This window comes from Agelaius phoeniceus, chromosome 6 (assembly GCF_051311805.1).
Source record: "Agelaius phoeniceus isolate bAgePho1 chromosome 6, bAgePho1.hap1, whole genome shotgun sequence".
Lineage (NCBI taxonomy): Eukaryota > Metazoa > Chordata > Aves > Passeriformes > Icteridae > Agelaius > Agelaius phoeniceus.
Genome location: NC_135270.1, coordinates 649785 through 720609, shown reverse-complemented (window position 1 = coordinate 720609; position 70825 = coordinate 649785). Strand labels below are relative to the sequence as shown.

Below are 70825 nucleotides of genomic sequence, written 5' to 3'. Positions count from 1 at the left end.
CACTGTAGGACCAAGGAACCCAGAGGCTGACATTAGAACAGGGTACATGGCTGTTGCCATTCTCAGCAAGCAGAGAAATTTCTGTTGAAGTGACTGAAGTTTCCAATTAGGGAGAACTAAGTGCTCTGTTTTATACCTAAGTGCCCCACAACTGTGACTGTAACACTGGAAAGAGAAAAGCAGCCAGCAGTAACTGAGATGTGGCTCATGAATCCACTGGGTTAAGAATAGCTGAGTCAATTTATTCTTTTTCTTGGAACAATCTGAACTAAACAGGGAGTTGTTTATTAACAATCCTTCACAGCACATGGCAGAAAAGAGCCATTATTAATCTGCGTAATGAAACAAGTCAGATTCTGTTGAACAAGTTTGTATTTCTGCTGAAATTGAACATTCATCTACAACTGTTGCTAGTTATTCCACACATCAGAGAATGGTAAAATGCCAGTAAAAATTGAGTGATCTGCAATGAACAAGACTCATTACAATATGGTACCTTCTTCATTTCCCTGGCTTTGCAGGGCTGTTTGTGCCGTTATTTCCCTGGATCTATTTCCTGTGTTCTGTTCTTCCCAGTCACAGATGTCTGAAGCTGTTGTTTGCTGAGGAATTGACCAACCTTACTGTGCCCAGGTTGTAGTGAGGAGACAGAGTTACTGAGGTGGCTGTAAGGTTGCTGAAGTGCCTCAGAAGATTTATTTTGTATCCTATAGAAGAATGTGGATTTTGCTCTGGGAGAGGCCTCCTCTTTTAAAAGGAGGAATATGCTAATTTACAGTCAAGAGGGGGCTCCAGACTGGGGATGGAGGCTTTGAGGCTCTCATGAAAATCTCCTATCTGAGAGTAAAGTTTATCTGATTTGGAATCTGTCTTAATTGCAGCTCAGTGGCCCCATTCTTGGCTAATACAGTCCTTTCCTGACATAAATATGATAGTGCTTTTCAGGTGCTCTCTGTGTTGCTGTGCCACTGAAAGAAGCTGACGGTCCCTAGAGAGCCCAGGTGGGGTAAAGGAGCTCCTCTGTGATCTGCCAGTCCCTTTGGATCTGATGGGAAGGATGTGACCTCCTGCTCTGGTGATCTTTGGCTTTCAGGATCTGCTGCAGCAACTTGGAGTAGTTGAATGCTGCCCACCCCAGCCTGAATCACAGATGTGTGCCTACATATTGGCAATACTAATTGTGAGTGATTTCTTGCTATGGTAAAAAAATTAGACTGGATATGGCACTCTTTGAATGCAGTCTGTGCAAGAACAATTTAAAATAAATTGTTCTTTCTACCACAGAAGAAAATTGTAACAAAAAATGGACATGTGTCCCCATATTTTCGTGAGTTACTGGCTCCTGTGAATAATTTTAAATCCATACTAACAACTGAATGTTGGAAGACCTGATGAAATTCTCCTAGGATCCTGGTGGGGTTCACAAGAAACAAGTTTATAGTTAAAAAGATAAAATGTGTAGTAAAATTAGCCTTTCCTGCAGCAGTCTCCCCTACAATTGGGTGTCATTAATAATGCAGTGTTGCAAAAGCTAGCATAAGAAATCCAGAGCATTAATATTTTATTGTGACTAATACACTTTGATTTCAGTTCTCGTTTTCTGACTGGAGCAAGGGAAAAGTGGTTTCTAACAGTGTTTTTTCCATGTGAGTAGGCAAATATTAATCACTTGCACAGGAAACCCCCAGGGGAACTTGCACGTGGGCCAAGCTTATTTTCAGGCTTCTTTCTGATTCAGGTTTGCTCTGATTAACATCATGTGAGCCTTTGCCTTTAAATTCAGCGTGTAAAATCTTGTTCTGCCAAAGCCCGAGGCACAAATTCCCTGGTTATATTTGGAATGAAATTCTGACCCTATTAATAATCAAAGATTTGACAAATGCCCGAGTGCTGAATGTGATCTGAACACAGGAGCTCATTCCAGGTAAGTAATTCCTAACAGCTCATCACTGGAGTCCTTTTCAGCAGCTGGAGGCCTCTCAGCCTCAGGAAACCTTCACCTGTAGGGCTTTATTCAAGCAGTCACATGGACTTTGGTCATGACTCACAGTGGCTGATGGAATTTGACACAGTAAAGGAATCTGTCCAATAAAAATCCAAGCAGAAGGGAGTGGGTTTGTATTTCAGAGTAGAGCTAAGGCAGGAAGATTTGTGTGCTCTGCTGCTGGATGTACATCAGCTGGAACCTGGCTATGGAAAGCATCAGCAGAAACCAGAATCTTTGTGGAACCGTAGAAACAGTCATGGGTGTGATCCCCACAAAACCCTGATTTAAAAACAGACACAAAACTTGCTTGAGGTCAGCAGGTGTGAGTCAGTGGCACAAGTAGTCTGATAGTGTTGGTTTTTTACATGACTAATTTATTCCTCACAGGTACTTCCAGTCTTTCCTTTCTTGTTGTGTTCTTTATGTTCAGATGACTTGGTAATAATGTTAGCTCTGTAATTACCTACTCTGATCACCAATAGAAACCACAGTCTTATGTCCTATAGTAATTTCAGTGAAGCTATGATTTCATAGCTATTTAACTGTAAAAAGAGTTAGTGAGACATTGTTTATGGAATTCTACTGTACTCATGAAGAAGGCTATTTCATGGATAGATAAAAATGTTACTGCTTTGAGTTGCCATTGAAATCAGGATCCCTTTTCACTGCAGTGGTAACTACAACCTAGTGTCATTTGCTCTAAAAGTCCTTTGTTAGCTCCCCTCTTTAATTTTTTTAAGGTGATATTTTGTAGGAATAAGTAACAGTCAGAGTTTTTTGTGCCAGTGTTAAGCTGTTCTAGCAGGTATTTGATTAAGTTCGTGTAGTACTGTGTCCATTTTTTTGCCTTAACAGTATTATCTGGTCAGCCTTTTACTGACTGTATTTCCTTGATTGAAAAATTCTTCATATTTTTACATTACTAAAGATATATTTTTACATTACTAAAGATATATTTTTAATAAAAATATGCCACATTAACTGTCTTAAAATGGTGTTGTAGAGGGCAATTACTCTAAAGACTTATTGACTCAAAAATGTTCTAAATTGCCTAATTCATTATTTCCCCCCTTATTAGTGGCCTTGTCAGCATTTAAGGCAACCATGGCTAATCAGATGTCAACAAAATGCAATTACTACCGAGTGGAAACTAATTTTCATCCTTATGTTTGTAATGAGCCTGATACAAAGCAAATTCAGCTGTAATTGCAGCGTTCCTCAACTGTGCATCATCAATTTATGGCTTGGGCTTTCCATCACTATGATTGCCTTGGAGAAGGGATTTGAGGTACTGAAGGCCTTTCTTTATTCTCTTTGACTCAATTTCATGGGTAAATCAGCTCCCTATAGGACGCCTCTTGGTTTTGTTGGTAATTACTGAATAGTTTTCTGAAGTGCACAATTCAAGTATTAGTTGTTATTCATCTGTTCTTGGTTAACTTTTTGTAGAGTCCTCTATTACTGCTTTAATGGCAATTCTATGTTTTTATTTCCAACTTTATTTTCCAATTCTAAAAGTTTGGGTTTTTTTTGTTAGGAAATCCTAAAGTTTGGCACCTTTTTGTGCTTTTTTTGAAAAGGAAAATATCTTTCTCTTTGTGAAACTCTCTAGCTATTTTATAATTTCAGGGACTGAAGGAAATATTGAAAGCTTAACAGCATGAGATATTTTTGAACATCATCCATTACTGAATAATATATTGAAATTACTGGATGGACACAACGACACTGGAACTTAATACTTGAAATCCTTTGCACTGTGACTCGGTCACAGCCTGTCCAACAGAGCTGGGTGTGCTCCTGTTGGCTTGGTGAGCTCACTGACATTTAGGAGGTTCTCAGTCAGTTCTTGTCCATCTCTGAACAAACCCATTTGCTACCCTAAGTCTGTAGCCATGGAAAAAGAAAAGCCAAGAGCTCACAGATGGCACCCTGCTGATGTATCTGGTGCTTTTGGAGGTAGTGCCAGTGAGTGTTTCTAAGCAGACTGAGGCACTGTCAACTGAACGCTTGAACAAGAACACCCCACCTATACAAAAATAATCAACTATTATCTCAAGGCACATAATAACCAAGTGATAGGCTTGCTTGTAGCAGGATGTCTTAATGATGAAAACTTGCTCTTATGGAGCATTCAGAATAGGTAAAGTTCTCTTGGTGTTTTCCCCCCTCACTGTATCCATACAAGTCTTTTAACAGAAAGACAATGTTGTGGCTTTCAAGTCATACCTTAGAGCTGGTACAGACTATTGGCCAAGATCTTGAAATTTAGGTAAATGAACTCTGAGATGACAAAAAGAAGTGTGTGGCAATTTGGGTGCTGGCTTGTGAGCACCACTGTTGTGTGTCAGGAATTCAGGTTAACAGATGTGGGAGGATAGGAGCCGGTGGAGGCCTCAACATCCAGCTCTTGGCAAAATATGGCAAGGTAAGAAGATGGTTCTGTTTTGTTTTTTTTATCTTTTGGATTTACAGTCACCTGCTGCTCTTCATGCTCATGTGCATTTTGCTTCTGAGTACCTTAAATACACAGCCCAAGTTTTGCTGAGCCTTTGAGCAACTATAACTACTGCTCTTTGGTTTTTAAATGTTATTAATCTTATCTCCAGAGCATGCTGTTAAGTCTATCGTTTTCTAGCTATTATGACTACTATTTTTAAGGTGAGTGCCCTTGTGAATGTGAGCCAAGGTCTGTTTTCTGCTTGCCCCTGTTTTTAATTGCTGTAGCTGTGCCAGAGTTGACTTCTGATGTGATTGTTTTGCTGAAATGGCTTGTGTTATCCCCTGTTTCTGTTTTGGATGGCCAGATGAGCCTCAATACTTCATTCAGATTTTACAAGCTGAACTGTGTTGTCTCAGCTGAAGAACTGTCACATGAAATAACATTCTGCACCTCACTGGTTGTTACCAGTAAGGGGCTTATGGAATTGGGAGCACGAGGAAGACCTGGAACTATTTAAGAAAATGCCTCTCTCCCCTCACCTGCATACTAAGGGCCAAATATAATTGGGTTCAGAAGTGCTGTATTAGAGAATAGCACTATCAGAGTCAGCTTTGCAGGTCTTTCCTGAGGCTCCATACTGTTTTACCCAAATTTTCTCTCTTTGTGCTGCTTGCATCAAAATCTGTTTTACTAAGTACTATGCTACTTTTTAAAGTGATGAATAGAAATTACAAGAAGACTAATGGCAGTATGGCTACATAAGAAATTATTTTCCGCCCATCTTGGGAAGTCAATATTTAAAAAAAGCGGTGCATGTGTTTTCAGACTTCAAAGCCACCTCACATGCAAAATTACAACTTGCTGGTATCCTGATAGAAACTCATTCAGTCAGGCAGCTGAACAGCATTCAGCTGGACAATTTTCACTGGGAAAGTAACCTGAAATCCTACCAGCATGTCACAAGCATTGTAGCATCATGTGCAGCAAGATGATTTTTTTGTTTTTCGTTATGGTAGATGTTTAAAAAATGTCTTTTCGCACAGATGGGCTTGCCAAGCAGTCCTGAGATGCTGAATATCCAACTTAAGGGATGTAGGAGCACAGCTTGTGCTAATTGGGAGTGGGGCTGGAGCCTCATCCCCAATGGGCTGCAGCTGTGCCAGGCAGGTGAGCAGCATTGAGGGTAAATGAGCCAGGGAGTGCCCAGGGGCACTGAGCAATGACCCGGGGAGCAGAGGGTGCACAGGTGCTGTGCATCAACAGGAGGGCATAAAAGGCTGGCTTGGGGGAGCAAGAGGGGCAGGTCCTTGCAGCCTTCTGAAGAGACACCATGTTATGCTCTATGGGCTGATGCCTGAAGCCTTCTGATGAGGTTGGTGTTACTCTGGGTGGGTGAGTGCTTGGAGCTTTCTGAAATTGTGTGCTGGTTCTCTGTGTGTTGTGGCTGTGTGCTGCAACAGAGGAAAAGTATCCAAAGGAGGACACCACACCTGCTCTTCAAAGAACAAAAAATGCTGGTAGTATAGGTGAAAACAGAGTGCTGTACTCTTTTCCAGTGTTCTGTCTTTGTTTAAACACCTTGGAGATCACAGGAACCAAAGATACAAGAACATAATTCCAAGTGTGTTAAAGGATTTTTTCTTGGGTGCTACCTTTCAGTTAGGAAAAATGCAGGAACTGGAAGTTCACTGAATACCATGAGTTTCTTTGGGGAATGTATAGGAATATTTTGAGTTCAGCTCGAGAAGCTCACCAGATCTTTCTGTTAAGCAATTTTATTTGTTGTCACATTTTTTAGCATATTAGAAAATTATTGCTGTGTTGGGTTGTAGAATAGAAGTGCTTGAGACTGGCAAAAAATGGGAGAAAGAAAAGAATTACAGTTTTCCAGATGAAAACCCAAATATGCTTGTCCTCCTTCCAGAGACTTGTAATATTGGTGAATTATAATGCATTGTAACTGTAATGTTAATTATCGTCCTGGAGTCGTAGTCCAACAGGATAATCATAATCATCCCATTCCTCTGGAAATAATGAAGTTAGAGGACAATCAATTTCAGATTCAGGATGGCATGTTGAGATAGACCTTTAACCTCTTATGTTTCTCATAAGGCGTAACACCAGTGTGTTACACATTCATGGATTTACAGTCATCTATGTAAGTGGGAGATCGGCTTTTATATTTTTTCAAAGCATTAACTGTGCAGTTATTAATCAGATAATGGAGAAGCACAGTACTGCTTAAAAACTGTTTACTGTGGAGTTCATACCACTGTTCCAGTGTGGGTTTCTTCTGGTTTAAAACTGCCTCTGATTTTCTTGGGCAATCAGGGGAGTCCCCATCTTGCTGAACAGAAACTGGCACCTGTGCTCTCTCTGTCCCAGGACTACAAGTCTCAGCTGGGGAAGGCAGAGAGGGAGATCAAGCCAGATGTTTATGCTCTCTAGCAAAGTGCTGTAAGAACTTGGGAGAATGTGAATACATCTCTTGTGTATGGAACAGAAAGCAAGTCAGTCACTGTTTGTGTGCAAGTAAACAAGTATCCCTTAGTCCATGCAGCAGAGTGACCTTATGAATTGCTGAGATTCCCAAATTCCCAAGAGGTACAGGCATTCAGTTTTTCCTCCCTGCTCAGTTTTTCATGTTGCAGGACTGAAGCGTGTCATCCGTGGGTGCATGCCACCGATCCCTTGCTTTGGCATTTTCAGTGTGTGGGAGAGGAGGGATTTGTGTACTGACAATGCCATGAACTGAGCTGCTTCAGCTGAGCATGGAGTCATAATATGTCAAAATCTGCGTGCTCACATGAGCATGAACATGAGTAAAGTGACAAGAGCTGCCTTAGAATGAGAGAGACGCAGTAGGGTGCAGTAAATCATCTTTATGCAGATGGCTAAAAGTCATCCTGTAATCCTATTTTGGGACTCATTCACTCAGTGCTACTCTCCCCTGGTGTACACTCACCTGCTTTCTATCCAAGGCTGTATTTTCTCACATGACCTGGTTGGAAGTTGCCATCTAGGCACTAGTGGGCTGCTTTTAGCGAGAGGCATGGGGAAGTAAGGGAAAGTAGATCAGCCGTGTTTGCAGCCAGTCTCAGGGACAAAATGCAGTGCAGTCTGTCTGAATTGCTGCTGGGTGGCTGTGTAAGGCAGCACCAAGACAAGCAAGCTTAAGTGACTGTGATGTCACACAATGTGGTGCCTCTGAGCTTTGATGTGGGTGGCCTTGCCAAGTGTGATAGCAAGTCAGGAGCTGAAACCTTTGGAACTATTTGCCAAGTGTGATCTAGCTCCCAGGTATCTGGGAAATCAGATATCAATATCAGGTATACTGTCTCAATGAGGTTGTTCAGATGCTCAGTTTGCTTGGGATGATGAGTCAGGCAAGCCAGGAATCGAGGAATCGTATTCCTTATGAGGCCCTGGGTGTACATCAATGCTCATGTGTAGCTTACATCATATCAGCAACAATACTTCTCTGCTTTGCAGCTTCCAGGGCTTGCATCAACAGAGAAAGAGCAACATAACGGGGTGGAGTTTTGCTGCTCATTACAAAAGCCAAGTGCTCCGATTTAAGAGATGCTTGGCTTTTACCAGGTGCTTGGATAGGCAAAAGGCTTCAGCATTTCCTGCTCCAGGAAAGATTTGATTCTTAATATGAGCAATGCTCCTTTAAATCAAGTCCACTTGTGTTTTTCTTCGGTCTTCCTCAAACATGGTTTTTTAACTTGTGTCTGGTCCTTAGCATTTGCTCAGAGGTCAAGGTCTCCTTTTAGTGTGTGCCTGTATAATGCAGAGGAAAGCTGACATCTTGTGAATAGCATTTAGTTGCTGTTACAGAGGAAACCCTGCTAAATACCAGCAAGGTCAGAGTAGTGTCTGTTTGAATGTATGCTGTAAAGCAGTTGTTATAATTAGTACTAATTAGCCTCTCTGTTGACAGAGTTGTAAAGAAGACAAGTAAGGCTTTTTCCTGTGGTAGTGGGGTCCTTTGCTATGATAAAGCCTTGTTGGTACACATGCACTTCTTAATTTTATTCTCGAGGGCTTTTAGCCAGGAATCTTTCACCAATGCACAAAGTACGGAAATATTTCCTACAAGAACTATCAAACAAAGAATGAATAATTTACCATATTAGACAATTATCCTGCCGGGGGCTCTGTGTGATCAGACACCTTGCTTGGCAGGAGGAGTGTCTCCACTTCATAAGAAATCCATTTGGGTGTTCCCTTCACTGCCTGGAAGTCATTCATGGCAGAATAAGAGTAGTTGAATATAACTGTACTCAATAGTAAACGTTAGTTTGGATCATAATCCTATAAAAATAGGAAAGAAGACATTTGCCAACTTTTGTGTCAGATATAAGTCCAATTCACTAATGTAAAATAAGTAGTTGAGCTTTCTTGACACAAAAACTGCAGCTGTTTGCTCTCCAGTATCTTAGATTAACGCTTGAAGAGTTGTCTTTGTTACTTGGTAATATTTGCATCCTTGAGTCCAGAAGGTTTAAGCTAACTGGAGGAGCCAAATGCAGTTTAAACTGCTGGTATTGTTTGACTTGACTCTAAAATTGTGGAACGGGAAACATTTGGGTAAATGGGACCTGGTTTTGTTTAGTGTTTGTGTCTTTGCTTGCCTAAACTGCCCTCCTTTTCAGACAGTAGACTGCTGAATTTTCCAGCATGTGTGCAATTTTAAGTCCTCTTTTTTTCAGTGACAGATGATTGTCTCTAGTATTTGTTTTCTGCCTGCATCCATTTGCATTTCCATAAAACTTCATTGATGTGTTTTTTCTTTGTACTGCATGGAAGTCTACATCTTTCAATATAGTAAAGTGCAGTACTTGAGGTGACTGGTGAAGGTTACAGAAAATCCTAAGTGGTGTTAGCTTGAAGGTACTTGAAGGCTGTCAACAAATCAGTACAATCAGTGGAGCAATCATGCTCACTCTCAATAAAGTGCCATTTTTTAAGCATTCTACTTGCCTATATTCCTGCCAAACTGTGTAGAAAGGAGTAATTGTCATGCTGAGCTAAATTGTGGCTCTTAATATGGATTTCCTCTTAACATTGCTTCACATTTTGTGGAAGACATGGTAAGATCTTGAAGCCAGTCTGAAAGGGAAAAATCAGGGTTTAAACAAGACTGATTTGTCAGGGACTGGTGGAAATAAGTTTACAAAGACTTTATCAAGTGTGAGAATACCAGATGGATTTCACTGTTTTTGAAATTTCAATCTAGTTCAGACTGACAGTCTCTTGGGTTGGTGTGTTCGGTGTGTTTTGCCTCTTTCCGATCTCATTTTAAATGGCAGAGAAAATTTCTGCTGTTCACGACCACAGTCAGTGGGTTTTGGTTCTTCATGCAGCTGCAATTACAGAGCTTGTGTGCAGTTTTAGGTTTTAGGGGTTGACATCCATGTGTACAATTGCAGTCACACTGGTGATGCAGTTACTAAATATTTAGACAGTAGTCCCTGTGACTTTAAGCCATTGCCATATTGAGACAATAAGTACTCTTTTGGTAGTGTACAATTTTGGAGCAAAATGCATTTTTTCCCCCAAAATTAGCTTTCTTTGTTTTCTAGCTTCTCCTAGTTTAAAATTAGCTCATTTGATTTCTTGGATGAAGCTTTATTATTTTTTCCATACTTGATTAAATGCAAAAAAGAACAGGCCTAGCTGTACTGGGACTATAGATATAAAAAAGATTTGATATTTAAGTATCAAAGTTTCCAGTAGAAACTGAATGGGGTTTTTTAATTAGTTGTTTCATGAGCTGGTTTTGCCACCTGAGAGAAAAGAGGTATTTTTGTTTGCTTTTTCATGCAATTACTGAATATGATATATCCTGAATTATTTCAAACATTTTTGCTGGTTATTGGTTTCAAAAACAGTGGGTGTAGTGGCAGAAGGGCATTCTTAAATAATATCAAGCTAGTTCCTTTTATGATGAATGAGAGGAAAGGGACATGTCCATTTATTTCCATTTCATTGCCATGTTACCTGAAAGAAAAGAGCAAGGAGAGGGCTTTTGCACCTTGTCACCGAGCTTATATTGAGGAATTTATTAATATAAGACCTTTTTTATTTGATGGCTGATGACTGCTGCTGTAGAGTCATTAACCACCTCTGGCTGATTGGAAGGGAAGGAGTGTTTGGGATGTTTTCCTTTCTGAGAGACAGGTATAAGGAAAAGGAAGGTGGGGGTGGATTGTTGTTTCTTAGCTGCATCTGTGGTGGTGAGCTCTGACCAACTGCTGCATGCCTTGAGTTAGGAGGAGGAAGGGCTTTATTCCCTTTGCTGTGTTTGTCTTAGGCTTTGGGGACTTTGTGTGCTCTGATGCTGCTTGGTGTAATGCCAGGAGTAAGACAAGTGGTGGCTGAGTGTGGCAAGTTTTGATCTTGAACAAGGTCACCACGGTTACCGACAGATCCTGAATCCCCAAAATCTAAGGTACACATTCGGCTGATTGTTTTTTACCATCTTAGATTGTACCAGAGAACAATGAAGGAAGCTGGCATTCAGTTTTGCTTTTTATGGCATAAAAGTTGTCCTTCATGGGAAACATGGCAGAAATTGTATGGTGCGGTTCTCCACAAGCTCCTGTTTCCTCTTCGTGATGGTGGCTGTGGAAATCTGCAAGTTTTAGACTTGATTGTCACACTCATGAGTGAGGTTTGTAAGAAATGACCATGGCTGTGTGCGTCCCTTTGCAGGCTGTGAACTTCAGAGCTTTATCTTTTCCCATACTTAGCTGCTTGTGATAAAAGCAAGAGAAACATGTTTTTCCCAGGCACAATTGCTGTATAGCAGATTAGGCTGGTAAGAAATTCAGTAACATGGCATTGCATGTTTTAAATATTGGAGGTGCCATAATTAATCACTGAATTACCCATGGAAATTAACAGTGTATTTTTAATGTTATGTCTTTAACTGTGAGAATTGTCTTCCAACAAGGATAAAAATGGGGAAGAATTTTATTTGCCATTTTTTAGCCTCTTAGCCTGTCAGTTGACCAGCACTAGAAGTCCTGGGATCTAATCCAGGTGTTCCTAGAACACAAATAAGTCCTTTGTAGAAGACGAATGCTTTAAAAACCCCTGAAGGCAGGAAGGGCAGGAGAAAATTACTTTTTTTTGGTCCAGTTATTCAGGAAGGTAAGTTAATGTGTTGTAGCCCCTGTTTCATACACAATCTTTAATTACCATGATAAATGGAGTTTTACATGAATTTTAACCTCTTTCTTCTGCTAAAGCAAGTCCCAGTATCGAGGGATGGAGCTCTCGCCTTGGGAGCCAGCTGGTTCCTCAGGACCAGGGCACATCACCCACAGACCATGAATGCTTCACCAGGAGAAGTGATCCTGCTTGCTGGGCCTTCTGAGCTTTGAAATCCTTACAGCAGTAGATTTCTGTGCTTGTCAGTCCCCTCTGATGTGGAGAATTCCGTGCAGAGGTATCAGTTTCTTGGAAATGGAAAGCTAAAAATGTAGTGCCCTTTGATCTACAGAGCAGAGTTATGTTTTCCTGCAGTTGTAGTTATGAGGCCTTGCTCCTTAATAAGGATTTTGAAGTGCAAAAAAAGGTGAATATTCCAGCAGAGGTGACTTTTGAACTGTAGACTGCCAGTGTAGCAAGCCCTGTTCATCTTCTGATAAGCTGAGGTATTTGAAGGTAAGTTCCCACCTCCTTTATAGAACAGAGATCTGAGCCTTCTCATTGGTCTCCTTCTACCATTTTACATTGTGGACGCGTTGCTGCTCTGAATGTTTGCTGAAGTTGTAGCTATGGCTTATATTGTGTGAAAAGGCCAATTTTTGTGTGTTCCCTTTACATAAGGAAGTGCTTTGCATGATACTTGTCAGTGTGTTTGAAAAAAGAAGCCAAGTTGCTTTAAAATGAACTTCATATCTTCAGGTTACTGCATCATTCAGAACTTGTATTTTGGGGAACCTTGGTTTCTTTCAAGGAATTTTTTTTTGTCTTCTGGTTCAAGTGTGAGAAATGCAGTGTAGAAGCATCCCAGAAGGTTTTCAGTGATTTTCATCTGGTAAAAACTGATGCAATGCACATTCCAAATGGTTCTTGGAGTACTGTACTTCATGTTGAGATGAATAAATTATTTTCACGTGAAGCCTGCCTTGTAACTGTGATGTGCAGTGGGTTAGCAGCACATTTGGTGCCTACCCTTGGCAAGACCCATCTAATTGCATCAGGTGACCTATTGAGATGGACTCAACCTAGACTCAAGTTGTTGGTTCTTTCTGAGTGGAGAAAATGTGTTTTTTGTTTTTCTCTGCAAGACTGGAAAAGAGCTGCTGTCATTGCCAGCACTATCAAGGACATGTCATTGTTCAATTTGTGACTTTTCCAGCATTGAACAGGGCTCTTTGAAAATGATTGACACTTGCAAATTAAGTCCTCTGGTCCTGAGCTTGTACCATGTCTGGTAATTTAATTACAAAGACAGGTAAGAGCTTGCTTGGAGAAATATAAAGATAGACAGGAATGGAGCAATGAGATTTTTGTCACATCACGTTTTTTCTGTCTCTAATTGATCTCGAGTTATCACCAGCCCTATCTTGACACAGACTACTTATAGTAATTGCCAGAGCTTGGCTGCTTCATAGCTCTATTTTAATGCAGTTTGGATTACTGAGGTTTTGGATGGTTTTCAAGATGGTGAGCTACTCTGCAGAAGTGTCTTTCAAGGAAGTGTGTACCAAATTAGTACATTATTTCTGCTTCCAATTCAATGTTGTCTAGGTCTTGCGGATTTGGGGAACTAAACTTGAGCTTCATAAGCTTGTGTGCTCTTTCCAGGATGAGATCAAGTGAATGAAATGAGTTGAGACAAGTCCATGCCTTAAACACATGTGGAATCCTGTCTATCAGACATGGAATACCAGGTTAGCCTTTGGAGGGACCCATTCCTGGTGTATCCCCAAGGGCTGCAGCCCATGGGGAGGACCCCTGCTGAGGCAGAGGAAAAATATGAGGAAGGAGCAACAGAAAAGACACTTTACTGATTAATCACAGCCCCTAATTGCTCATGCCTTCTGTGCCACTTGGCTGTGGGAGGAGGAGGTGAAGGAGTAGGCAGTGAAGGATTGATGTCTGGCCTGGTAAGAAGGGATGGTGGCTGGGGAAGGTATTTTGGCTTTTTTTCTTTTTGTTTCCCCTCATCATGCATCTTTAATTGATGTTATATTAAACTAATTTATCCTTAGGTCTGTTTTGCCTATGATAATAAGTGGAAAATAATCACCCTGTGTTTCTCTTGACCCATGAGCTTTTTCATGTTATCACCCTGTTCTGCTGTGGAGAGAGAGTGAGAGAGCAGCTGGCTGGGTGGAGGGGTCCTCATATCTGGACAGGGTCAACCCACCACAGCCATTTGAGGGTGAGATGAAGGAATATATGTATACATGTATTTTTTTTTTAGGTATTAGGTCTTAGATTCAGTGTACTCCTGCCCAGCAGGCTCAGTGTCACAGTCATAACTTCTTTTTTTATTGCTTCTCCTAAAGGAGTAGCCTTGAAGGGAGAGAGAGATCCCACCTTCCCGGAGCAGACAAGTGTAATTGGTAACACAGGTGTTATTTACTGTTCTCTGCAGCAGGAGAACTTTGTCTCCCAACAGATCTGCAGCCCCATGACAATCAGTACATTTATCTAAAATTATGATTGCCATTTCTTCAGTTACTCTGAAGCAGGAACTGGTTTTTATGCGACACCAGTGGCATGGCTGGTGAACTTGGCATCCAAGCAAATTGTACATATTTATAGGGTTTTTGTTATCAGCTACTTGTCAGTAGTTTTTCTGAACAGTAGTCAAATATGTTGTGAAGTTGTGTTTATTTTTGGAGTAGTGCACCTTGTGTAAATTGTGTAGCACACAGTGATTGCTGCATGGGAAGTTGAACATGGGCAGCTGCAGAAACTGAAGAGAAGACGTGGGGTTCTTTTTGTGGTCAAGGCACCCATACTGAGATTGCCTTTGTTCTGTTTATACAGACTGAGCATGGCTGTGAAACACAATGGAATGAGGCAGTTATTGGGTGATGAGCTCTTGTGCTGACATGTCAATACTAAAAAGATGACTCCTCTTCTGTAGTTCAGGATAATGCTGGAGGTTTTCTGAGCAATTACTGGATTCCCCCATTCATTGCTTATGAATGGCATTTGCCTCAGAAAACTCCATAGAGATCTAATGAAATGGTGAACAAATAACTTATGCATACCACATAATATAAATTATTGTGCAGCACAACCATTCAGTTTTCAAGAAAAAAAAATAATAGTTCCTATTTAAAACACACAGTTCTATGAAAACAGATGGTGCTTTTGAGCATTTTCTTTCACTGAAAGCAGATTTTAATAATGAGCTCAAAAACTGAAGTTAATATTTTTAAGTGTTGTGCAAAAGAAAAAAAGAAATCACATTAGTGGTGTGCATTTCATTATAAAAATGCTCTCTAAGCAGTTCGTGCTCCTAAAATGTAAAAGAGGAAGTGGCCTATGTTATGAAGTTCTTCACAGCTCTAGATAGAGTAAAAGGATTAATATTTATGCCAAGGCTTAATCCTGTGCAAACTTATATCTTGATTGATATTGCCTTTTCACTTCGGTTGGAAGCACATCCACAGCAGCTATTAATCTCTGTTTCACGGTGGTTTAAATCATAAACTTGAAGATGTAATTGTTAGCAAAACTTCTGTGTCTCTGCACAAGACTGTGCTACAGCTGAACATATGGTGGCACTCAGACAGTTGCTTATTTGTGTATTTCCATCAACAGCACCAACAAAGCACTCCAAGTGATTGCTGAAAAGGCATTTAGTATTAAAAAACAAGAACTATGACAGGACAGGAGTGTTGGAACTGGATGGTCTTTAAGGTCCCTCCCCACGCAAAGCATTTTAAGGTTCTGTGATTAAAGTCTGTGGATATGGGAAGAGCAGTTAGACCAGTTATACCAAGAGTTCCTTGGTGCAATTTTGTAAATGTAGATTCCCAGCCTGTAAACTCCCCTGTTTTTCAGTAAGCCAGGCAGTCATCTTGTGTAATATTTTACGTTGCAGCAGCCAAAAGTAGGAAATCATCAATGAGGCTTACTGTCAAGCTTGGGGTATGAAATGGCAGGTTATGACTTGCATGTGAAGATGCAGGTTTTCAAATTGAAAGACAATGTTCCTACAGGCAAACCAATATAAGAGAGCAAAAATCAATTTTTCTGCTGTGTTTTTTCTTCTCCACTTTAAAGTGAAACAGAGCCCTTGCCTTCAACAGGCAGAAGTAACTAAGTTGGTCAATACCATAGCACTATTCTAATGGTACTCTTTCAGAGGCAGCTCTGTGATAGTTTAGAAATGGCATGTACATACAGAAGGATAGTTTCCTGAGTCCAGTGCATTGTTTGGTTGTGCACTTAGCCTTAGTGTGTTAGTGCATGCTAATTTTCAGGGAAAAGGCAAGTCAGAGCTGTTCTTTAATGTTCTTGCAGCGAGGAACTGAAATCCTATCACAATTCTGTGGGCGTCCAGACCCCTTTGAAATCTCAGTTGACTGTCATGGCCCTAGGGAGATGTCAGAAAAAGCTGTTGATATCCTGAATGGAATATAGGATACTGTGTCAGAGCTGGCTGCAGGTCTGTGAGTCGCCAGTGAGTAGTGAATTGCTGTGTTGTGATCACAGCCATGAATGAGCTGACTGAAAACCTGTGCGGGGAGATGAAGGGAGTACAAATGGCATCATAAAGCAGCGCCTCAGAGATGACAGAGCTGTTCCAGAGCCAAGCAGGGCATGGAAAGCAGGCACAGGATGGTGCCAGTGCAGGTGTAATGCTCCTCCTAGCCCAGGAGGCAGCCCGGGTGCCCCTGCACTCAGGTGTTTGCCAGGTCCTATTTTGCATGGCAGAACAGGCAGGAATGCCCACCCTGCCCACGTGGCTGTGTGCCTTCACAGAGCTGGCAGCTACTCTGGTACCTGCCTCAGTGGTTCCCTGCTCTTAGCCCAGGTGTTAGCAGGGAGCTGAGGCCTCAAGGGGAAAATGAATGTGGTGCACTGAGCCACTGCTTGGTCTGATGAGAGGGCATGGGTGTGGCTACTGCTATGTAGGGACAGCTGAGTACCCAAAATGTGAAAGGAGGCATAATAGGGTTTGCTGGTAAGCTATGTCCTGAAATGCTTATCTTGAGATGCACTAAACTGATTGCTGGGAAGTACATGGTGTTGTGATGAAATGGAGCAGCCTTTGGACATTATACAAGTGTATACAAATATTCAGACAATATAAGTTCTCTTCAGGTTTTCTTGAGAAAGTTGGAAAGAAGGAGGAGTAAGATGAGTTCTTGTTTACTAAGATGGTAATGCTTGCTTTGTCTCTCGTCTTGTTTATATGCATTATTGCTCCAGATGTGCATTACAACCTGTTCTCATATGTTTCTGCAAGTTCTGGCTTACAGTACCTTGTATTATACAGTTCTATGGCGTTGCACATGTTCCTCTACTTCCAGCTACATCAGGGAATTGGAAGTGTTACACAGTGCTGTCACCTGATGGTAAGAAATGATGGTATCGGAGGCTTAGAGTTTAAAAAGAAGGGGTTTTCTCTTTTATTTTCAGCTGGTTTTAATGGCATGTCTGACTTTGTGTTAGGGTTTATTTATTTTGTTACATTTCAGCAAAAAGGAACATGGAAAATCATTGTTTTCCCAATATTCAGGTAGTAGCTTTACTGTTAGAAGAAGACTGCTGTTGAGATCCCTCACTTGGGTAATTGAACTTGTGTTGTGTGCATGGCCTCAGCTGCAGCTTTGGGTGTAATTGCCTTATCCAGGACCAAGAGATATTTAAACAAAAGATTTGGTATACCTTCTGCAATTTTAAACTGAGCAATTCAGTTAAATCTGGTTCTGTTAGTTATGACAAACATAAGGAATGTCACTTCACCCACCTGTTTGAACATTGATTTTTTTTTTTGAGGTGATCCACTAAAAAGAGTTTTTTTATTATTGTTATTGGCAAAAGCCCCCAACCTATTAAACTAGAAAAACAGAGGGCACTTGTGCTGTGCGAGACATTTATAATAATAAGAAAAAAAATCAATCTGGGACTTGACAGGAAGGCACCAAAGCTGCACGTCGTGATCTGAAAGGTAGAAATGCTAAATTGGTTTCAAGGAAATGAAATAATTCCTTCCCTCTTTCACTGTACTACTTTCTTACTGGGAGCTGAGAAGTCAAGTTGCTCAGCTGTGTTAGGAAGAAAATATTGCATCTTTGGAAGTTTTGTTTTGTTTTTGCTTCTTTTTCTCATTATTGACCTAAACACCTCAGCTGCTTTGTAGCTTTACCTCTTGTGAACTTCTGGTGTAACTTAGCCACTGTTCCAAACTTCAGACAAGGAAAGAAATGACATGTCCTGAATAATCCCATAATAAATCAGTGAGAACCTAAGCAGGTAGCTTTTATTTAATGGAATGGATTGATTTCTCTGTGGAGGCATGTAAGGCAGATCTTCAACACGTGCAAGCTGAAGATCTGATTCCCTTAGGCTAAAGCTGCTGAATTTGATTACAGTGATTGAGGTGGTGGCCAAACCAGAAAAGGCTTTAAGATTTTTCAGGAAACACTTACAGATCTGCACTGAATTGTGACATCCTTTGAAGGTAAAACAATTGGAATTATCTAGTCTTCTTGCAGATGCAGAGTTCTTCTAGAGTTCCGTTAAAAGGTACAGGTATTAAATCTGGGCATTTGAGAAGGTGTGTGAGGCAGATACTTGTGGAAGAATGGCTACGTGACAGGGGCCACGTTCTGGACCAAGAACTGGGAGGATGCAGCTAATCTGGGTCCCTGTACCTGCAAAACACTGTGTCCTTGAGCATGGCTGTGGTACAATAACAAGCAGTGAGAGAGACATGAGAAAAGAAAGATGTGACCCCTAAGGTTTGAGGAAGAGCTGGTATTGTAGTTCAGCCAATAGATTGCTTAGCTTGCAGAATATGTATGAGCTTATTACTTGTTGTACATAAAAGTCTGATGCTCTATTCAATAAATGAAGCTTGCTAAACACTCATATTGAGCATCCAAGTTTCCCTCACTGCGACAGACACTGAATTAGAACAAATTTCCATCATCTGATTAAATGTACTTGATGTTATGGTTGATTTCCCCACGATATTTCAAGTTCCTATTTCTGTTACTTTAAGAAGTTACTGGAATTGCTTGGTGGGAGAAGCGGGCAGCAATTTGGCAGTTGTGCTTTCACAGAAAGCATTGTCAACTTTTTTCAATTCAGAATGAGAAAGACAAATGGCAGAGGTGGCAGAACTACAGGCTTGCTGGAGCTCACATTTTTCCCTGCAGTTCACATTTAGCCTGGTAATCCTCAGGAAAAAAACACAGGTCACTGAGCAGTGCCTTGTGGACCAATACAGGGTGAAAAGCCTTTAATAAGGGATGTGTGTAAATAGCTGCAGCTTAATTCCCACACATGGCAGCATTATAATCAAAATTTTTTCCCTAAGGTATATCCTTGTATGCCTACATCTTAATCTTCCCGTATTTTTACAAGATGGGGTTTATACTTTTCAGTTTAACCATTAAATTAAGACATTTATTTTATCTTTTCCCAGAAAAATGTAGAATATCACATGTACCTTATGGGGGCAGATACAAGCTGGAGAGCTGCAGGGGCTGTCACTTTAGATTTCAGCAGAGATAAATGTGCTAGGTCTTCATCAGAGATGCCAACAGTTCAAAGGAGAGGAGTTTGTCACAGCAATTGGCATTTGAGGTTATTATCAGACAAAGACTCCTTTAGAAGGGTTGGCAGAATTTGAAGGAAATTTTCCTTGTGACAATTAATCAAGTATCAGGACAAACTGCATCAGGGTGGGAATACCTATTCCAGAGGTACTCATCTGCTTTCCAGCTTTTCAATCAAGAAGCAGCCTTAAAGAAACCTCTGCATTCCAAGTGTTTGTGCATTGAATCACTGATGTAAGTGTACTGTCCCTTTTAAAAAGAGGGTGTGTACTGACCCTCAGAATGCTTAGCTCCCAGTGAGGGTAGAAGTGACCGAGGAGCTTGTCTGAGGGCACCAGGAAGGCAATTACAATACTTAGTTCTAGCCTGGAGTGGCCATGCTCTTTTCAGGAAAGCTTTGGTCTACAGGGAAGCTGATCTTTGCTTTCCCTTGCAGGGAGGGGCTGATTTAAACCGTTGTCTTCTGTGGAAATAATGGCCAAAAGCTTTAGCGTAATCAGGTAGAGGTTGTATTGCATTTATTAGTGGAGTTTGGGCTTAGGAGTTGTCTGAATTACAGTACTGGTTGTTTCTTCTCTGCTGCTTGTAATAGCAAAAAATTTGTAAACAGCTTCAGTGCATGTTATTGAATTTATAGACTCTTTATACAAAATGTGAGGGGTGATTAAAATCTAACTTGCTCACATGTGAGTAGAAACTTGTTGAATTTAGCCAATGGGGCGTGCTGTGTAAAAAGCTGTATCTCTAACTGCCTCTTAGTTGAAAAATGGCTGTATAGAAGAAGGGAGTTCTTCAAGCCTTGTGAGAAAAACATTCCTTTAATTGTTGAATAATTGAAGCTAATAATGTGTAGTTCATACGGCGACTTTCTGCCCCATTTGTGCAACTCCCATGCGGGAAATACTTATCACAGCATTTAATGTCTGATGCTCTCAATCAGTTTAATTTTTATTACATAATTGGGTGTTTCACATTTTCATGTAAGCCAAGTGAATTAGGCATAAGTAGGGAGGGGGAGAGGAGGGTCAGTGATGCCATTGTCAGACAGTGTTTGTGGCAATGGTGATGAGAACCAGCTTTTCACTCCTGTCTCCTTATGGTCAGTTCTAGACTTAGTTGCTTTTTAAACCTCTAACTGGCAGCTGTGGTCATCCTGGAAAGGAGGCTATTCTGTTTTTTTATGTGGTGGGAGGGAGGAATTCATCCAAGTTTGTTATAAGAGGTATAAGATCTTGTAGAGATGACAATCAGAGTAGTGGAATGGCTTCCATGTGAGGAACGGCTGCTTGCCATCTCTTGATCTGGAAATGCAAGAATTGGGTGGAAAGCCAAGAGGGCAGAAGGATTGAAGAAATGATGAACTCAGGGATGTGGTAGCTGCAGGGCCTCAAATGAAGCAGCAGGTCCTGGGTTTGAAACCAAAGAAGGGATGCTTCACACAGTGTAGTTGATCTGTGTAACTACTTGGAATGGAATTTTGAGATGAATCCCCATGAAATCTGAGTTATGGAGCTTTGAAATGCAACTTGGCTTTTTTCTGAGTAAGGTAGCAGTGTCACACTGTGGAGGATCAGGCTTTGAGTGCAAAGAATGGGTACCAAAAGCAGCTGTGGGGCAGCACAAGCCATCAGCTGTAAACCAAGCACAGGAAGCAGCAGTTGAGTTGTGCTGTGGTTGCCTTGTCACTTAGAGGGGATGTTTGAGTTTTCCAATTGTCTACAATAATACACTGGGAAAAGTTTCATTGTTATTCAGCAGAAGGAGCCTGTTAGGACTGCCTCCTTTAGGAGCTCTTGGACACCCTAGATGTGGGAGAGGGGAACATGAAGGTCACTACATCACAGCATCATGTTCTGAGAGCTCCTCAGTGTGCATGAGATCCAGCTGGGGAAGTGAAGAGACCTGGGCTCTTTGTCTCTGTCTTAAAAATTCTACAGACATGAAAAATGTCATTACATATTATTACTGAATAGATTTTAGACAACTTCTAAACAGATTAAATTTGGATGTTAGACAACTATCTAAGAGTTAAAATACTTCAAGTTCTAAACTCTAATTTATCCAAGTATTCAATCCCTTGAACGCTGATAGAATGATTGGCAATGTAATCCTTCCTAGGAATCATTCCTTAAATGAGTCCTCTTCCCAAGATGAATTATCCTCTCATGACCTTGCAGCATTGGGTGCTGAGGGTATCATGGTCAGCTTCTGCTTTCTTCTCACCAGTCTCTTCTCTGGCTCAGTCTGTGCAAGAGGGAGTCACTTCTGGCTGAGCCCCAGCTGTAGCTCTGGGCTCCAGTGAAATCCAGCCCAGCAGAGTGTGCTGAGCCAGACAAGGGGGTTATGTCACTAGTAGGGGTGAGCTAGAGATCCCTGGGCAAAAAGGAGAAGGGGAGTAAGGTTTTGTGTGACTAGGTAAAGATGTCATAACAAAATTATGCTTATGGGCAATTTAAACTTCTTTAAAAATTATCTCAAAGGTCTTGAGACATGACATACTGGAGAGAGTGCCATAATTACCAGTGCATACTGGTAATTATGGTAAATAATCCTTTTATGAGCAATTGTTTGAGAGTAACCCTACTAAGTTCTGTTTCTCCCACACTGAGGTCACCTTCTCCCTGTCTGTAACACATGTTATAATGAAGTTTTCTTCAGCTGTGAAGTGCTAGAAAATACAGGAGTGATAGCACTGGAGAGGATAGACTAGAAGTGCTTAGGAGGAAAAATAGGTCAAGAATAGATCGTGTTCAAGGGAAATAAATAGGATTATTACTGTACTCTATTTTTAAGGAATGCACAAAAAAAGAGGTGAGTAATATTTATCGAGCTGTTGAACTACAAAAGTTGGTTTGGTTTAATGTTAAACACAGTGAATGGTGGAGTCTGTAGCTCCTTAAGAAAGTTTCAGGAGGAGTAGCTCACCAAAGGAAATGTTAATTAAGCTGAATTGTGCCTTGCCTGCTTAATACACCTGAAAGGTAGAGAGGCCGGGGGTGTGGCAGGTCAGTCAAGTCAGGGACAGTTCAGACACTTGATGGCAAGTGGCATCTTCTTTCAGATGTGTCCTGATTGAATCTAAGGCACTGCTGTTTTAAATAAGAGTGTGAGACTGACTGGAGCTGTGTAAAATAAAACCTTCCAAAAGACAGAAACTAAAACAGCTCTGCTGTGCACTTGAATGCAAGCAGGAGGTTTTTCCTCACTGGGGTTGTCACTGCACTGCTTAGGCTTTATTTCATAAGCTGATAGTCCTAATTTAAACTTTGACTTGCTATTACAAAGTATAAATCAGAAGATTAAAAACCTCCTGCTATAGATTTTTTAATAGAAAGTGACAATTTAATTTGGCAGAGTAGAGCTGAAAGGATGCTTAAACCTGGTAGAGAGTGCCAGCATCAGCAGCTCCAGAGTAGCTGGAAATGAAAACAGAAACATGAATAATTAACAGATAAGCCCGAGTTCCTCAGACCTTTTGCAATTACTTAAGAAAAGTTTACTTCTCCATCAAATCCTGGAGATCTATTTCTGTAGTAAACCTGGTTTTGCTTAATGAAAAATAGTGCATGTGTGTCATTGATGCTCAACAGTGCAAGTTTGGGGCTTGTTGTTTCTATTGATTTAATGAGAAAGTGTAGTTTTGGAGGGAAGCTCATTTTTTGACCAATAGGTGATTTAATTTCTTGCTATCATATTGGTGGTTCTTTCCCAAAATACAGCAACCTTTGAAAATAAATTAATTGGGATTTGTTGTGTTCCTTGAGGTCCAAGAACCTTCAGTGTTTAGGTGCAGTAAGGAATTAATGAGCAAGAGTGGCCCTCTTGCCAAGGCATTCCAAACCAGGGTTCAGCTTTATGTAACAAGGAGCTGTTAAACATCAGAGTTATTCCATGTGCTTATGGAAACTGGCATTGAGGAAATGATCATCATGCTAATGGCACAGAAAATAGTCCTTTTTTAGTATTTATACCATCTATTTTACTAGCTGTGCAACAGCTTCAGGAGGTGCAATATGATTCGGCCAGATGGTGGAATCAAAGCAGCCAGTTTGTCCTGCAGGGAAACGACTCTGCAAAGGCCTTGCTTTGCAACTTTGTACATTTCAGCCTATAGGAGGCTTTCTTAACCCAGATGAGGATTTCAGTTAAGAAATATGTTTAGAGCATCTTGTTGGTAAAATCTAGGTGGTTTTGCTTTGAGAAAAAAAATATTAACGCCTGCAATTTTGTCATTTTCCCCCCACCCCTTGTGCCACCTTACCAAGTAGGATAACAGTCTGGTTTTGTTCCAGTTTCCTCTTCATAATATTCTAATTTGGAAAATGTTTCTTATTTGAGGAAGGTATGTACTTTTTATAGGAAACAAATTGTACTTGGGTTCTGCTGCTTTGATTTCCAGTATAAGTGTATTTGCAACAGCGGTGACCAAACTGAAGAGAAAAAGTGATGCCAGTTTTTGTGTTTTATGCAGAACTGTTGAATATTTTTTGTATTAAAATCCTGCATTTGATGTTTACCACACTGCCTTCCATCTCCCTTACATATCAGCATGTTCAGATAGTCCCACTTTATACGTGCTCTGAGTCTCTCACAAAGGATTTGCTTCCTAAAATGTTTAGAAAAGAGAGCACCCTGTCTCTTACTGCATGTAGCTTTTTGGTATTAGTGATTTTTTGTGTAAAAGCACAGTAGAGTCAAATTGCTCCATCACTGTTCAGGGTGAGGAATATTGCAGGAGCAATTCCAGCAGGATTTTCCTCCCGAGGTAAGAAGAGAAGTAACTAAGGTCTCAGCCATCCTGATGATGACATCTCTGGTTTCTCTCTGACATGACTGGTGTCATTAGTGAGGCAGGCTCAGGAGGTGTTGGGAAATCTACTGTAGCAACAGGTGCTGTCACTCTGTGATTATCCTGAGGCATAAAGTCAAAGGACAAATTAAAACAAACAAAAGCAAGCAAACAGCCCCCAGGTATATGTATTTATCAGCAAGTCAAGGCAGCACAATTGTAAACTAAGGGCAGGTGTTAGTTGGCTTCTGACATAGTGTGAAGGGTGTTTTTTAGAATGTGGAATTGCTGAAGTATAATACCTACTATTTTCCTGTTCTAATGCTGCTTATTTAATACCATAATGCAAGGCAACTAGAGAACTGAAATGCTTTCAGGCTCCACATAATGAAGTAGACAAATGTTCTTGTTCTTTTCTTTAAATGTCAGATTTGGTTCTTATTATTTTAAGAACTTCTGTTAAGAAGCAATTGGTCAGGCACAGCTTTCAGCAGGCATTTTGGTCCACAAGCCTTAGCTTCTCAAATGCTAATCCCAACTGTATTTTATTGCCAGTCTTATTAATGCAACAAGTAGCATGGTGTCACTTTTCTTATTTCTGCTATCAGTGAAAAGGTTACTGACCAAGTACAGCTCTTGGTGCTTGCATTTTGTGACTGTTTTCAGCTTTAACCTCGAGAATACATTGGTAACATTGCTTAGAGATACAGCTGACTTTATTACTGGAGTAAGAAACTCAAGCTTGGGACTGGAGAATTTGATGTGATTTTTTTAAAAAAATACTTAGGGTTTTGCATTACTAAAATTAGAAAATTTCTTCTTGTGTTTGGACAGGTAAAAAGGATCTGTTTTATTGCTTTAAGAAGTTGCTTTGTAGCATGTTTGAACTAGAGAAGGTGATTTTGAAAGCAAGGGTGTACAATTCCAAAATGCTGTAGGAAACACTGTTAAACTTCATCAAGTATTTGATCAAGCTGAGACTAATCCAAAGTCAGCAATGTTTGCATTTTCTATCCTGGAATTTGTAAGCAAAGAATGGTTTTAAAGGTAACATATACAACTTCAAAAGATGGAGGAAAATCAAGAAGTTAAATCTATTGGAAGGAGTCTTGTGTGGAAATAGACAGATATTAAGATAAAGATCAGAAAACATAGTCAAAAAATACAATTGGTGTCACCTATTGAGTTTTGATGGAGTATTCAATGTCTAATAGAACAGTTTCTAGCAGGGTTTTGGAGAGAAGTTATTGCTTTTCACCTGTACTTAGTATTGAAAAATAGACTATCCCTGTTATGTGAAATGAAAGCAGCTTACTAGCAAATACCAGGAGTTTGATGATAGTTCATGTTACCTTCATCACTTCTTTCTGTGTGGTGTGCTACTACACTGGAGGTGCTACTTCTTCCATGGGGAGTGCAGTCTGTGGTGTGGTGTGGTGTGGTGAATCTGTCTGTGAGTCTGTCCGAAAGCTGGATAATGGGGTGAGTAACAGAATGGCATCTGCTGTGAGTTACTGAGGTACTGTCCCTGCAGGAATGACCTAAATGTAGCTCTCATTCCTTCAAAAAAAGTCTTTCCCAGCCTTGTTATTGGTAGAGGTAGTGTTCTTTAGATGGCCATTGTCAGTAAGCGTCTTCTTTTTTTAACTTAAGCCTCGTGCCTGTATTTGGTTCTTATGTAAACCCTTCACCCCAGATGCAAGGCAAGAGGGTTTGTTTTCTGAGTGCAAGGATTCAAAAACCATCAACAGACAGTGTTTTGTTTTTTGTAACTTGCTGAGTAGCTTGAGTTTTTCTTGAGGGGATAAATATTTTTTCATTTTCTTTGTGTGTGAGTTGTCCCTTAAGGGAAAAGTAGAATATAATCAATCTGCAAAAATTTGAAGAAATTTTGTTAGTTTTGGTCATTTGCTGTCCAACAAGAATTGCTTTGTCCAACTTGTCAGTGGGGGAGGAGGACACAATCTGGGAAACATTGATAACACATGGCAAAGAGCTTTTAGGGTGTTTGATGTGTCATGCAAATAGAAACAAATGCTGCTGCATAAAGCAGAAATGTATGGCAGGGAGGTGGGAAACTGTCCCCCAAAACAATAGAATAAGCACAAGGGCTGTGTTTAGCCCCTGTCCTTTTAAGCTGTCTGAGAATGTTGTGCAAAACACAGCAGCAGTCATTCCTCAACTGAAATATTAAGTGTACTGTGTGCCAAGTAAACATTGAACGAGTGCCAGGAGCTTCCAACAGCAGGCTCAGGTTTCCACCTGGTGAGATTGAAGTCAACAAGGATCTCATTGAGCTGCTCAGGGAAACGTTGAGGCAGGTATGATGCACAGCAATTTGTGAGCATGGATCTTACAAAGCCGAGGATGCATCTACTTATTCCAGATGACACCGAGGCAGCTGGGCAGTGCTCACCAAACCAAATCAATTTACTTCAGAGGACTTGGAGGGAAAGGCGTTGCGTCTGTTGGTTGTTTAGAAATGTAGCTGAGAAGTACTAGGCTGGCTGTTTTTTCAGTATCAGACATTCCGTTTGTGCTTGAGAGAAGATTAGTTTGGGGCTTTTTTTTTTTTTTTTTGCTTTAGGGGGAAAAATCATTCAGTGTGTAGGAAGTTGCTGAACAAATACTGAAACATTTCAAAATGGAATCGACATGCAGATGTTGTGGCACAAGGAAATGTAATGCAGCTGTACCTTTTGATATGAGGAAAAGAAGAATGTTATGTTGGTTATAAGAGCAGAATTCCACCCTTTTTAGGAATGACCTGGAAAATGTGGAATTTCTCTAACAGGCTTCATCAGTATGTAATCAAAATGCAGAATTTGCCTCAAGTTCAAGACTTGTGGTTTTGATACAGGAGCTTCCCTCAGCAGCTAACAGAGCGTAAATAGAGAAGTGCCTGCTGGTCTGTGTGCAACAGATTGGAGCCTTTTGTTCAAATTCAGGAAAGCAATGCAGAAATTGCTTTCTGGATGTCACTGCACCACTGTGTTTATCAGCTGACAAACACACCAGTCAGTGTGTGTGTTAATAGCCACTAATAATGTGTGCTCCCAAAGGACATGTTATCAGTGGCTTCAGCATATTTTTTCAGCTGTGAAAGAGAAGATGGATTGAAACAAGCTTTAAATACCAGCCAGTGTGTGCATTTCCTGTCTCTTTCTCTGTCTTTTAATACTAAATTTTTCTGTTAGGAGACTAATACATGGATCATCTCTCCATATCTCTCCAAGCACCCATCCTGTCTCCCACTGAAATACACATTAAGCTCATCTATTGTGAAATAAATCCCCAGAAATCTTTCCAAAATAGACTTAGAGGTGTAATGGATTGAATTAAAATGGAGTGACATATGTTTAAAAAATACTTGGGAAAAACAGTTAATCCTGATGAAAGGTATAAATACCTTGCCTGAAGCAGAGATAACTTTGGATTGAAAATAATGTAATACATTTTAATCACTTTTACTGCAACCATTTTTATCTATGAAATAAGCTCTCTTGGAAGCTCTTTTCAGGTAAAAGAAGGCTTGAACAGTAGTTTAGTTGTGAAATCTGCTTAGTTTGGAACCTGGGGAAGCTTGTAATGGTCTGTTCTCTTTCCTTCTCTGTGTAACTGCAGTTGAAGAAGTACTTTCAGCAGCACTTTAGACAAGTTCTCAGGAAGTCTAAGCTTAGATGTAAGCTCCTTTGCTGTCACAGTAGTGCCGAGGAAATAATGTCATGTTTACTGGAGAGCCATTAAGTTTTGAGCAGGGAATCCCAGCATTAGGTACCATTGGGCCTGCTTGTTCCTGATTGCAATAGAGAGGTGGTACCTAACCAAAATGAAAACCACAGCAGCAGTTGTTGTCATAGGTTTTGCAGCCCATTCAGGGTGTCTTGTAGTTGCAGCTCGCTCTCGGCTGTGGATCCTGTTCCAAGGCCATTACACAGCATTTCAGTGCCCTCTCTAATGAGGCTTCCTGGGTCCCAGCCTGGGGCTCTGGCCAGGGACCAGCCCCCGGTGTGGAACACTGGGATCACTGGGATGGGGGAGGAGCCTCTGTTACTGCTTGCTGTGCTTTTGTCACATCTAAACTGGCCTGTTCTTGTGAGAAAGCTGGCAGGGGAGTGATTCTCCTGAAAAGGAGGAAAGCCTCTTGGAAATGAAAAGCCTTTGAGAGTTATTTTCAGAAGACTGTAATGTTTTCTCTTCTCTGCCTTTTGTGGAGTCCAATTAGCCTTGTCTTTGCCATCTCAAGTCATGTGCTGGAGGTATTAAATACCCAGGTGGAGAGATAGACAGATAAAATAATAGGGCACCAAGTATGTTTTGACCCCACTCTATCTATATCCAAGGTGCTTAATTCCAAGCTCAGCCACAGGTATATTTGTAAAGAGATGTAATCTGTAGCTGATAACTGTGAGGTACTTGAATGGGCAACAGGAGTATGAAACTTTTTCATTTATCAATGCAGACTTTGTGCAGCTACACTTCTTCTATTTCTATTTCTTCTTCCCCACAAAGTTTTAGAATATTGCTGAGTTGGTGGCAGAAAAAAAGCTACAGTCACTTCCTGACAAAGAACCTGCTGTGTCCATGGGTAGGTTCAGACTTCCCACTTGGTTTAATATGAAGCAGAGTTCTAGTTATAAAAAGCCCTAGACGTGTGCCTTTGGCATACATGATGTTGTGGCCTGGCTTTGTTGGTTGTGATTTTGTACAGTAGTGTCTCTAAACAGTTTTGGGACCTGGATTAAGTAAATATTGTTAAATCAGGAAATCTTTCACCTCTGCAGTCTCTCAGAACAGACCTACTCTTCCTGGAAAATTCATAACTGATCATATGTCGAGCACAAAATGTGGTGATTTTTTTGTTTTATTCTTACCTCCTTCTAGCATAATAGTGTGTTTTCAGGTAATACTGATTTTCTTTTTTTCTTGCATAGAGTGCACAGCTGCCCAAGTGTCTTGTCATTTAATGCACTGTTCAAATAAACATTTCAAGAGCTGAAGTGTAATATTTCAGGTGTTTTTACCTGCACACATTTCATCGTGAAGGTGCTGTCCCTTGTCAGCCTGCAGTGTGTGCTGAAGTGGCTGCTAAGCAAACAGCGAACTGCCTCTGAAGCAGAGTGCCTGGGAAGAAGCTTTGACTTTGTGTCTGTCACCTGGTGTTAAATGTCTTGTAGCAAATGATGTTTCTAGTAGCATTAAACACATTAGGTGAACTAATTGTCAAGAAACAAGACCATTATCATAATTTGCCTTGTGCTTTTGCCTTTGGGGAAGTATCTTATTGACAGGGTTTATTTGTTTAAGGTCAGTGTTGAAGTGTGAGTTCAGCATTGCTCTCCTTTGGCATTCTGAGCTGTGCTTACACTGATACCGAGCTGCCATCTCCATCTTGCTAGTGCCAGCTAATGGTTTAGGTACTATCTCTAAATGACGTCTTCAAGAGGTCTCACAGGTAAGAAAATGGGCCTGATGTCCTAGGATAACTTCTCCAATCTTTGGCAGTGTTTTAGTACCTTACTTCAGCCTAACTCGTTGCCATCCTCACTGGGAGACCTTTACACAATGCAACCCATGGGATCTCTGTGTGCTGAGGGTGATGGGATGGGAGATGCTTGCCAGTGGTGCTTCAGTCAGTGTTTTACTGGCATTCCAAACTGCCTTTTTTCCAAGCTGTGCGTTCTAGAAAGCACTAAATCACAGGTGTCAGTCTTTTTTTTTTTTTGTTTTAATGCACTCAGCTAGTTAACACCTAGTGCCTCGGGAGGGAAGCTCTGTAATGGTTTTGCTGTAAGAGAAAATCATTCCCCTATTGTTAGTCTGTCTATTTTAATAGTTCAGTGAGACGCTGCACCTGACTTGGACAAGGAAAGCAGCAGTGGACATGGCAGAGCAAGGAAAGTCAGCGCTTTCCTCGTGTGCATTCCTTATAAAATCAATACAAATGTAAGTGCTGTGGAACAAGGGTGAAGCAATCTGAGGAGTGTAGTGCTTCTGCATTTCAATTTTAATGACAACCTTTTTGCAGCAGCTATGATATAGGTTCATCCCAAAATAGACACCTAGAATAGCCATTTTTACAGAAATAATTTCACCCAGAGGAAGGAGAGAGTGTAAAATACCTACTATGCAGAGCTCACAACAGAGCAAATGCTGACTCTACTATAAAATGCCAGGTAACTTTGGTGAGTATAATGGGCAGAATTTATTTAGGGACAATGAAAGGCAAATATTAACCTTAACAAATGAAGTGTCAAAAAGATGGGATTTAACATGGAACTGAAATGGTAAAATGCTGATTTTCTTTTCTGTTGTTCCAGTTCTGAAGGGAAAAGGGATTCATTACTAAGTTTTGAGCTTTTGTCAACTCAGTAGCCTTAGAACTAAACAGAACTCCAGTGCTTAGGTAAGTTCAACGCACTAATGGAGTTTGTCCCTTCCACTTGCAAATTTCTAGCCTGTAGTCTACTTGGATGTTCTTTCTCTTGTATTATCTGAGGTCCTGGGAGATTTCTCATTTGTTAGGTGATTTATGATAGCATCATGAGCAGTCTAATTGACACTGAATAAACTGATAGTGGAATAGCTCTGCTGACTTGATGAAGGGAAAAAGATTACATAAAAATTAGTGTTTTCTCCTGTTGTTAGCCTTATCTCTTGAAATATGATAAACCATGCATGCTTAGCTTTATCTGCTAACACATGATGCTCTCTGTTATCCTGGAAATCCAGGGCAGTAAAATCCTGTGTCACACAACTTCCTAGAGAAAAGGCCTTTGTTTGTTACAAAATGGCAGCACTCCTCATTTGTGTTTATTTGCAGTCAGCTCAGGTGCCTGTAGAATTTTGATGGAGTCCATTTATTCAAAAAGCAAGGACTTTTCACAGTTTATGCCAAGGACCTCTGGATAATTAATTGTAATGGATACTGTAAAGCTGAAAGCACTTTATTTGTGCTGTCATGTGCAGTTTGGGATAGGATGAAAATAGTTTTTCTTTTCATGGATGATGTAGGGAATGAGAGGATGGCTGGCTAGCATGTCAATGAGATGGGCTTCTGCCTTCAGTGGAGCAAGAGGTTTCCCACCATCAAGCCACTGGTATTTAATTGTGCAGATGCACTACAAAAGTGCTTAATCTAAACACTTAATGGCATAATTGTCAAAATGAGGCGTGGAGATTTGCTGCAGCCAGTACCAAAAAAGGGTTCTTGAGTTGGAATTTGGACTAGAATTTTCTAAACTGAAGTTCTGTGCTGCAGGAGTGGGGCATAATTGTTTTTTGCTTTTTATTATTTTGATGGTTGTGTTTTTTAAGGCAGAAAACACAGTATCTGTTAAAATTGGTGGAGGATGTTACATAATATCAACATCAACCTGGTTTATCTTTCTGCTGTTTTTGTACTTGCTCTAATGGGCCGATGCCTTTTCTTACCTCCTGTGTCATTACCATGGCATGTGTTTCTAGAGCTGCTTTCAGCCAGAAATGCCAGAGAGCAACTCATCTGTCACTCCATCTTATTTACAGGCAGTCAAGACTTATACTGGTTTTTACCTTCTGTGAAACTTTTGTGGTTCTGATGCAGCAAGAGCTTTTTCAAAAATGTGCTGCAATAAAAGAATTCACTTTGAATGCAGTGCCTTAGCAGACAACACAAATCCATAAACATCCCATGTAAGAAAAGTTGCCTAAGTGATCTTTGTTTGCAAATGCTGGGCTGGAGACGAACAACATGACTGCAAAAATGTTCTTTATACAGGCCATGGTAGCCAAATTTGTATGCTGCATTGACTACAGAATATCTGAGGAAACTGTATCCCTCTGAAATAAGTAAAATATCAGTCAAGTAGTATACAATTAGAAATAAAAATTCCATCTGTCTTAACTGTAATCATTGACAAATTCATGGATATTTCTTTGTTCTCAGAAATATGTTTTTTTACTTTACTAAAACCTTCCCCTAGACCTGTGAAGTGTTTTGGGGATGCTGATTTTTTAGGCAAGCTGTGGGTGGTAGGTGCACTGCTGAGACCTGTGTAGCCTGAGGCCAGTCACAGTAGCAGCACCAGGGCAAGCAGTCAGCCTGAGCACCAGGGGAGAAAGGGAACAAGCCGTGTGAGACCCCAGTCGTGGTGTTTGCCAGAAGCTGCTGTGCCCACAGCAGCATGGAAACGTGTCCTCAAGGCAAGGCAGATAGCAGCAAGGCAAAGCTGGTTCTGGAGAGGGACAGAGTCACAGCTGCTACAGCTGCTGGTCACTGCAGAGGCTTTGGTGGTGCACATCATCTTTCTCCAAAGGCCATTTTGGCAGGGAATTCAAATGGTGACTTGACACCTCCTTTTGCAAAGGAGTCACACAGCAGAAGATCCCAAAGAATTGCTGCTGCTAGGCAATAAAAGTGCCATTGGCCTGGCAGTGGGAATTCAGCCTCAGAGATGAGCAGTAACATCACTTGGAGGAGGAGAGCAGGGAGAATACATTTAGGGAGCAGTGTGCTAAAGTCAGGTAAGGAGTTCAACTGCTAAATTCCTTCCCAGACACGCAGGAGAGTCTGCTACCGATAGATTTCTTCATTGCCATTGAAGAAGTGCCCCACAGGATGGACTGTAAGACATCTCGCCCTCTGCCGGCCCCGGGCTTGCCTTCAGCACTTGGGGAGGAACAGCTCCTTGGCCGGCCCTCCCTGCGGGCTGCACTGCGAGTCCTGGGCGGCAGCGTTGCCTGGGTTCTGAGTTTAGTGTGTGCCCTCACGGCTTGGGAGAGACCTGCAGGGAGCCACGGCTTCAGGAGGAATGTAGACATTGGAATTATGTATAGCTGATAAGCACAACTGGTCTGAGGAACACGTACATCTCAGTGCTTAATGTAGTGTTGTGCAGTCTTTGCTTATCTGCCCTGTGCCAAAGCCAACTCCTCTATGGCATTAAGCATTTTCATGTTCTAGTGCTATTCAAAATAATACTTACTTTAAATGTTGCTGTTAAAATATTTCATCTGGCACCAAAATAATTCATTTTGTTTTACTGTAGCCATAAAGTAAAATGTAAAACTGTACAAGCTGTAATAGACTTTTTTTGGTGTGTAGGTGTTTTAGAGGTTAAACCATGATTCTTAAAAGCAATATTTCCCAAGTATTCTGCATTTCTTCAGGAAGAATGTGCATATAATATTGGAGTGATTTAAATTAGAGGTGCTTTGAGGTTGTTAACCATGGAGTGCACTCAGCAGGCAGTGGCTGTACAATGGAGTGCATGTGCCCAGTGCACGCTACTAGTCACAGGGAAAAACAGCAACTGGTTTATCAAGGCACAGCTTTTTACCTTAGAGCAGTGGCCTAAGGGTGGCTGAGTGACATATTCAGTGGAAAGCCTAAGAGAGACCACCTTTTTCAAGAGATTGTTCCCTTTTAACTGCTAGGAGGGAGAAACCATCCAAACTACTAATTGGGCATAATAGTTTCAAGGATATGTCAGTAGACCAGACAACATGCAAGCAGCTGCAGTTATGGGCTAATTATCTGTTGTTTCCAGTTAAACAGGTGGTTTCTTGAGCCACAGAAGCAGGAAAAACAGCTTGGATGGGGTCTTTATTTAGATAGAAATCTTGTGTCCACATGGCTCTTTCAGAGGACTAATTAATTTGCAGATTTGTGTGTCAGACAGACCAGAGCATTGTTAGGTAAAACCGTGATAAATTTGAGAACAATCTGAAGTTTTTTTGTACTTCATTAAACATAATTCAGATTAAGAAAAGTATCTTGTTAAACTCCTTCAGATGTTTGTAGCTCATCATTCCAATGCCAGGCACTCCAAAATTCTGTAGCCTTCATTTATATGTCTTACTGTGTGTGCTCCTTCAAGATTCAAAAAAACTAAAAAGGTATTCATAGTGCACAGCATGAGCCTTGCAGTGTCAGTTTAAAGAGGAAATTAGTTGCTGTTTGCACTGGTCAGGCTTGTGCTGAAGGAATGAAGCAGGGCTGATCTCTGTGTCAGGAACTGAGCAGTTGATGCTGGCCAGGTGGGAGGGAAGCAGGCTGAGTGAGCAGCTGCTTCCATGTGGCTGCAGGGAGAGCTTCCTGTGGGCAAATGGAGCAGCTGCACATGGGGATGCTGCAGAGCTCTGCAGGATGAGCCCTGGTTCTAACAGAGATTGTTCTAGCAAGACGTAGTGTCTCTGAGGGCATCCTTTGGCACAGAGGCCTCTCTGGAATAATGATGGTTGCTCATGGACAAATGTGACATCATTAACACACGTTTTAATGGTTTTTTTTGTTCTATGTCCTTTGACCTTCTCAGCCTGAAGGAGCCTGGTGAGCAGAGTGTCACTGTGTGACCACTGAGCTGTCTGTGGAACAGCTGTGGTGTCCACACCTGCACCTCCACTGGAAATAGTCTGGGGACTTCTGCCTTTATGAAACTTAAAACCACACAGCTGGAAAAGGTTATCCTGTCATTTCTACTGAATTGGCTGCTGGGTTATTATTTTACTTTGCTTTTATTTAGTGCTTGGGTAATTCTGATCTGCCACCTCTTCAGCTGAGTTCTGCCCATTTTTGCCTTAATAGAAGATCAAGTCGAAGGAGTACTTCTAGAGATGATGCTGCACTAATTCTAATTTGTTTTAAGTTCACTCTTGTGTCAAACACTGTGTTGTCAGTAAGTTTTTTGATGTGGCATTAGAATAATAATTATTAGTCCTTAAATAAATATCAGTCTTTAAAATAGCAATAGTAGAGTAATAACAAAGATGATTCCTGCAGTCAAGGACTCACTTGCCCTTGGATACTGTATGACAGTGCCAGGACGTAGTGCCTCAGCGTTTGATTTCTGTGCAAGTGTGATTGTGGCGTTCCATTAATACTGGTTTGTGATAGAATCAACACAGCAGAGCTTGAAACAAACACTGAGAAAATGTGATTTTTGGCTACTTTGAAGGAACTGAATAATTTGGTTTGCCCCAAAGCTGAAGTAAGACCAGAAGTATTTCTCTATTTCCAGCCAGGGAAATGTTATAAAAAGCTGTCACCAAGTGTACAGTCTACCTGTCTTGTGTTATTCCATCTTGCAAGTGTAATCAAAACCCATCATCAGAAATGATCTTTTACTGATTTTACATGTAAGGAACAACTTGCTCCAGGTCAGTTATGGTCATTAGTAAATGTAACTAACTGGTGCTAATAGTTAGATTTTTATCAGCAATAAATGCCTTTGACTGTAGGAATATCTAGTTCTTTGGACTAGATATTGAAAGCCAGAAATTATCTCTCAAGTAATTTATTAGCACACTGTAAATTTCTAACCATACAGTGCCGATCTTATTTCTGGGAGTGCAATTGGAGTGATTTATAGGGCTGACAACACTAAGCTCAGCAAATGCATTAAGTGCTGCAACTTCCTTTTGAGGAAAAAAAAGGCTTTATGTTATCCAAGAGTCGTAAAACTTGTAATCATAAACCCATCTGTTGCTGTTAGCTAATCCGACTCATTGTTCCATGGATATTTTCAGGTAGCGTTTTAGTAAATTGCCTGTTTTATTGCTTTTGTAACTCAGTAACCATCTTTTCCTTGATGACTCACCAACAGGGTACATGAAAAGTCCCTTAAGAATATGTCAATCTTTGAAGTGAGAACATGTCCCCCTCTTTCACTGTGTAACTCCGTTTAGAAATTCAATTTCATTGTTAATGAACAGAATAAAAAGGAAAGCTCTTGAATGAGGACAAGAGTTATGGTCAAGGTCAAAATGAGTACTCAAAGCTGTCAGCAGCCCCAAGGGCATGAGATTTTCATCAACACTTCTGCTATTGCCAGTTCCCATGGAGTTGCTTTGTATTTCCTGTCCCATGGTATTGCCCTGGCTTTCAGCTGTTGAACTTCTCCTGGAAAGCTGAATGCATCCAGCAGACAGTCAAATGAAGGGCTGAGCTAGGCCAAGTGTGCTACAGCAAGTGGCTCATTTCCTTTCTTAGAGAAAAGTGTTGGGACAATCCAATAGAAAATGGAGACCTGGCTGGTGAGCAGTGAGATAAACTACAAACAAAAGGTGCTGTGCTATAAACTATTCCCTTTCTTCTGTTATCTCTCCCATCTTCTTGCTTGTCCCCTCTCCTGTGACAGGGACAAAGATGGAAATGAAAGTCAAGTGCCAGCCTTTGACTGCTTTATTGAATGAAAGGGATTCTGAATGCTTGAGGTGAGGGAAGCCAGCAGGAGAATGAAGGGTGCCATGAAAAAACCAACAGTGCTTCTGTGTTCCTTCTGAAAGCCTTTACTTAATAATTCTAAGTTATTAGTGCAATTGTGTCCATATTAAAAACAAGTCATTTTATTGACATTTGATTAGCAAATCAGCTTTGTTAGGACTGGGAATAATTGTCCCAGGTTATTTATTTCAGTTTAGTAGTACAACAGCACACGTATCTGCAGTGTGTGTTCTCATTATTAAAGACTCCTTGTGCAAATATTTAAATACCTAAGAGTTGGGGACTTGACATTTATTAGAGTGTAGGCTTGGGGAGGGCTAAATAATGCTTTTTAATCTAACTTGACAGCATAAAAATGCAAGTTTTATTAATTCCATTATTGTACTGCCATAATGCAAAATTATAGAGGGATGCAACTTGGATTTATAATTTACTTCCACCTTGCAAGTCTTTAATGTATTATGGTTACATTTGCTGAAATACATGGAAAAAAAAGGGATCTTGACTCTTACTATGTTTTTTTCCCCTTGCCAATAAAGGGCAAACAGATCGGAGTTCATTTACATAGCAACATCCAAGTCTCTGTGCTTAGAAAGAGAGTTAGTGCTAAATGAGCCTGACAGGTGGATAGTCACAGAGATTCTTCGTTCTGGAAAAACTCAGAGCAGAACCCCAGAAACTGAAATTCAGGGTAAAATGCTTCTGCATGTTTTCTGCTTTTCTGCTCCCAGACAGGGTAGTGGGCTGATGCAGAGTTCCTAAAGAATCTTCCATGCCCACATCAGAGATGCAGATAAAAACATGTCTGGGTATTTATGCTATTTTTTCCAGTTAAATTGAGAGACGGAGTTTTCTTAGCCTGCTGCTCTGTGGAAGAGCACCTATTGACAAATGACACTCTTTTAATGCCTTCTGACAATAACAGTGCTTCCTGCCAATTTCTGCTGCCAATAATAATGACTGTCTGCTACAGCAAACAACTAATGAATGTCTCTGAATGACCTTTTAGCAACTACTGTCAACATTAACTACTCTGCAGCTTTTCCACCTTCCCTGGAAATTGCTGGGGTTGCATCCAGAGTGTGTCAAGGTAACTGACAGAAGGACAGCTGGATCTGTGTGAGTTTGGATGGCATTGCCGCTGGTCTAGTTCTGCATCTTGTGATGAACACTCGAGGTAACAGTGACAGATGATCTCTAGGGATGGGGAAAGGTGCTTGCCTGTGTGCAAGTTTGTCACCTAAGGGACATAAAAACCACACAAGAGTTGTTCTGACCTGCGCAAGGAGTAGGGAATGAGCTTTAGAAGCCACTCGATCCCATGAAGGTCACGTTGTTCAGGTTCCTTAGAAACAACCACAAGCAGGCAGCTTCCTAGAAAACAGAAGGAAAAAATAAGCTACAGGAAGTGAAGCTGGAATTGGGAAGCTAAAGTTCCTGATGAATGACAGATTTCCTGTGGGATCAATTAGTCCTCAGTTAATTGTGTAAAGCAGTTGTGTGAAACATGGGTTCCTGTAAGAGAATTACTGCTTCTTGGTCATGGCAGTTTTTTGTCATCTGCGCAGTGTGACCCCTTCTGATTCCCAGGCAGCTCTATTTAGCTTCCAGCTCAAAATGCCAAATCAGTACAAATATTTGAGAGTAAGGAATAAGATCCCTTGGATTTGAAAGAACACCAACATCTCATCCTATTGCTTAGAGAGCTGCTCTCCTGAGGCCTATGTCAGAGGACCACTCTTTTAAAATCTCTGTATGTGTAACACGTATTTAAAAATAGGTGTGAAAAAGAGGTTGCATCAGGTAGCTTGGGCTGCTCTGAACATCGCTCTTGGAGGCTATTTTTCTTACAGAGCTGAGAAATTCTTGTGTTTTTTGGCAGAGAGAGGAAAACAGAGCTGGCCCGGTGGATGGAGAAGATGGGGATTAGAGTATCAGAATCAGAACTCATGGAACACCAGTTTGCCACCTTGCCACCAGCACCTCAGACTCAGGTTTGCATCCTGGCTTTTTATGGTCCAGCTTCACCAACTTTTTGCTCTGGATCGCACTTCCCATCCCCAGCACGGGGCCTCAGTAATTCACAAATATATCCTACATCTCACCTGTGACCCTCTGTAGGGAGCTGTGCAATATAACTGAATCCTTAGAGCACTGCTTGCTTCATGGAAGTTGTTGAAACACTTGTGCCCTTGTAACATGAGGTAGCTGTTGGGCACAGCAATCTCATTCCTAAACACTGAAATTTAACAGCATTTTAGTAATTAAAAGGCAGTATTTTTGGTGCTTAATTTTAGCCTGGTGTTGCTATGGAAAATAAAGAGCTGTGCCTTCCCTCCTGCCCTGGTTCCTGAAGAGAAAATTGAAAGCCGTTGCTATTATTTCTCTCTGCAATATAAAGCAAGAAAATTCCCAAATAAAATGGCTTTTAGTGTTGTGGTACACAAAAGAAGAAAGCACACTGTAAATTAATTATTCTCCCTAGACTACATTATTATGAGATTGAGATAAGCTTTGACCTTTGCTGCATCCATTTGCATAATGCAGCACACAGCACCACGCCATTGTGGATTTTTCATCATTGCCTTGTGCTGCTACTGATAGTGCAATGTGTTCACTTCAAATACTGCATTGTGTGAATTTTAATTGCAAACATACTCTTCATGTTACATGTTGGACTAAAGTAGCGCTGAGTACAATTTATCTCTTAATACCCGCTGGCTTCTGGTATCTAAAAGACAACCAGGACTGGAACTGGATATTGAGAGCACAGGATATTGATCATTAGAAGGCCATAGAAATATTATGCTTAACTGGGGAAATTCCTGCAGAATAAGATGTTGGCCCTAATTTTCACTGATTGCACTAAAGAAGCTCTTTTTTTTTTTTTTTTTTCTCCAAATCCAAAAGAGGAGCACAGTTATACTTTCAGGAATTAATCTCCTTGTTATGTACATGACTAACTTTGGAAGAGGTGGGTTAAATGATGAAGTTATTAATCAGCATGTGCAGACAAAATGAAAACAGTTAAGAAATATTCTTTATTAGTAGGATACCTTAGATACAGGTAGTAAAATGGTGTGCTGGGCTGGCTGCTTGGCAAATAACCAGAATGGACAGATGGTTTTTCATTATCTGTTATATGGAAATACTAGGTTTGTAACAGTGTGTTTTGTGTTGATGCTTATTCATCTGTGAGAGAGTCATTTTCAGGCTGCTTGTCCAGGAAACATTCTACATCTTCCTTTGCATCTGCAGAACAGCTGCTTTAGCTAGGATTGTCATTGTTCAATTTCTGCGAAGCTGCAGGCTGTCCTAATGTCTTCCCAAAGCCAAAGAAATGAGTATAAAATAGGGTTTTGGGGCTGGGATCCAGGGTTTACTGTCTATGAGCCTTCTTTGTTTTGCTGTGTAAAATCTTACTCCATGCTCACTCTATTCCTGCTAATATATGATGTCAACAATTAGCACAGAAAAAACAGTTTCTCTTGGTAACAGTTTACAAATGGTGGGGGATACGTTGAGTTTAGGTAGTCATGCAACCCGTGTGTTTGCTGAAAAGGAACATTGTAAGCAATAAGGCTTACAATGGTATAAAATCTTAATAGCAAATAGTTAGTTACTCAGGTGGTTACTCTGGAGAAGGTGGTATAAAATCTTAATAGCAAATAGTTGGTTACTCAGGTGGTTACTCTGGATTGGTGGCTGGGGATTTCACATCTACAGGACATAAAAATTAGAAGTTGTAAATTACAGTGTCTGTTTCAAAGCCTCAGCATTGAAGTTGCACTAGGTAAGGTGCAGAGTTCAGGTCTTTCAGGTAATCAATATTTAATTTCTCATGTGCCAATAATGCTGGTATTTTTGTCCAATTCTGCCACCCCTTGCTGTTGACTTGCACTCCTTGCAGTAGCTATTGGGAGCATAAACCCATGTCACAAGCTTGGAGAGAAGCTGTGGAACAGTCCCATGGTTGCCTCATGTTTATGGTGTTTCCAGGGGCTGGAGCAAACTCAGGATGAATCTCTCTGAAGCGCACACAGGTATCCCGTGTGTGGGGCAATACCACTCCTTATACAGTATTTTTCACTTTGCAACTTCATCCTGGTGTTAATTCTGTGAGAGATACTGAAGATGAAGAGGAGTATTTTTCACGTGATCGTGCAGTAATGTGAATGTGTTTTGTTCAAAACATCCCTCAATACGAGTGCATTCTATTTGCTAAAAATGAGAAAAATGCCTGCAGCATGATCATTTCACTTTATCCTGTTCTTTTGGATAATTTCAACACAAGGTTATCCTGATGTAAAATTTTCTCTAATGTGGTGATTTTTCAGACAAAGATTTTTAAGTCACAAGAACACCCTAGTACCATTTTTGAAATGGTAAATAAGTGTAGATGATGAAATAATCGAGGTCAGAGTCAAGGGTTTTTTCCCATTTTGGGAAGGTTTAACCTCATTCCACCTGCAGACTGTGTGTTTCAGTGGATGTTGCTCTTGAGAAGCAACGGTCACGATTCTGACCTGAGCTTTTCTATCTGTTGGATAAAATTATCTCCTTTGTCTTGGCTCAGCAAGGAATTTTGATGTTTCTGTGAACCTTTCTCTTGTGTTCAGAGTTTCATTATTTCCATCTCTCCGTTCCAATGAGCACGTCCTTCCACCTCTTAACTTGGTCAAGGCTCAGCTTGTAAGCATGTGGAATGAAACATTCAATCATGCACACCCTACATCTTAGCATAAAAAGACCTTTTTCCTATGAAATATTTTGAAAATTCTTGGGAATAATTTTCAAAATTTGAAATAGAAGAAAGAGCCAGTAACACAATATCATTTAATCATTTAATAGGTTTATGTATTAGGGTTTGACTCTTAGCCAGAGATATTTTTCTTGGCAGCCTGGCAGCTCCACTGTGGAACTGTGTGCAGGTCAATTCCCTTGAGAAGGATGGGTAAATTGGCTCCTGGGAGATGGGCACTGCCTGGCCCCGATGCTGCAGCGTGCTTGGGGTCAGGCTGGCTGGCTGACTGTCTAATAATAGTGTGTAATAACATAATACTCTTTTTAATTGCTGATAAATAAGATTTTTCAAGTTAACTCTGTTTCATCAGTGACCTGCCTGACTTTAGCCTGAGCTTTCCAGTTCCTGCTTTTCTTATTTTCTCTCCTGTCCTTCTGAGAGGAAGTGATGGTGGCTGGAAGTGTGCGGCCAGGGGGGCCGGGGTACCACAGCACCCCTGCACACTCAGCCTTGGAGATCTGGTCAGGAATCTGCTGCTGGGTCTCAGCCTTCCAGTGCAGAGCCTGGCCATGCTGCCATCACTGTGCTACACCAGGGAGTTCTCATCTGTTGGGTCCAACTCAAAAGCAGCCTTCATTTTCAAGAGGAATTCTTTGTGGGTGATGCTGTGAGGAATGTGGTGTTTACACTCACCCCATACTGGCAGTAGAGTAGAACAACTCCTGACTGATTTGGCAAGGAAGACCTCGTTTTTTCTTCACTAAACCTAAAATTCTTCACTAAAGCAAAATTCACAGGCTGGTGATAGCTGTCTCTACAGTGGAAAATATTTATTGACTTTATTGACAATTTAATAGACTTTGTCAAGCTTTGTTGTTTAGTTTCTATTGATCCTGAGACACATGGGGCTGCTTTTGCTTCCTAAGGGATTAAACTGGCAAGCACTTAGAATCAGATTTGGGGAAGGTGGGTGCAGAAAACTTTCTACTTCACTTCTGAAAAGCAGAGTAATAATTAATATTTCAGATAGAAATGATAGCATTTAACAAAATATGTGAAGTTTTTATTATGTGGGGTTTTTTTAAAAATCCTGGATAAATGAAATGAGGCTTTTGGAGATAGCATGAGCTGGATTTTCTATTGAGTTTGGTAACCTCTGATTCTGCTCTCCTTTCTCTTTCTGGTGCAACTTGTAGCAAACTTATTAGGTCAAAGTATAATTTTGTAAGAATTATTTTTCATTTTGAGCCTTTCCCACTTGATGTTGGGGAGGGAGGGGAATGGAGAAAAAATAGCTCCTTTCGCAAATAGAATTGGAATTTCATACTGCTGATCTGAGCCTTTCTAAGATTTCACTGAACACTGGGTCTGGTTGAAACTGAGGGGACTACTCATGACTGAGGTATGAAAATTACATTTCATTCCCTGGATTAGGAGTTTTCTCTTGCCCACAAGAAAGTTAAGGGGAAAGAAAGAGAAATGGGTTTAAAATTTCCTGTGCTGTTTTCAGTTTGCTCACCTTTCTGGAGATACCTTAGCAACTGTAGGACATCTGAAAAACTTTGAACTGTGTCTTTATGTTTGAGGCTCTGTTGGACATGGCTTTTGTTACGATGTTCTTGTGTCAGTACTTTGAACTTAGCCAAGCAATGTTGGTATCAGCAGTGACTCTGATTAAACCTATGCCTTTCTAATTAATAATGCATTCTTCATGAAACAAAGAATATATTTCCCCGTGTTTTTATAACCTGATGAGTCTAAGACTGAATGAAGTCAATGCCAAGCAGCTCTAAAGCAAAACACTGGGTTTTAATGTGTTTCAATGTAGGTTATGAACAAGGAAATAGACATTTATTCTTAAATTTCAGCTACCTTTAATTACTTACTCTATGCATATTCCAATTCAGATTGATGAATGTTGAACCAAAAGCAGACCTAAAAGAATTAATTTAAATTCTCCTAATTCAGAGGCAAACTGTTTCTATAGCTTTGTTTTGAGGGGTTTTTTGGTAAGGAAATGGCAAGTATTTATTTATCCAGCTCCCTCCACGTTTCCCACCATCATTATTCCCAGGGATCCCTGCAGGGATAAGTGGTCTCTGACCCTCACCAGGGTGAGCTGCAGGAGCCTTGCAGCCGTGCCTGTGATTTCTCACAGTGGCAGAACAACTGCAACAGCACAGAGACATTTTGCTAAAAGCTCCTACTGTTCCCAACAGGTTATTATACAGGCAGAATAAAATGCTTTCTTAAGGACCAACCACATTTTTTGTCTGCCTGAAAGGTCACATTTCTTTCGTTTTTTTTCTCTTGTTTAGGTGAGAGATAAACAAATGAAGATGAAACTCAGAAGAAATGTTGAAAATAGCAGCTGGCAGTACTTCTGCGTGAGTATCTCCATTTACACCTCACCTTGCTCTTAGAGACCTTTGAACTCTATTTAAAATGAATTTTGATAGGTGGTGGCTGCTGACTATCTGCATTTCTTCTTCCATTTGTTTTCTGTGCTTGTTTGGCACCACTGCTGAATGTCACCAATAAGGGAATTGATGAGGAAGAGATGAGGAACCAAAACCCATTCTTTTTTAATCCCTCTCTGTTATGCTGCCCATCCCAGGTTTTGTTGTTGTTTTTGGTTTTGGTTGTTTTTTCAACTTCATTCTGCACCCCGTTCTTACTTTTCTTCCTGTGTCCTCTCTGCTGCCCCTCCCTCTTTCTGCCTCTCTCCTGTGACTGCGGGGCTGGGGAGGAACTTCTGGGGGCTGCCCCCCATTCTTGCAGCAGAGTCCCTTTTGGGAGAGATGTACTCGTGGAAAGGGCTTGAATAAAGCACCACTCTGCTGTCCAGGGCAGTTTGATTCCTTCTGTGCCTTCTTTGGGGGTGAGGAAGTAAGGCTGAGCGAGAGGGGCTGGAGACTTGGGGCCTCTGATTTCATCTGGGGCACTGCAATGTCCCTAGGAGGGAGAGCCAGGCTGTAGCCATGACATTTTCTGACAAATCCTCTCCTTAGCATTTTTTCTCCTGAGAGGCCTCAGGAACAAAATGTAAACAATGATTATCTGCTGCTGTGGAATGCTGCAACAGGTGCATCTGTGATTGGTCTCATGTGGTTGTTTCTTATTAATGGCCAATCACATCCAGCTGGCTCGGACTCTCTGTCCGAGATACAAGCCTTTGTGAAATCATTCTTTCTTTTTCTATTCTTAGCCAGCCTTCTGATGAAATCCTTTCTTCTATTCTTTTAATAGAATATAGATCATAAAATAATAAATCGAGCCTTCTGAAACATGGAGTCAACTCCTCGTCTCTTCCCTCATCCTAAGACTCCTGTGAACACGGTCACACCAGGCTGATGGAGGAGCAGGTGAGTGGGGAATGAGGGGGGGTCATGCTGGGTTACCCTGCCCCAGAGGGACCAAAAGCTGCCAGAAAATTCACACGGAGGGGTGGGTGTAGAACACCAAAACCTGTCAAGTTTTTCGTTTTTGTAGGTATGGGCAAAGAATTGGAATTTATCTCTAAAACCATTTGGAAAGAATAATTTGGAAATAATCTATCCATTCTATTGTGTACAGGAATGCAGGAAACTCTGACTAGAGATGCGTAGTCGTTTTGAAACCAATGTTATAACGTTTTTACCTGGGAATGAACCAACCAAGTGCCCTTAAACCGCAGGAACAGCTGCTGGGGCTGAAGGGAATCAATCCAAAATCAATCCCCGGCAGCTTCGGTCTCCGTTCCCTGCCTGCCCCAAGGCGCGTCCAGCCCGGCCCGGGCAGGGGGGCGGTGCTGCCACCTTGTGGGCACAGAGCGGTGCTGTGCACAGAGGGGAGCGGTGAAGCACAGTGAGGAGTGCAGAGGAGCGCGACCGGGCTTGAGCGGCCGCCGTGCGGGGCGGTGGCTGGGAAGAACGAGAGCGGCGGGGCCGGTTTCGGCGGGCGGCGGAGGCGCGGAGGGGACAGAGCTCCCGTTTCAAGCCGGCGAAGCGCCCGCGTACCAGGATCCTGCGTGAGCCGGGTCGGGCTCCAGCCGCACTCAAGATGGCGGCCGCGGCAGGACTCCGGCAGAGGCGTCGCCGCCGCTCCCTACCGCGGTTCGCGGGGCTCCGGTGCCGCTGACCCCGCCAACCGTTTTCTCCCGCCGGGAAAAGCAGCAGAAAATGGCGCTGAGAGCGCGGGATCGGCGTCGGGACCGGGTTGAGGCAGCCAACAAGAGAAACGCCTGTGTGAGGAGCGGGGGATGCTTAAGGGTACCACAACAAAGATGGCGGCTCAGCCGGGAGTGGCTTCTGCCAGTACCAAAGATTGCGGAGAGGAAATCCAGGAGAAACGGCTGCTGGCATCCTGGGCTTGCCAGGCAGGTTTTGTACTTGATTGCAAGGCAGTTTTCCTGCCTCTGCAAGGGGTGAAAACTGGAAAGGGGGGACAAAAAAGGGTCACTTTTTACGCCACACCCAAGATGGCGGCTGAGGGCGGCACTCACTTGCCCTTCCAATGATGGCGGCAGTGTGCTCATGCGCCTTGGGTAGGGGGAAGAGAGGGCGGTACAGGAAATACCCCGCTCCGTCTGATGGGAAGAGTGCTTTCTCCTGGGTCTAGGCGGCATTGAGGTCGCAACGAGTTCCAAATTATCCTTGTGCCTCTCCTGTTGTGACTAAATCGGTGTTCCCTGAGTGTCTGCAGCTCCCTGCGTGTGGAGGGAAGAAGCCTGTGCTGGAGAATGGGAGGAAGGTCCCTGCTGGTTGCTGTGTCCTCGGTGGGCACAGAACTCTGGCCAGATGGCTTGGTGAGTATTGAAAATGTGAAAAATGCGTATTTTGGGAGTGGCTTTTCGCAAATATTAAAATGAATATGATATGCGTTGTGTTAGAAAGTAATGCTGTATTAATTCTCTTCAATAGCGTGTTAAATATAGTTTTAGGTTATAACAAAATGTTAAAATAGAAACTCTGTTGTGTAGGAGACTTTTTTTAAAGAAAGGACTCGCAGCGAGATAGCAGCTACAGGAGACCTAAATCTTTCAGAGAAAAAGAATTTATTGCTCTCTTATTAGAAGAAACTAACTTCTTCCTGCCTCGAAGGCGCCGTTAGGATTCAGAGGAAGAAGTTGATGATGTTGACAGATTCCTGTGTCTGCATGGAATTTATTCCTCATGTATGAGATGTATGAATATGCAACAGGCTGTTGTTTTTAAGGGTTAATCCTTTGTTAATGGGGGTCCTTTTTCGGGCTTATGCTGCCCAGAAAAAGGTACCCGGACTGTCTGTAACTCTTTGTCTCTATTGTCTCATATTGTCCTAATTTAATTTGTCCAAATTATTAGTACTCTGATTGTATTACTGTTTTTATAAGCATGTAATTACTGGTAGACTTTTAAAATTTTAAAAACAAGTGATTGGCGTTTTTCATAGGATCACTCCTGCTTCCTTTTCACTGAATTGTTGTAATGAGTCGTCAGCTTTTAGCCAGCCTCAGTTCCGTTTCTTTTTCATGAATCTTTTTGGTTGTTTCGATCCTGAACTTGCCAAACCCTTAATTTGCTAAATTAACCCTGAGAAGGTTCCACAAGCCAATGCTGAGGGGATTGGGGATTGGATAGTTAGGATCTTATGGCCTTTCAAGGGTTGGGTTCACCCCCTGATTTTGGTGCCAAGGGAAACTCCAAGTTAACACAGATCAAAATAGGAAACAGTTCCCTCATCAAAGTCAGCTTTCCAAACCTCTGTTCAGGATCCAAAAGAAATGGGAATGCCCTTGGCAAAAAAGGGCATTTTGAGACAAAGCAAGCTTAAAATGCCTGTAAGCAGGAAATCCAGGAGGAATGGCTGCTGGCATTCTGGGCTTGCCAGGCAGGTTTTGTCCTTGATTGCAAGGCAGTTTTCCTACCTCTGCATGGGGTGGCACCTGCATCCCACCGGAAAGGGGAGAGAAATAATTCCCCTCCTTCCCTGGCCCAGCCCTGGAGTGGGAGCAGCTTGCCCTTATCCTGGAGTTCTCCTGCTCCTGCCCAGCATCCCTCTAGTACCCTCATGTGCTTCCCAAGCTCTCAGCACTGATGGATCTAAACAAGGAGAACAATCCCTGTTCCTTCTCTTCTCCATCCTTGATGTTCCTGGGCCCTGCATCTCCCTGGTTATTCCCTGTCTGACTCCTCATCTCCATCCCACCTTCTCCCTGGTCACATCTGAGCCTGAGATGTGTTCAGCAGCAAATCCATTCCTTTAAAGGAAGCCCAGTGCAAAGAGCATCCAGCTGCAGGTAAGTCTTCCTGCATTTCATTTTTCTCTGGCCAGTTTTGGAGGGTTTCCCTCTGTGCTTTCCTGTGACCCAGATGTGTCCCTTCCTTTGTCCAGATCCAGTGCCAAAAGATTGAACAACTGCTGAGTGGGGTCTGGGGTGAGAATGGTTCTGCTAAAATGAGGGAAAGAATGCTAGAAGAAAAATGAGCTTCCTTTGAATGTCTGGAATAAAAGCACTGGGAAAGGGCACTTTTTAGTTCAATTTGGTGCCACCTCCCCTTTTTTTATGGCTCATACTCCATGGTGAGCAATCTAAGCCAAAAGATGAAATGCAGGAGGCTTTGATTCTGCAGTGAGCTTAACTTCCCTTTTCTCCTCTCTTTCAGGACAAGGAGAACCACTGAAGTTGTCCTGGCCTTGCCAAGGTGTTTGAGCTGCCAAACCCAAACTGGTCCTGATGATGGAGGACTTAAGAAATTACTCAATCCAGCTAAATGCTTTAAAAAGGGAGATGGTTTGGTTATAGAAATATTTCTGCCTGAGACTGGGAAGAGATTGGGAAAAGTTAAACCCCCCAATTCTGCATAACAGCACAAGGATTTTTTAATTCTTTGCCTTTTTTTCCCTTCCTTTGAATGGGTTTGTTTGTTTCCCCTTGGAGACTGCACACATAATAGGCAGATTTTTCAATTAAGCCATTTTTTCCCACTTTTAGTCTTCAATGGAGCCCAGGTGCCAATTGTTTGCTGCTTGGTTTCTGCCTTCCCTTTCCTGCCTACAGCTTAAGCCCTTTCTCTCCTTCCTGCTTTTTGGCCATCACTGGTCATGCAGATGATGCTGATGCAGATGGCTGATAAATAATTATCAAACAGCTTGGCAATGGTCTGTATCAGCTATCAGTGACATTAAAAAATGCAGTATATGGACCATCAAGCAATGAATTTAGCAACAGTTGGATAGTAACTAATCATCTTTCCTTTGAAGCCCTCTTCATAGCATATTTCCTTATAAAGGGAAAGCATTTGGTTTTTATTTTATAAAATACTACAAATCACCAGCAGCCAGCTTAAGCGAGCATGGCAGACTGACAAAGACATGGTAATGTTTTTTCTTTTAAATCCCTCACAAGCCCATCCCCTACTGGGGAGGCAGCTCAGCGAGTTTCAGCCCACAGCTGCCATCCTGTGCTCATGGAGAGCAACCTCTCCAGCTGTCCCAGCCTCAGGAAAGCACAGAAGAGGGCTTTACACAGATCAGGGATTAAGCTAGACCCAGGTTGGGCTCAGCTCAGTCACCATGGCGCTGTCAGAGGCCTTAAACCCTTTTTCTATCGGATTGATTGATGGTGGTTGTGGTGCAGCCACTGTGTTGCTGTCAATGTGCTCCCCTGCAGCCTAGCCTGACATGGTGAGCAGGGGCTTGGGGTTCTGTCCCATGTGTTAAACATCAAACCAGAAGATAAAACAACAGCTAAAAGCCCTGCCCTGCCATGTGCCTCACTCTGCACCACTGCTATGAGAGGAGGGTGAAAGACCCAGTCAGTTTTAGCTCTGTAAAGCAGCTGCAGAGCAGTGATGAGTGCCTGAATCACATCCCCTGCATCCATCAGGGGAGTGAGGGCAGGGAAAAGGGCAGAGAAAGGGAAATAAAAAACCAACAGAGCCACCAAGACTGGAGGATGTGAGGATGAATCCAAAACTGTGCTCTCCAAGAACTGAAAGAACACATTTCTTAAAACAAGACATCCAAACTGGAATGAGGGACTTGCACTCTTTCCAGATCTTCCCAGCACCATAACCCATTAAAAAAAAAAAAAAAAAAAAGCCATCTGTGGAAATGGGATGCTCCTTTAAGCCTGGCAGAGACTTTCTCCAGCACCGCAAACCACCCTTCCTGTTGCTCTTCCTTTACCACTCAGGGCTGAGCCATGGAGACATGCTTCTTTAGTGTGTGTGTGTGTGTGTATTTCAGGTTTTTTTTAAACCAAGAAAAAAAATCAATATCATATTTTAAAAAGAACCCCCAAAACTTTGGGGAACCTGGGCATAAATGTCAAACAAAACACAAAGAAAGACTGAGGTACTAATGGATCTTAGAGCAGCAGTGGTGGGGTGGGAGGGAAGAAATCTAGCAGACAAATTTAACACCATTGAGGAGGGTTTATGCACAGTGTTTTCATTGCAAGCAGCATTTAGAAGTGATTTATCATATCCCAGCACCCTCCTTCCCTGTCAAAGTGATAGGCAGAACCAGCAGAGCAGCTCTGAACACACTGTTCACTACCAGGCACCACCAACAAATCCAGAACAGCTCCACCCTTGGCCAACCCTGTCCCCTTGGGCCTTCTGAGAAGCTGGGATTTAGGAAAAGGCCTTGCAGGGGAACAGTGTTTCAAATGTCAAAGGCTTTAAAAATCTACAAGGCTATGAAAGAACATTTCAGGGTTTTTTTTCAGCTAATTCTTTAGGAATTTACTTGGAATAAGCTTCTTCCCCAAGAGGGATTTCAATTCTACACATGGACAAAGAGGAGAAAACATGAATGCAGTGTTGAGACAGCTGCGTGCTGAGAGCAGTGGTTTTAAGGTAAGGCCCTTGTATATCCGGGAGGGTGAAACCTCTGTGTTCAACCCTCTGGGATCATCACCTGGGCTTCCTGTGCTTCTCAAGCTCTCAAAGTAAAATTGACCTAGCAAACTCATCTTTGTCTCAAACCTAATCCCTGCATCATCCTTCAGGTGTGTTTCCTCACAATGAAATTGGAGTAGAAAATGCTTTAGGAGATGCTTTGCAGCCCCTTCTTCCCCAAAGGCCCAATCTGCTTTAATTTTTAGGAATGCTCTTCAAGCACAAGGTTTGGATGCGGCCAGTGAGACTCACATTTCAGAAGGACCATCAATGGTCTGATAAAGACACAGCACTTTGAAGCAGGCTGCTGGGACTGAGGAGGATATTTGAAAGCTGTTGACATGCAGTTCTAGCAGAAGTGCAAAATGAAATGTAATGTAGTAGAAGTGGAAAATGAAATGCTGTTAGACAAGGCTGCTGCCCAAATTGGCTCTGCCTGGATCCACCTGGCCTGCAGCACAGCCTTCTCCCTTTCTCCTCACTGCCTTCTGCTCAGCACCGACCCAAACCTGGGCTATTTCAATTCCTGTCAGACACAGAGCAGCTGATGGGCAGCAAATGCAGCCTTCCCAAAGTGGCTGCCCATGGCCCGGCCTGCAGGGCAGAGCTCAGGGAGGAGGTGGCAGCTTCCTCGGTGGCTTTTCATGTCCTCTCTCTGCCATGCAGACACTGGCATGCATGGCACGGCTCTGTTTTGGCAGCCGGTCCCTTGGCAGGGCTGGGTGAGCGCAGGGTGAGTACAGGGTGAGCTCTCTGCTCCTTGCTGTGACACCTGGGCTGGCAGGGATGACACAGTGACCTCGGCCGGCCCATGCTGCCTGTGCCATCACCTGGCACTGACGTGTTTGATGAAAATCCTTTTGCTGGGATTTTTCTCCTGAGAAGCCTCAGAACAGAAATGGAACCAATAACGATCTGCTGGCTGTGGAGTGTGGGCTGGAGATGGTTTAGCAACAGGGGCATCTTGGATTGGTCTCCTGTGCAGTGTTTCTACTTAATGACCAATCATGGTCCAGCTGTGTCGGGGCTGTGAGCAGTCCCAGGTTTTTATTATTCATTCCTTTCCAGCTTTCTGATGTCTCCTTGCTCTTTTAGTATAGTTCTACTTTCTCATTTTCTTTTAATATAATAGAGATCATAAAATAATATTTCAGCCTTCTGAAAGGTGGAGTCAAGATTCTCGTCTCTTCCCTCGTCCTGGGGACCCTCAAACACCGCCACAATCAGCGGCCGAGCGGGTTTGTGTGAGCCTCTCAGTAACCCTCGGCCGGTCCCGAGTCGGCAGACACCGGGGGGCAGCCCTGACACGGCCGAGAGCGGGGAGACACTGTCTGTGCCCCGAGGGTGCTGAGGGCACCTGGGCTGGGGGGAGACATTGTCTGTGCCCCGAGGGTGCTGAGGGCACCTGGGCTGGGGGGAGACACTGTCTGTGCCCCGAGGGTGCTGAGGGCACCTGGGCTGGGGGGAGACACTCTCTGTGTGTGCCCCGAGGGTGCTGAGGGCACCTGGGCTGGGGGCAGACACTCTCTGTGCCCTGAGGGTGCTGAGGGTACCTGGGCTGGGCCCCTGTGTAGCACAAGAGACACCAGAGACAGCGGTAGAAGATAAAGGGCTGACTCTTAGCAGGGGTTAATCCAAGGTTTTATTACGAGTCCCAAAGGGGCTCCTGCACCTCAGGGGCCTCCTGCCAAGAGCCCCAGGGAGATGTGCCAAGGTCACATTTAAAGGGAGGTGGAAACCCAAAGTAGATAACATTTTACCAACCATTAAGTGACCCTAAGGGATGGATGCTGGGGCATAGACATACAGGACAGCGTATGGGGCAAGGCTCGGGGGGCTGACCCCTGGCCTCTGGCTAATCACTGGACGACTTGGACCGAAACTTCTGCATGGAGGGGATGGGAGGCTGAGTGATTGACAGAGAGCCAGGGTCGGGGTTTGGGGATGATCTCATCCCGGGAGAGGGATAACACAGGGAGAAGGAGGGGGGTACAGTTTGGGATAAACCATTTGGGAAAAATATGGGGATACAAAACAAAACGACTTCAAAGTATTATAAAGTATAAAAATGCACTACAGCAGGTTTGGGCAGCACCAAATAAAATTTAATAAAATGCTTTAAAAATAAAAAAATTAAAAATAAAAATTAATTAAAATTTAAAAAAAAACAAAATTAATTTAAAATAAATTAAAAACAAAGTAAAAACTGTAAAGGGCTGTAAGAGTTCCATAAAAGGTAGTGCTGTATTGCAAGACCCTCAAACACCACCACAATCACCAGCTTGAGTTGGTCTGGGCAGCACTAAATTAAAAAAAAATAAAAACCTTTAAAAATAGAAAAATTAAAAATAAAAAATAAAATTAAAAAATTAAATAAAACTTTAAAAATAGAAAAATTAAAAATAAAAATTTAATAAAAAATAAAATAAAAAAATAAAAGCTTTAAAAATAGAAAAATTGAAAATAAAAATTAAAAATAAAATTAGAAAAATAAAATAAGCTTTAAAAATAGAAAAATAAAAAATAATAAAAAATAAAAGCTCTAAAAATAAAAAAATTAAAAATAAAAAATAAAAATAAAAAAATGCTTTAAAAATAGAAAAAACTTAAATAAAAAATAAAATTAAAAAATAAAAAGCTTTAGAAATAGAAAAATTAAAAATAGAAATTAAATAAAAAATAAAATTAAAAAATAAAAAGCTTTAGAAATAGAAAAATTTAAAATAAGAAGTAAATAAAAAATAAAATTTAAAAAATAAAATAAAAATGCTTTAAAAATAAAAATTAAAATTAAATAAAATTTTAAAAACAAAATTTATTTAAAATAAATGAAAAACAAAATGAAACCTGTAAAGTGCTGTAAGAGTTCCATAAAAGGTAGTGCCGTAATGCAAGACCCTCAAACACTACCACAATCACCAGCTTGAGTTGGTCTGGGCAGCACTAAATTAAAAAAAAAACCTACAAAAATAGAAAAATTAAAAATAAAAATTTAATAAAAAATAAAATATAAACTAAATGCTTTATAAATAGAAAAATTAAAAATAAAAAGTAAATAAAAAATAAAATTAGAAAAATAAAATAAAAGCTTTAAAAATAGAAAAATAAAAAATAAAATTAAAAAATAAAATTAAAGCTCTAAAAATAGAAAAATTAAAATTAAAAATTAAATTAAAAATAAATAAATGCTTTAAAAATAGAAAAATTAAAAATTAAATAAAAATAAAATTTAAAAAATTAAATTAAAAGCTTAGAAACAGAAAAATTAAAAATAATAAATAACTAGAATTAGAAAAATAAAATAAAAGCTTTAAAAATAGAAAAATAGAAAAATAATAAGTAAATAAAATTTAAAAACTAAAATAAAAAGCTTTAAAATTAGAAAAATTAAAAATAAACATTAAGTAAAAAATAAAATTTAACAAATAAAATAAATTAAATGAAAAACAAAATAAAAACCGTAAAGTGCTGTAAAGTACCATAAAAGTTCCATAAAGGGTAAGTCCGTAATGCACGACTGTCGTAAAACTGCCGTAAATCGCGACTGTCGCAAAAGGCGCCGTAAAGCGCGACTGTCGCAAAAGGCGCCGTAAAGCGCGACTGTCGTAAAAGGTGCCGTAAAGCGCGGCTGTCGCAAAACGTGCCGTAAAGCGCGGCTGTCGCAAAAGGCGCCGTAAAGCGCGACTGTCGCAAAAGCCGCCGTAAAGCGCGACTGTCGCAAAAGGCGCCGTAAAGCGCGACTGTCGCAAAAGGTGCCGTAAAGCGCGACTGTCGCAAAAGCCGCCGTAAAGCGCAAATGCCGTAAAACTGCCGTAAGGCGCGACTGCCATAAAATTGTGCTGTACAGGCTGGCGGCGCCCTGGCCGACACGGGGTGCCGTACAAGATGGCAGCGCCGTGGCCGTCGCAGAATGCCGTACAAGATGGCGACGGCCGCCCGAGTGGGCGTGTCCGGGGCGGGGCGCCGTGTCGACTTGCTGACGTCATTCGGCGGCACTCTGCCTGCAGTTCGCCGATGTAGACGGCAGGGGGCGCTGTGCCTGCAGTTCGCCGGTGCAGACGGCAGGGGGCGCTGTGCCTGCAGTGCGCCAAATCCGACAGCAGGGGGCGCTGTGTCTGGAGTGCGCCCATGCAGACGGCAGGGGGCGCTGTGCCTGTAGTGAGCCAAAGCAGACGGCAGGGGGCGCTGTGGCTGCAGCGCCCCGCTGCAGACGGCAGGGGGTGCTGTATAAATAGAGTATAAAGTATAAACTATATAGAAGAAGAAATAAAAGCTCTATGTCACCTGCAGCTGTAGAAAATTTCAGGCTCCCATGGAGGAAATAGTTTTCCTAAAATCATTACCCTTTGGGGGTTTTTTGCACTCCCCGGTAGCCTGAACGTTTCTACTGCTGCTTTTTCATTTTAAAACTAGAATGGAAAGCCAAGATTAGAAATTCAGGGAAAGAAAGAGAGAAAGAATTAAAGAGAGAAAGAAAGAAAGAAAGAAAGAGAGACAGAAAGAAATAGAGAAAGGGAGACAGAAAGAGAGTGAGAGAAAGAAAGAAAGAGAGAGAAAGAAATAAAGAGAGACAGAAAGAGAGTGAGAGAAAGAAAGAAAGAGAGAGAGAAAGAAATAGAGAGAGAGAGAAAGAGCGAGAGAAAGAAAGAAAGAGAGAGAGAGAGCGAGAGAAAGAAAGAGAGACACAAAGAGAGCGAGAGAAAGAGCGAGAGAAAGAAAGAGAGACAGAAAGAGAGCGAGAGAAAGAAAGAGAGAGAGAGAAAGAAATAGAGAGACAGAAAGAGTGAGACTAAGAAAGAAAGAGAGGGAGAGAGAAAGAAATAGAGAGACAGACAGAAAGAGAGCGAGAGAAAGAAAGAGAGAAAGAAAGAGACAGAAAGAGAGCGAGAGAAAGAAAGAAAGAGAGAGAAATAGAGACAGAAAGAGAGTGAGACTAAGAAAGAAAGAGAGAGACAGAGAGAGAGCGAGAGAAAGAAAGAAAGAGAGAAAGAAAGAGAGACAGAAAGAGAGCGAGAGAAAGAAAGAAAGAGAGAGAGAAATAAAGAGAGACAGAAAGAGACAGAAAGAGAGCGAGAGAAAGAGAGAGAGACAGAAAGAGAGAGAGAGAGAGAAAGAAAGAGAGACAGAAAGAAAGAGAGAAAGAGAGAGCAAAAGAAAAGGGAAAAGGAAAGGAAGAAAAAAAAAAAAAGAAGGAAGAGAAAGGAAGAAAAAAAATGAAAAAGGAAAAGGGTGAGAGTGAAAAAGAAAGAGCGAAAGTGGAAAAGGGGGTGAAAAACAGAGTGAAGAAAAGAAAAAAGAGTTGGAGTGGAAAAGAAAGGACATTCGGGAGGGGCGGTGCTGCCTAAGGTGCTTCCGCGCCCAGGAGCGAAGGAGCCGTTTGATCCCCTGGCGGGAGCGCAGCTCCCGGTGGCGGAGAACGGAGCGGTGGCTGTCAGTCCGAGACTCCAACTCCCGGCAGGCCCTGCGGCCGTAAAGCGCAGCGTCTGACGCAACGGCCGACGCGCCGTAGGAGTGGCTGGCGGCCCGAGGCGGCCGCGTGCCGGGGGAGCGGGCTGGGCGCGGGGAGCTCCCGGCGCCTGTGCCGCGCGGGACGGAGCCGCGGCAGCGACGCTGGAGGGGCGAAGCCTCCGTCCGGCCGCCCGCACGGAGCCGAGCGGCGCGGAAGGGGCGTCCGCCCGGCGCCTCGGCCTCGCTCAGCGGTCCCGGTGGCGGGGGCTCAGCTCGGGCGGGGCGCGCTGCTGCCCGCCGATGGCGGAGCGCCAGGCGGTGCTTTGCTGCCGCGGGCCGGGAGCTGCAGGAGCCGCCCCGGGCGAGCGGCGCCGGGCGCTGCCGCGGTCACTGTGCGGCGGCTGCCCTCGGGCTGGCGGAGGCGCGGGAGCCGCCGAGCTGCAGCCGTCTCCCTCGGGCCGCTGCCGCTGCTGCGGGCGGGGGCGGACGAGCGGCTGCGGAGGCGGCTCCGCGGCGTGCTCAGCCTTGCGAGCAGAGAGCGCTCGACATCGCTGGCATGACACGGCTGCTGAGTGCCTCAGTGCTCGTGGCTCTTTCTTCCACGCAAACGGATGGAGCGGCATCGCTGAGCAGTAAAACACAGCGATGGCCCGGAGAATGGCGAGCGCAAGGAGCGCCGGGCAGGATCCTTCTGATGGCACAGGTGCGATCGGCAAACTCAGCCCCTTGTGCCCCTGCCCTCCCGACCCCCAGGGGAAATGCTCTCCAGCCTCGAGCTGCTGAGAGACAAAACGTGTGATTTGACACTAGGGTCCGGAAAAGGTTTCCGTTTAGATTAGCAAATGCCTCAATTGTTCTTGGTTGCATCCTAGGATCGGTTTTAGGCAGTGACTTTCTACCGCTTGTCGGATTTTCTTGTGCAATGGTAAGAAAATAGGCAGGTCTGATACTGGTTTCGCTTTTTTTCTACTTCACGTTCCATGAGCTGCTTTTATCCAAGCAATTGTTTTAAAGTTCTACTGTAGGCGTTTATGGTTCACTTTTTTTTCTTTGCAGCACCCGTGACTTTTTTTTTTCCTCTAAATCGGCAGTGAATATAGCTGAGTAAAATTACCTTGGTTTTCTTCCTTCTTAACTGTTTTTATTGATAATCTTATTTGAATATGCAGAACAAGTGGGTATGTCCTGTAACATAGCCTAGCTTTTCTTGTTTACAGGGTACTCAGAAAATATTTTTCCCTTCGAGTCCCACTGAAACATTCTCCGTGCAATCTCCGTTAAGGTCTGTGTTTAGAAATAAGCCACCATCAGCTGAGATATTTGCCTGTGTACCTTTTCCTGTAATTCAGAGCTTGCGTTCTGTGGTTTTTATGATAAACCTATCACACATGTAAAAATGATTTTGCAAGTCTTAATCGTTGAAGGCAGCAAGAAGTGGTTTTAAAGCCTGTTCTTGAGCAGTCAAAGGGAAAAAGTGTGAATTTGATGCTGAACTTGTCCTTTTTCATTTGACTTGCCTTGAATTATTTAGGAAGAGAGAGAACTAGAAAAAGAGAGAAATAGAATTGGTTCTTGAGCCCTCCTAAAATGCTCCCCGTGATTCTGTGTGGAGCCCAAGTGAAGGGTGATGGAACAGAGCCCTGTGCTTTAGAAGGAAATCAATTTCAACCTGATCTCCACCCTGAGTCTCCCTAATTTCTGTTTTTAAAATGCAAACTCAGTTTAGGAAGTGTTGGGAGTTAGTATTTTGGGGAAGAAATGGCAGTTGCACAAACCGTTCCATTTCCCAGAGGCTCTGGGAAGGATTCATTTTGTAAGCGCTGTAACTGCCATCGGTTGGGGGTTCGGGGTTGGAATGTGCACTTGCCCTCCTATAAAGCACTCGTTCATTTGCATTTCAGTGCCAGGAGTCTGGAGAAACTGGAGAAGAGCCCAAGAGACATTTTACATCCTGAGATACAAAAGGTAGGAAGTGACTTTTCTTTGTTTGGTTCTTTTTCTTTATGATTTCCTGGAAATAGAAGTAATTAAGTATAGATACCAATGGTTTGTTTCTTCCAGTAGCTAATAATAAGAATAATAATAATCTAATACTACTTAAACTGTCTCTTTATCCATTGAACTGGCCATTTCAAATCCAAACTTGTAAACACAAATAAAACCATCATCCTTGTAGAATCTTTAATAGGAGGGGGCTAAAGATGCTGTTTTTGTTGACAGGATTTATTGGTTCTTGAAGGGCAAGAGGTGAGTACAAGCCTGACTACTTCTTGCTCACAGACCCGTCCGGTGAATACAGCTTTGTATTTTGATGGGCTTTTGATGACTTCTAAATCAATTGCTCGTTACAGTAAAAATAAGTCCTGTTTTTTTGAACATGACAGCAAAAATAACTTGAAGCACCAACTAAATAATAATAGATCACCAATTTAAGTTAATGATTTTATGCTATACTATCAAAGTTTAAAGGTAAATCATTATGTATTAGGAGATGGTATAAAATGTATGTTCTAATGCGTAGGATGTATGCAAAGATTAGAGGAAACAAATTTTTATGTCTTCTGTTTGACTGTTTACCAAATAACATTTGGTTTTATTTCCCAGGGATTGGTGAATTTTAAATTTGGAGTCCTCTATGCTAAGGATGGTCAGCTTACAGGTGATGAAATGTTCAGTCATGGTGAGGTTTTCACCTTCTCCTTAATTGTTTTGCTCATCTGAAAAAAAAAAAAAAAAAAAGGCAAGTTAAAAAAGGTATGTTTATTATTTGTTACCCTGTTCTGATCGTTTCCTCAGTATTTGCTGGAGCTCTGCTTACCCAAGCTTTGGGTAAAACAAGCTTTGGGTTCCTTCTGTCCCACTGGGAATTGCCCAGTTTGGTTGCATCTGGTGAAATTCAGCCTGAGCCCTTACAGAACCAGCTCAAACCACGTGAGAGCCATTCGCAGCTCTCTCAGGACACCCGGAGGAGGATGGGTGACGTTTCTGAGCATCTGGCAAGTGCACTTCTATCAAAACTCGGCCTGTGACATTTCTGGGGAAAACCCTTCTGTATCCTGAAGGGTTCCTCAAAGTCTGTTGAGGATCCAGTTAGCAGTTGCTCACCTGGATGGTTCCAGCTCCTCAAGTTAACACTTGTACTCTTGCCATGTAGTTTAGATCTATTGTAGTTTTGGTATTTTGCAAGATTTTACGTCTTTGGACAATAACGTGCATTTCACTCTTTGGAACCTCTTGGATCATTCTTTGGTGCAGCACCACCTAATGGGACACTTGGCTGCTGTGCTGAAGGGCTTGGTTACTGGAATTGTAAATCCCGGAGAGTTTGTCAGTCTTCTGTCCCCAGGGAGGTGTCACGCTTTGTTCACCGTTGCTCTGTTTGTCGGGTGCTGCTTCTCGTCGGAGGTATTAACTTCAAACTGCCCTGTTCTTTTTTGAACTTTTTTTCCTGGTTCTCTCCGTAGGGCAGGGAAGGACTCTCGTATCCCGGTCGTCAGACTCAGCGCTGCCCGAGAAGATACAGAGACTGTAAAAATCATAAGGAGCAACTAGGACTGCAGAGGAAACAAACTGGAGAGAACAAAAGGTGATATTGTTCTCCTTCCCCTGGATTAGAAACATCGACTGCGCTTTGATGCCGGTGGCTGCCAGGGGCTCGTTAGGTCTCTTGAGGCAGGTGTAGGTGTTCACTTGTAGGTTCTATTTTTTGGCAAAGGACCACGAGAGAAGTTTATTTATAGATCCAAATAAACATTCATCTTATCTGAACATAACCTGTCATCCCCTTTCTGACATTAAGGACTCCTGTATAAATACTTGGGGGGGTTTTCTTTGTCATTTCTGAATGGTTCCATTTTGGTTCCATCTACCTGCCGGATACTTGAACAAGTCTGAGTGGTTTAAGTGCATACTGCTTCCTTGAAATTCTGTTGGTCTCTGATTGGAACCCTTCTTGTACTGCTTAATGAAAGACTTCTGATGGTGTTTTCTTGCCTGTTTGTGTTTAAGGTCGTGCTCTGATGCATTTACAGAAGCCATGGCAGGAGAGAGTCAGCTGCTGGAGAAGAGGAGACAGTACTATCCCTGTGCAGCACAGAACTGTGCTGCTGCTGTGTCATCAGCTGTGTCTGCACTGAAAGTAGCCACCTTCACTTGTAGGTAGCTCCTTGGTGCTTTAGGACACGCTGAGGGATTTATTCCTTTTGGGATCCACGATGAGAATTCCCAAGAGAGGTAGTAGTAATAAGGTCTGAGATTGGAAAAAAGCCTGTGTCCTTGGAATGTTGTTGTTGTCGTCAAAAGTTAATTTTTCCTTCTTTCTTAGCCGGTAGTCAGCTTTTTGCTTTATTTTTTGTGGTATCAGTATTTGATTGTTTAAAAAATTGCTTCAGAAGAACTGCAGTGGCTGGCCACCAGGACCTTGTTCCGATTTGCCTATTTGCTTGTAGCTAAAACGTTTCCATATTGTTTATCATTCTATTGAAGAAACTGCTGCCCAGTCAACTAAGAACTGAACATCTCTCTGTCTAGGACATGGGGAGAGGATTTAGGTCATGTCTTTGTTTCCAGAAAAAAGTTCCAGTGTAGTTTCTAACTAGAGGAAAAGGGGGGGGGTGCAGACTCGGGGCTCTGATGCCACTGGGGGCACCCCGAGGTGCCCAGGAGAGGGAGCCCCACTGCGGTGCAGGAGCAGGTATGTTATCACGTACTAGAGAGCAAATTATAAATAGAAATAGGAAAATTATAAATATAAAAATATTTTTTAGATCGTTAAAGAAAGCAGTTTTTTTAACTTGTCAATAGGCAGGGTTTTGATGATAAAAATGATAAATACAAAGAATATGAAGGTAGAAATCTAAGTCTAGAAAGATATCATAAGTACATACAGATAAAGTTTAAAACTAGAAGAAAAAATCAGTTGCAGCAGTAGATACGATACATAATATAGATAATAATTTAAATAGATGTCTAGAATTTTATAGATATTATAGATAATTATTAATAGATTGCATCAAAAGAAACTATAAATATAAATGTGAGTATAACTATACAAAGTATAAAAATATTTCGATATCGTTTAAAAGAAGGTGTTTTCTTGTATTTATTTGGTTAGAGATGGGGTTTTTCTTTGGATTAATAGAAGTATTCTAGAAATATAAATCTAACTGTAGAGAGATCCAATCGATAGAGGAGGATATTTCTAAAACCACAACCGAACGCCGCCGCCTTCGGGGGAATCGCACGAGCTCGGCCGAAGCAAGGCGAGAGCGGCCGACCCTGACGGCCTCGAGCGAACCGAGGCGAGGCTTCCGAGGCTGCCTGAAGCGAAGCGAGCCGAGCTCAGGCGAAGCGAGCCTGCTGCTCTCGTGCGCGCTGCTTAGCGCCAGTGCGCTCCCAGCCTAATGAGCTCCTGCCCGAGCCCGCGCTCCCGGTCGTGTCCGCGCCGTGGCCGGGCCGCCCGCGGGACGCGGCAGCGGGAGAGCCCCGAGCCGGGCGAGCTGAACGGGAGGCGGCGGCGCTTGCCCGCCCGCCGTCGGGGAGCCGAGGCGAGGCGAGCGGAGCCGAGGCGCGCCGAAGGCACAGAGCGGCTGGGAGTTGGGCCGAAGCGAGGCGAGCTCGGCCGAAGAGGCGAATGCAGGCGCCAAGAGCCGAGTTGAGGCGCCAAGAGCCGACTCGAGCCGAGCGTCTCCGGAGCGAGCCGAGCTCCGCCGAGCGCCGCAGCATCCCGGGCAGGGCGAGGCGCCGGGCCGGGCTCGGGGTGCAGCCGGGGCTCTGGGAGGCTTCCCCGCCTGTCCCTCTCTCTAGCCCTCCTTCCTTCTCCCCGTATTCGCCTTCTCTCGCTCCCTTTCCCCCATTCCCTCTCCCCCCGCAAAGCCGGCTCCTTCCTGTCCTGTCCCTAGCCCGCTACTCCCTTCTGTTCCCCCTGTCTCCTTCCTGTGCCCAGCCTCCGTGTACCCTCGTCCCGGGCTTTCCCTTCCCGTGCCGCTTTCCTGCACAGCCCGAGCTCCCTCGCCGCCCTTTGTCGTGCCCTGCTCTCGCTCCTCTCTTCCCGTGCCCCCTTTCCTTCTTTGCCCCGCAGCCGCGGGGCTCGGGCTGCCGGAGAATAAAGCCCCGAGGGCCGGAGCCCGGCGCCCCTGGGCCCTTGCGGGAGTCCCCGCGCGGGGCCGGAGGCTCTCGGCGGATCCCCCCGTGCCGCTCAAGCAGCGCGGCTGACAGCGCCGGAGCTGCGGCTTTGCCGGCATCGCGCTGAGAGCGGCCCCCGCTCCGTGCCGGGCCGTCCCCGCCGTCTGTGCCGCTCCCTCTCTCGCTGCCCCTGGCCCGTGACAGCGAGGCTGGGCAGGAACCTCAAGCCTTCTGGGGGCTGCCCCCCCTTTCTTGTTGCAGCAGAATCCCTTGCTGGGGCCATGCACGTATGGGAAGGGCTTGGTTTAGTTTAAAAAATAAAAAAGACAAAAAAAGTGGGTTTTTTTCCTTCACTGCTGTATTCGCTGGTGGTAGATGGTGTGTTGTTTTATTTCTTGGTCTTATTAACTCTGTGTAAATAGTTTTTTGAGTGAAGCTCACTTTCTGCACGGGTTGGTTTGTATTTGAGGTAGGATTAATTTCAAGAGGTTTCTTTCCTAGACTTCTGATAGGTATTCCTGGGATTTTGGTTTTGTTTACTGCATGTATCAACAGAGAGATTTGGTAGGGCCAGCTGGGCTGCTGGAGTTTTGGGTGTTAATTTATGAGATGGCTTTTGTTCAATGCAGTTTTGAATTGTTGAAAGGGTTTTAATTGTAGTTGTTTTAAGGCGGTTTTTAAGAATTGTTTGTATCGTTTCACGTTGTTTGTAGTTGGTGTATGATCAGGGATATGGTGGAACTTCTTGAACGTTCTGGTTTTAGCGTTCCTAAGTTCCGATTTCTTTCTGGTTTGTTTTTTTTTTTAGTTTTAGTTTTAGAGACAGGGGCATTTATATGGTGGGTTTTTATAGGCAATATGTTTCTAAATTAGGATAGTGATATTTTTTAGTATTTTAGTAGTTTAGATTTTTTATTTTCATGCTTTTATTTATTTTTTTAATTTTTAAAAATAATTTTTATAGATTATTGGTTATTATTTGTGAGTTAGCATAAAGGTAGACCTTTGGAGGCTTTTTTAGTAATGTTTAGGGTCAGTTGTAGAGTTTTGAGTTTAGTGAGTTGGTTTGATTTAATTTTTCATGGGTGTTTGTTTTTACTAGCAGTTCTGTCATTTTCCATGTGTATCTGAGTTTTTTGGGGTTTTGAGCCATTGGTTTAGGAGGAAGTTTATGATGAGAATGTACGGAGCTTTTGGGCTAGTTATAGTGGGATTTAAAGTTTCTTTACAGTTAGGTTGGTTTGAGTTTTCCTTAGGGTTAAATGTCGTGGGGTCTTTGTTCTGTTAGTCCTAGAAATAGGTTTTGTTTGGATATGCTGCGATGGGATGAGCGTGGGCTGCGTACCGGTGCTGCCGAAGGTGCGGTATTTGTGTGGTTCTGATGCGTTGGGTTAATGAATTGATATGGTCTAATATATAGATTAAAGTAGAAATAAATACAAATATAAAAATAAATATAAAATGATAGTGGTAAACATAAATATAGAAAATAGATAGATAAATATAAAAAACTATAATATATAGTATATTATTGTAACACACCATAATATATATAAATGATGGTCTATTTTATATATATATCTAAAGATATATAAATATAGATTGTAAATATAAAAATATTTAAATATAGTTAAAATAAATTGGGTTTTTTTGGATTTGATTTGGTTATAGGCTGGGGTTTTTTATAAATAATATAAATAACATAAAAATAGAAATACAAATATACAAATATACAAATATATATTATATATACTGATATCTATAAATATTTATTATAAATAAATATAAGAAATATACAATATAAAAATGATATATCTATTTTTATATTATTTATATTATTTCTAAAACACCCCCCTTCTCTGTGCAGTCTGTCACAGTTGCCCACAGTCTGTCGTGCTGCTTACAGAAGTGCCAAGAGCCAAAACCTTGAGGAACAGACCTTAATGTGACTCTATAAATTGCTTTAATAATCCCCTCCTTTCTTGTTTTCTTTTTGAGGCAATCCTGATTGCCTTTGGTTTTCTCCAGCCAGAGTTAATCCAAAATCTGTCTCTTTGGGCCCCTTTCTGGCCTTGCCTAGAGCACAGCACACTTTGTTCCCCCTTGAATGTTTCTCCTGGCTGGTGAGGCCATGAAAGGAGTGGGAGATGATGTGAGAGGAGCTCAGTGCGGGGCAATTGCAGAGTTCCTCGCTCTCCCCTGTGCAATAAGGAGGGGAGCAGTGCCCAGCAGGCAGACGATGGAACGAGTGGAGATGCCTTGTGAGGAAGGCAGAAGGAATTAATGTCTGCAGGAGCCCAGGGAGCGCTGGGGCTGTAACTGGGAGATGCACAGCAGACATTCTCCCCACACAGGGCAGGGCCGGTTTCTCCTGTTTCTGGGCAATGCCGGGGTGGCTGTCACTGCTGCTGCCACTGGAACTCTCAGCCCAGGGCTCAGGCCATCAGCGCCAGCAATCATCTCTGCCAGCTCATGGGCATTGCTGAATGTCTCCTGTGCTGCTCAGTGACGCTCAGCAGCCTCCGTTCTGCTCAAAATCATTTCAGTGGGAGCTATGAGGCACAAAAATGCTGAGACCGATTTCACAGAGCCACCTGTCCCTCGTGAGTGCAGGGTGCAATCCCAGCAGAGCAGGGGCAGCTCTCCCTGGCTGTGCTTTCTCTCAGCACCTGAATGACCCTCAGTGGTTGGCAGGAAAGGGGCTCCAGTAAAGTGCCTCCTTTCTCCTCTTCCTGGAGTCCCAGCTGCAGAAAGAACTGAGCAGTGGGGTGCAATCCTTGTTTGAAATGGCTGAGAATGAACCTCGATCCCAGCCTCAGAACTGAGCCCCGATCGTTGCGTTTGCCTTCTCCTGGGTGCGCTGCAGTCGCTGCCGTGCCCCAGGGCAGGGATTTGTGTGCCAGCCTTAGCAGGCTGAAGTGTTGGAGATCTCTGGGTGGGCAGGAAATGGAATGGGCTGCCTTGGCCGCACCTGCTCCTGCCAGCTGGATCCAATATCCATGGGGGACTTTGCAGGCACCGCGTGCCTCAGTCCCGCTCCTTAGGACAGGCTCCCAGCTCTGCCCTGGCACTGATCCGGGAGCTCTGGGACACCAAGGGTTTGGAGCGGCCCCTGAGCCTCGGCAATGCCTGCAGGGCTGGAGGCTTCCCTGGGCCAGGGCAGGGAATCCCTGCTCGTTCCCAGGCGGGAATGCCCGGGCTGGAGCAGCTGGGAGGCGTGGCCCATGGAAAGGGACGCGAGCTAAAGGCCGAGAGCTCCGGGGAAAGCAGCGGCTGCCAAGGGAGCTGAGCCAGAGGCAGCCCGGGCAGGGCAGAGGATGGGAATCCTGAAAGGTGAACGTGCCCAGACCGGCAGAGGGCAGAAAGCAAAAGTCCAAGCCAGCAAAAGACAACGTAAACCGTGGAGATAAAAAGACTCTTGAATTTGCCTTTTCATAATGAAATAAATCCAGCTGGAACAACAGAAATAAAAGCAGTGGGAAGGATCATAGCAACAGGTGGGGTTTTGCTCAGCTCTGCTTTGCTTTGATTCCACTACAAAAGATCAAGGCTTCTCAGGAAGATGGAAATGAACACATAGGTTGATCCAAGAGCATTGAAAAGTGGGAATGAGGCACTTTTAGCCCCAGGAATGGCTCTGCCCTTGTGCGCTAAGAGAGCTTCAGCAGCAATTCCCGCTTTGGTGACATTTTCCAACAACGTGGATTTTCTACAGGGGCAGACTTGGAAAAGAGCAGCTCCACGTTGAGATCATGTTGAGAGCTGCTCATGATTGTCACAGCTGCAGCTCCCCAGAAGCTGAACTGTTCACTGCAGAAAGAAGGAGAGGCAATTTGTTTTGCCATTAGCAGTGTGCTAACAATGTGTGCCATGCAAAGGTCACGAGCAGAGATGGCAGCAGGCTTTGCTCTGAGAAGCAGAACAGGTTCGATTTAGGGCATCCTAAGGAGATTGGAGTGAGACAAAAGCTCAGCTGCTAGGAGCAGAGGAGCACGTGGATCCATCCAGGGATTTCTGTCATGGAAAGCTAAATAGGCAAAGATCTGGCATCAGCTTTAATTGATGGCTGTCATCTTTCCGCTTTTGAGACCTAGTCAGTGGCACGGTATTGGCCAGAGTTTTAAACAGAAAATGGCATCAGGTGTTATGAATCTTAGCTAGGTGTGATTGCGTAAAGAAGGAAAGGAGAACAGCGCTGTTTCTCTTTGTTTTGGAGCCTGCAGCCATGGTGGCTGCTTTGCACAGTGCACGTTGGTAGCGGTCGGTGTGCGAGAGTCTGTCAAATGAATATGAAAGCTTCTGGCCATGCCTTGATCCCGCGCAAGGAGCACAGAGCGAGTTCTCCCCTCAGGAGCAGCCCTGTCGGCCGGCAGTGCCGGCTCCTCCCGGGCACTGCCATGCGCCTCCTCCTCCTGGCGGAGCCCGAGCAGAGAGCCCGCGTCCCCGAGTGCCCGGGCGGGATGCGAGTCCCGGGCTCGGGCCCGTCCCTCTGCTCCCGCTCAGTGCAAGGGGCTCGGTGCCGGCTGCTGCCGAGCCCCGGCCGCTGGGGCTCCGCTTCCTCTGCCAAAGCTGCCGCTGTCCCTGAGCGAGGCGGGGCAGCTGCCATGGCCCGGGAGCGCGGCCATCCTTGGCGAGCTGCTCCTTCCCGGCGGCGGCAGCTGGGAGCTGCCTCAGCCTGAGCTCAGGAGCCGGGCAGGAGCGCCCGGATCGTCACCCGCTGCTGCCCGCTCCGGCCCGGGCACCGGGCACCCCTTCGCTTCCCCCGGGCCGAGCGGATCCGGGGCTGTTCCCCGCGCCGCGGCAGCGCCCGGAGCCACGAGCGGCATCGCTCCGTGAGCCGGAGGCGGCGCAACAAACCCGGCTGGGGATAATGGGATATCGCAGTGCTGGGATAACGCGGTATTGCAGACAGGCTGCATTTGATGGCATCCTTTCAGGGCAGGCTTCCTACCTTCTAATGCCACGGGTGGGTTTTTTGCTAGCCTGCAGCAGTTCTCCCAGGAGAATCAAATGTGTGAGAGGTCCATTCCCTGTGACCATCTGTGGGGATGGCCGCAGTCAATTCCACCACCCTGTGAACTGAGACTAATAAATTGGGCATTTTTCTGGTCTCAGAATCGGGAGTCCTGTGGGTTGTTTGCTTGGTTTTTGGTTTTTTTTTGTTGTTGTTGTTTTTTGGTGTTTTTTTTTTTTTTGTTTTTTTTTTGTTTTTTTTTTTTTTTTTTTGGTTTGTTTTTTTTTTTTTTTGTGGTGGTGAAGGTGAGGAGGGCTCAGGGACAAAGTGCTCCGCTGCTGGCACTTGGACCCAGTCGCAGCTGGGCAGGCCGAGGGCTGTGAAGCCGGGACTTGAGCCCTGTGTTTCGGGGGTGCAGAACGAGGCTCGCCCAGGCCTGGAGCACAGAGGCCGAGTCCTGCATTTTGGGGCCCGGGGCCAGAGCCGAAATGCTGCGCGCGAGTGTTCGGAAGGCGGAGCCCCGGCCCGGCGCTGTCCGGGCCCGGCCCCGGCCTGACGGGGGCGGCTTCGGGGCTGAGAGAAGCGCTCAGGCGCTCCCTCGTGGCGCTCGGCAGCGGAGGCCGAGCTCCGGCCGAGGCTCTTCCCGGAGCCGGGACACTCGTGGGGCCTCTCCCCGGTGCCGATGGGCGGGGGGTGAGGAGCCGGGAGCGCGGCGTTGCGGAGCCCGTGGGGCCGGCGTTCGGGGGCTCGGGCCCAGCCCCCGCCGCGGTCTCGGGTGCCGGAGGCCCCGGGGCCGTTGCCGGGCGGGCGGGGAGGTGCCGGGGGCAGGAGGCGGGGCGGGAGCCGCGGTGTCCCCGGGCCTGGGCGGGTCCCGGCCGGGGCTCGGCGAGCCCGGGCCCGACGGAGCGGGACGGGAAGGCGGGGCCGGCGGTTGCCGCTCCCTGCCCGCCACTCCCGCCCGCGGCGCCGGGACACGGAAGGTGACACCGGGACGGGGCTCTGCGGGCTCAGGAGAGCCAGGCCCCTCCCGCCCCATAGCGATGCCAGTCCCGATGGCGACGGGGGAGAGGCGGCACCGCCCGGGGCCCCCCGGCAGAGCCAGGCAGCGCTCGGCCCCCGCAGCCCGGGCCGCGGTCACGGCCCCGCCGCAGCGGCCCGGGCTCCGAGCGGTCCCCGGCGGGAGCAGCCGTCGGGCGGGGCTCGCACAGCGCCGAGCGAGGCCCCCGAGCGATAGCCCCGGGACCGGGGGGGACAGGGGGGCGGGGCCGGCACAGGTGCGAGGGGCGGGGCCACGGAGCGCGGGCACGGGGCGATGCGACGGTGCCACCGCCACCGAGGCCGGGGGTGGCGGGCAGAGCGCCGCTGGGGTGTGCCGGGCGGTGCCGCCTCTCCCCCGTCGGGCGGATGGAAGCGGCAGCGGGCCCGGGACCGGTTTGGGGCCCGGGATGGCCGCGGGCACGGGGCGCTGCCGGGTGCGGGATCGCGGCCGTTCCCCGGTGCGGAGCCGCCGTGTGGGGCCGGCACCACGCAGGGCGCCCTCTGGCGGACACGGAGCGCGGTGCGATCGCGGCGCCCCCGCCTGGCGGGGGAACGCGGTGCGGGGGGCGGAGCCTGAAAACAGGGGGCGGGGACAGGGGCGGAACCGGGCGGCACAAGGGACGGGGCCTGAGAGAACGGGGGCGGGGCCAGGCGGCACAAAGGGCGGGACCAGGGGCGGGGCCGGCTCAGGTGTGCACGGCGGGCGCGGCTCAGGTGTGCGGGGCCCCAGAGCGGCTGCGCGGGGCGGGGCCGAGGTGTTTTAGACCCCGGAAATCGCCTCGGCCGCCATTTGCTCACTCAGAGCACGGTGCGGACGGGAGCTCCGTGTGCGGGCTCCGCAGGTAAGGCGCGGAGGCTTCGGCCTCCCTTTCTGTCCCTCTCTCTAGCCCTCCTTCCTTCCCCGCGTATTCCCTTTCTTTCTCCCCCTTCCCTCTCGCCCTAAAACGCTCCTTTCCTCTCCTCCCAAACCCGACTCCCCCCACTCGTTCCTGTCGTGTCCCTTCCCCACTACTCCCTTCTATTCCTCCTCTTTCCACCGTCCCTCTTGTCCCCCCTCGGCCTTTCCCTTCCTGTCCCGCTTCCGTCGTCACTCCGACCCCTCTCCCTCCCCGTCCTCACCACCCCCATCTCTCCTGTCTCCCCGTCCTCCCGTTTCCTTCTTTTCTCGCAGCCGCGGGGCTCGGGGTGCCGGGCAAGAATAAAGCCCTGAGGGCCGGAGCCCGGCGCCCCCGGCCTCGCTGGGGTCCCCACACGGGGCCGGAGCCGCTCTGCGGGTCCCCCCATTGCAGTCCAACACACCGCCCGACACCGCCGGGGCTCCGGCTTTCCCAACATCACACTGGGGGGGTCCTGGGGCGGGGGGCCCGAGTTACAGGGGCCCCCTCATTAGGAGGGGGTCCCAGGGGGGAGGGGGGTTTAGGAGGGGCCCCCTCGTTAGGAGGGGGTCCCAGTGGGGAGGGGGGGTCAGGAGGGGCCCCCTCATTAGGAGGGGGTCCCAGGGGGGAAGGGGGTTAGGAGGGGCCCCCTCCGGAGGAGGGGGTCCCTGGAGGGGGGTGGGGGAGGGCCCCCTCCGGAGGAGGGGGTCCAGGGGAGGGGGCGGGGCCTGGGGGGGCGTAATCCCCCTCCAGGCTCCGCCCCCTTCCCCGGACCCCCTCCTCTGGACGGGGTCCCACCCCGGCCCCCTCCAGGGACCCCCTCCTCCGGACCGGGGCCCGGGAGGGGGGGAGGGCGGGTGGGGTGGGGGGGGAAGCAGGGGCGGGCACGTCACTCTGCAGCGTGAGCTCACGTAAAAAAAAAAAATTGCCAGACACACGACCGTCCCCTGCCGTCCTGTCCCCGCCCGCCCCACCCTCCCCCCGGGCCCCGGTCCGGAGGAGGGGGTCCCTGGAGGGGGCCGGGGCGGGACCCCGTCCGGAGGAGGGCGTCCAGGGGAGGGGGCGGGGCCTGGGGGGGGTATTACCCCCAGGCCCCGCCCCCTCCCCTGGACCCCCTCCTCCGGAGGGGGCCCTCCCCAACCCCCCCCCAGGGACCCCCTCCTCCGGAGGGGGCCCCTCCTAACCCCCCCTCCCCCCTGGGACCCCCTCCTAACGAGGGGGCCCCTCCTATCCCCCCCCTCCCCCCTGGGACCCCCTCCTAATGAGGGGGCCCCTGTAACTCGGGCCCCCCGCCCCAGGACCCCCCCAGTGTGATGTTGGGAAAGCCGGAGCCCCGGCGGTGTCGGGCGGTGTGTTGGACTGCAATGGGGGGACCCGCAGAGCGGCTCCGGCCCCGTGTGGGGACCCCAGCGAGGCCGGGGGCGCCGGGCTCCGGCCCTCAGGGCTTTATTCTTGCCCGGCACCCCGAGCCCCGCGGCTGCGAGAAAAGGAGGACAGTGGGGAATGGAAAACAAGAACAGGGGAACGGAGAAGAAGGTGGGGAGAGATCGGGGTGTGCAGGACAGCAGAGGACGGGGCTGGGGGGAAGGCAGGCTGGAGGAAGGAGCGGGATTGAGGGCGGGTGGGGAGCGACTGGTGGGGGGGAAGGGGGAGCTGGGAGCGGGGTCAGGGGGGAGTCCGGCTGGGGAGGGAAGGCAGAGGATGGGAAAGTAGGGTAGGGTAGGTGGGGTAGAGAACGAGAGAGGGGCGGCCGTAGGGGGGGAGGGAGGGGAGGGCTAGGGGGGAGAGGGAGGGGGGGGTTTGGGGGGGGGAGGGTGTAGGGGGTGGGGGAGGGGTGGAAGGGAGGGTAGAAAGGTGAAATACACAGAAATACAACACAACAGAAACGCAGGAGAAAAGAAACGCAGAGAAAAAGAAATATAGGGCCCCGGCCGGCAGCAACCTCCCTCACCCAACGCCGAGGAGCAAATGGCTCCGCTGGGGCCTCCCCGCGCCTTAAATCCCCCAAGGCCCCGCCCCGCGCAGCCGCACTGGGGTCCCGCACACCTGTGCAGACCCCGCCCCTCGCACCTGTGCCGGCCCCGCCCCCAGGGCCCCGCCTCCCCCCCGCCCCCCGCCCGCCCATAAATCCCGGCGGATCGGCGCCTGTCCCGTTTTCTGCGCGGGATGCTCATCCCGGGAGGCGGCGGGAGCGTCGGTCGGAGCGCTATGCGGAGATCCGGATCGGGGGCTGCTGCTGGTGCTGCGCGGGGTCCACGGCGCTCGGCTGGGACCGGGACGGGGATGGGGATTTAGGCCTGGGAATTCGTAACCTGGTCCTGCCGCTATTTCTTGTGGAAGCTGGGCCGAGCTGCTTCTTTCTCGGCGGGCAGGGTATGGGTGCCAAGGCCAGAGAATCGAGGTAGGATTGGGGCTGGGATCGGGACCACTATCGCTGCGGTCGGGAAAAGTCGCTCCGGGACAGGCGCTGCCGCTCTGGTTGCGGCCAGCGCGGGGCTGGGTCTCGCCGGGGCTCCAGGCACGCTCCAGCTGCGGCGGCAGGGAGCCGGTGCCGTGCCGCTGCCATGGCCGC

General features: G+C 44.7%; 1 protein-coding gene and 1 long non-coding RNA gene across 2 annotated transcripts; both read left to right on the top strand.

Annotated features, from left to right (window-relative positions):
• The first annotated feature begins 37981 nt into the window (after positions 1–37981).
• Positions 37982–48121, top strand: LOC143694272 (uncharacterized). The gene is made up of 5 exons (XR_013182621.1): positions 37982–38198; positions 43267–43335; positions 44198–44313; positions 44525–45734; positions 47575–48121. It is a non-coding gene; the product is annotated as an uncharacterized LOC143694272 (long non-coding RNA).
• Positions 48122–53725: 5604 nt separating this feature from the next.
• LOC143694239 (uncharacterized) lies at positions 53726–59255 on the top strand. Its single transcript, XM_077179413.1, has 6 exons — positions 53726–53821; positions 55325–55966; positions 56481–56545; positions 57165–57228; positions 57868–57922; positions 58728–59255. The coding sequence occupies exons 1-6, from the start codon at positions 53726–53728 to the stop codon at positions 58793–58795; spliced, it is 990 nt and encodes a 329-aa protein (XP_077035528.1). The 3' UTR covers positions 58796–59255.
• Positions 59256–70825: the final 11570 nt, after the last annotated feature.

Bases quoted from the DNA above. Each gene is read 5' to 3' on its own strand.
- LOC143694239 (XM_077179413.1), top strand. From the start codon at position 53,726: ATGCCGTACAAGATGGCGACGGCCGCCCGAGTGGGCGTGTCCGGGGCG. The intron at 53,822-55,324 runs GTTCGCCGATGT...GACGCGCCGTAG, and splicing joins TCGGCGGCACTCTGCCTGCA to GAGTGGCTGGCGGCCCGAGG. The intron at 57,229-57,867 runs GTAGGAAGTGAC...TTTATTTCCCAG, and splicing joins TACATCCTGAGATACAAAAG to GGATTGGTGAATTTTAAATT.